General features: G+C 45.0%; 1 protein-coding gene across 6 annotated transcripts; it reads left to right on the plus strand.

Moving 5' to 3' along the window:
* Window positions 1-10736: 10736 nt before the first annotated feature.
* Window positions 10737-52209, plus strand: INF2 (inverted formin 2). Of its 6 annotated transcripts, none has more exons than XM_074908779.1 (23): window positions 10737-10824; window positions 29610-30018; window positions 31367-31482; window positions 32020-32179; window positions 32957-32990; window positions 34042-34183; window positions 34287-34428; window positions 34946-35881; window positions 37082-37227; window positions 37314-37375; window positions 38003-38105; window positions 38190-38275; window positions 38812-38912; window positions 40232-40302; window positions 40416-40523; window positions 41537-41607; window positions 42247-42367; window positions 42920-43084; window positions 43771-43873; window positions 44720-44878; window positions 45864-46622; window positions 48100-48159; window positions 51573-52209. In XM_074908779.1, the coding sequence occupies exons 2-22, from the start codon at window positions 29625-29627 to the stop codon at window positions 48156-48158; spliced, it is 4038 nt and encodes a 1345-aa protein (XP_074764880.1). In that variant the 5' UTR covers window positions 10737-10824; window positions 29610-29624; the 3' UTR covers window position 48159; window positions 51573-52209. The 6 variants fall into 6 exon arrangements, with proteins under 6 accessions (XP_074764880.1, XP_074764879.1, XP_074764882.1 ...); XM_074908778.1 differs by having other exon boundaries at window positions 10755-11063; XM_074908781.1 differs by having other exon boundaries at window positions 10755-11063; window positions 48103-48159.
* Window positions 52210-71470: the final 19261 nt, after the last annotated feature.

A 71470-nucleotide genomic window follows, 5' to 3' on the forward strand; every position in this document is an offset into this window, starting at 1 on the left:
CAGGCAGTCCATGGCAGCTTTCAGAAGCATTGGCAGAATCTGATCTGACTTCCTACAGGATGGCCTTTGGAATTCAGGTCTTCCTTTGCTCTGGGGAAGAGTTATGGGTCTGCAGCCAAGAGCAGCCAGCACTACTGTGGTTTGTAGGATCTGTGCTGTGCAATCATAAGCTGCAACATGGACTGCCAATCCTTAAGATTTGGCAGCCTGAAATAAGCCATATTTAGTGTTTATTCCAGCCACACCAAGAAGCTCTGTTGGGGTTGGCAGACCCATGTGCTGCCAGCCCACCTGTGATCCCTCAGCAGGCATGATTCCTCTGAAATCTGTGTGAGACCCAAGCACAGAAAGGTGACACTGAAAATGCCTTTCCAGCTTTCTGTCTAGGGCCAGCTTCTGCTGCTGGCAAGGCAAGGGGCAAAGCTCCCCCAAACCCTGCAGCTACTCTTCTCTCTCATTTTCACCAGCTTCAGGTCCCCTCTGCTCCCTGTCTGCTTGACACTTAGGAGACAGGGAGCACTTAAAATTTTAAAAAGAGAACAGGAGGGCCAGATCCACAGATCTGTATTGCATCTGCAATAAGTTTCTCTGGGCACACAAGCGACAGCACTGCTTTGGCTTTGCAGCTGCTGACGAAAGCCACCTTCAGTGACCCATCCTTCATTCTGAGCCTGGCCTTGCGGTGAGAGGACTGATTTGTCCAGCCTGAAGCAATTCACTGCACAATGCCAAGGCCACACACATGATTTTCACTCATCAAAACAGTCAGGCGAAGGGCAAGGCATAAGAGTACGAATGAAATAAGCACAAGGCAGCACAGACCTCTACCAGCAGGGAAACAAGGAGCTAGACAGTGACTTGAAGGTTTGCCATCAAGTAAGGGGTAGGTATATCCTGCCCTACCCTAATATAACCGTTGTAAGCCTTATGACTCAGTTCACTGTGAATCACCACTCCTTTCTGGTTTCCTCCTGCAACCAAAAGAAGAATTTACTGCTGGCCCACGGCAATGTTAAATAACAGCCTTTCTCATGCTGGCTTAGCTGCCTGGTCCCATAAACATGGGGTGGAGATGTGGCATATTCCCCACACATCCCACCTACCTGCATCAGGGGACACGTCAGTCCGTACGTGGCCTAGAGCACAAGCAGACAGGTCCCTTGAGCAGGCTCCAAGGCTAAATACGCTGTTTTCTGAGGTTAACACAAACCCCTGGGGCTCAGTGCAGCTGTTGTGCAGAAGCAAGGAAGGATTTATTATGAAAGCAAAAGTCCACACTGGTGAGATGCAGAAAGCTGTCTGTCCTCCTTACCCCATCCTACCACTAACCCCAAGCTCTAAGCCACTGCCCCAGCTCAACCATTCAGATCTTAATCAAATTCAACTCAAAATTAGTCTTTTCTTCAAGCAGTTTTCTGATGAGTAACCAAGTCACATCAGTAGCTGAGTCATAAGAAGCGAACCTTTGTGTGGCGAGAGCAAGCTATGGAAACTCCCTGTCGCATCAGCTTTGTGACTGCCATCTTCAGATGTTTCTGAAAAGGCAGCTTCTCTGTACCACAATCAGCTCAAAACCTGTCAGTGGCAGGGGATAAATGTTTTGAAAATGTTAGCAAATAATTAAATGGTACCTTAACTGCAGAGGACAGAAGCAGATCAGCACATGGGGAGGCAGATTGGTTTGCTTTGTCCCATCATAAGTAAACCCATGGAGACACAGAAGATCCGAGCGCTCTTCCAGACTCTGTTGCCATTTTCCTCTGTAACCTCAGAAAAGTCAGAGTTTCAAGGTCTAGCACCAGTCTGAAGGTCAGTTTTTAAAAGAAGCTTGGCACGCAGTTTGCTGAGCTCTTTGCAGATCAGGGGGAAAAGGAAAGAACGTTTACTGCAGGACCACACATGCCCCATGCACAGTATCCTGTCTTTGATAGCAGTGAACACTTAGGCAATAAGGACATGACATGCTAATCCCAAAATTTTCCTAATCCGTGTGCAGTTTACAGGCTTTCTGGTCTACAGTTTCTATTGGATCTTTACGATTAATAGCCTCAATGGATTTTTCTTCCTTGAATTTCTCTAAGCACTTTTGGAAGCCCTTTATTCTTCAGCACCTACACCAGAACAGTGAGCTCTACGGTTTAACGCCAGACTGTGTAAAGAAGTACTTTCTTTTGCTCATTTAAAAACTGTGTTACTGTAAAAATGAGTTCATTTTATGACCCCAGGTTCTCATTTGGGGAAAAGAAGTGAATAATTTTGTTCTCTATTCACCTTCTCTATTGCATTTAGGACATTGCAGCCTCAACCACAGACCCTTTCAATCATCTGTCTTCCTAGTCAGTAAAAAGTCTTGTCATGAGAAGCAGTCCTATTCCTTTTGCCATTCCTGTTGCATTTCTCCACATCCTTTCTACTTGTTTTCAGCTTTTTTTTTTTTTTTTTTTCAGCAAGGGAGTTAGAACTGCAGGCACTGCTCTGGGTTTGCAGCATGCCAGCTGTGAGTGCAAAACATTTCTAAAGTAGCTTGTTATGTTTTCTCTTTTGTGCTCTTTTCCTGTTTGAACGACACCTAACATCTGATTTGCCATTTTCCCTCTGCTGAGCATTGAGTTGACATTTTCGCAGGGTTATACATGATGAGTCTAAGCTCTTCCTTCTGAGTGGCAATAGCTAATTTTAGACCCTACCACTGTGCATGGTTAGGATTGTTTTGTTTTCCTTAAGTACATGAATTGCATCTGCTATTCTACCATTCAGCCAATAACCATTATGAGATCCTTCTGTTAATCTTTACTGTCAATTTTAATTTTTATTATTCTCAGTAAACTGGATCATCAGGAATTGCTGTCACTTCCTTATTCACTCCTCCCAGAGTACTTATGAATGTACAGAAAAGCAACCCAAAATAAATCACTGTAGCAGCCTACCAGTCCATTCATTCTCAGTTGTGAAAACTTTTTGCTTCATATGCTTTAACCAGTCATTAATCTATGCAAGAGGCTTCCTTTAAAAGGTTGATAGATTGTGCCTTTTATATTTACCCCTTTAACCACTAATTTAATCCTCTGTTATTCTTTTCTACTAATTTTCCAAGGACAATCTAAAGTTTCCCATGTAGTTTTCCTATACTTTTGTAGACCTTCATCCTAAGGGACCCAGCTGTTGAGTTCTCCATAAAATCAGCCCCTTTATCATCACTGTCTTCACAATATCACAGTATTTAATGAATGCAAATAGTAAAAACAAAACAAAACAAAAAAGTCTAATTTATGGGAATGTCACAAAGCCTCAGCGTAAATGCTGATAATGCTGATGTTAGTCAAGTGTTTATGTGTTTAGAGGCAATGCCATGTACTGAGTCATACATGCCATCAGCTCTTCTTCTGGAACAGATCTCTGTGTTCTTGGCCTGAATACTGAAACATACACAAAGATTTTGACGTTATTAGAAAATGTTTATGTGTTGTTATGCCATGTGATGTTATGCCATAGGAGACGAGTCATTCATGCCAAACTCTGACAACTGCCACTGCAAAAACTCTTGCCTAATGCTAATCAATGAACTGAATGTGATTAAAATGTCCAAGTAAAAATGTTTCACCCAGTAAAACAACTGATGATTTCACAAATCTTACTCTGGTTGCTTTGTTCTCCAGTTATAGACAGCTGTATTAATAAAGGCTCAAATGTTTACACTGCAAACACACTGTGTCTTAAGCCAGTGATTTTCTGTTTCCAGTACAGCAACAAAAATTTTCCTTGCATTATGAGTATAACCACAAAATGAACTGAGCAAGTATGTTACATCCTCACAGAACTTTGTGGATAACTTATAAAAAGGTCACTAATTTGCATACCACCACTGCTTTAGGTGTTTGGGCAAATGCCTCTATTCTATTGTTGGAGTATCTCAGGCATCCAAGGATAGGTTTAGAAGTTTTATCTGTCATCTTCCTCCTTCTGCATGGGGAACAGAAGTGCAGTGAGTTAGTCTATATATTTACCATAGCATGAGCCTCAAGTTACCTGTAAGGACCAAGTTCTTCTTGGGGTACTTGCTGGACATGAATTCAGCCAGGAAAAGGCCCTTCAGAGACACAGAAGTTACAGTGATGGGAGACAGAAGTGATGAACAAGTTTATCATCAGTAAAGAATTTTTCTCTAAAATGGTTGCAAAATCTTTTGTGTCTTTGATATTGGGCTTGAAATTGAGATCCCTTGGCCTCAGTGGCAAAATGGATTTAGTTTGGCCAGGAGAAGGCAGAGACACAAAATAAGCATTTCCTTGAAATAAGAATGGTCATGGAAAAGAGGCTGACTATATCCTCACAGTGGATCCAACCATGGCCCTATTTATTTACAGCCAAGCATGATGTATGCATGTACAATAGCCAAATTATCAAATATTCCAAGCTATTGTTGAGTACAGATTATGGGGTCAGCCTTTGTTCAGCTGCATGCACCAGTTTTGAAAGAGAGCCTTTGTAAAGGAAAATGGCCTGCTGTTTGTATCAGTTTCCCTCCCCAAAATGAATTCTGCATTTCTCCCAAAGACACACACTAGGTCTAAGTCTCTCTCTCACAAAGGGGCTCTGTCTGGGTGCCTTCACTTAGAACACAGATTTTATTTATCAAAACTGCGCATGAAATTCGGTGACATGTTGATACTTAACATGCAGAACATGCTGCTTCTGGGCAAGCTAGGACAGTGGCAATAGTGATCTTAAAGGAGAAGGAACCATGCCTTGCCCTGCCATGGTACTTCCATCCTTCCACCAGCTCAGGCAGCCTGGCTAAGTCAGCCCCAGCTTAGCACTGAGCTATCTCTGGAAACAAAAAAATCCCATGCCTTGCTCAAAACCAGAACAAAGACCTTCTGGGGAAGAAGTGAGACAGCCTTCTGCAGACATCATATCCTTTTAATCAGTCATTTAGCTAAGACTTTTGCAGACATTGTTTCAAAGAATGAATAATGAACCAGGCTTTGCAGATGGTGGGGGACTACCTTCACCTATGACGAGCAGGGTGGAAGAAAGCCTAAAAACATAAGATCGGATGTACTGGGCAACACCAGAGTCTCCATCCAACCAGCCCCACATTTAGTCTCTGTAAATGGCCAAATCAGATCCCTGTCTGTTGCTAGTCCTAAGTACAGCATATAATGATACCAGCCATAACACCTCCTCAGCCTCCAGCATTTTACACCTTAGGGACTTCTAGAGCCAGAACTATTATTTTAATAGCCCTCAGTCTATTTTTCTTCCATGAATTGATCTTCAATGATTTTTAATGTCCACAACATCCTGCAGCTGGGAGTATCACAATTTATGTCATGTTGTGGGAGGAGTCATCTTGTTATTCTCCTTGAACTTTTCTTCTACTAGTTTTTTTGGAAGTTCTAATTCTTTTTCTGGAGAAGATGTTAAATAGCTGTGTTGTTTTTTGCTAGATCCAACCACAGTGCCCAAAAACTTGTATGGCCCAAGCATTTGTAAAAATCCTTTCCCAGAAATCTAACATAATTTTTGCTATATCTGCACCTCCAGAATTCTGGGGAGGGCAAAGAGGTAGGAGTTGTGTCATTAATGTAGTAATTTGGCTATAACTATTCCCTGCAACACACATCTTCAGCTGGTTGGTCTTTCTTCCTGTGGCTGTGGATGGGTCATCCAAAGGTTGATGGAGGGAGTTTCCATTACAAGAGACAGTAAAACTTACATAGCCCATGAACCTTCTCCTTCTGTCTCAAAGTGTATGAAACACACCAGGCATACAGGATGCGAAGGGAGAAAGGAAGTTACCAGTGGACCACAACCAAGGCATGAGATGTAGGCTGAGCCTGACGTGAGTATCTCAAGAACGAGGAGGGAACAAAAGGAGGGGTGACCTATCCAAAAGAACCTCACCCCACGTTGCGAGACTGGCTGTCCTTGATCACTACCCAAAATGGGAGGGCAAAACTGTATATCACAGACTTTCTTCATTCCTTCGGGCTACAGAAAGATGCTTAAGTAACAGGAAAGGAGAATTTAGGACCAAACCCCTTTGTGGTCACTGAAACTGGAGTCTGCTATTGCAGACAAACCCCACTTCAATCACTTTTTATAAAGCAATGAAGCTCTCTTTTAACTCAGCCTAGGATTTTTGGCCTTTCATCTCCTGAGAGAGTTATCACTTTTGTGACCATTAAAACACCTGTTCTCTTCTCCAGTGTAAATGTGTTCATTTCTCATTAACACCCATTTGTTCTTATGCCAGTATAGTTCACATACTTGAATAGCTGGGGGGGATTTTGCTCCTGCGTGACACTGACACCTTTCTTGAAATACTCAGAGATGATCACATCCCCTATCAACCCTCATTTTGTTACGCTATATCAGCCAAAGTCTTTTAATCTTATGCTGTAAACCACCACTAGCATTCCCCTTCTCAGCATCTGTTCCGCTTTAAATTCACCATTTTGGGAATTATTGAGAATTACACATAGCATTTCAAAGAACACTCCTTGCTGAGTTATTAGCAGTAGGGACCTGAACTCCAGCAAGCCGGACATAAAAGCAGAAGGCTTTCCTGCCAGAGCTGAAAACATTTCCAAGCTCTGGCAGACTTAGAAATCTACGCCATCTGGATAAGAGATAGGGGCAGGGAGCCACACATTACCTGTACCTCCAGTTTGGCTCACAGATGCGTATCCCCCCCACTGAATGGGATACCTGGATACATATTCTTTCCTGAGTTTGTAACCAGTTCCTTCCCATGGCAAGTGCCAGCAAGCATGGCTTTGCTGTGTACCTGGAAGAGTACCAGGCAGACCAAGGAGTAAGAGATTTATAGGAAGGCCAGAGCACTGAATCAGTACAAAATTATGTCCCGTTAGTTCATGCTTTGAGTGTGCCTGAATACATCAGCGCCAGAACTACAGTGCCTTAAAAATCCATTACATGGGAAACACAGCCATTAATCCTAAATTGCAGTAATGTGTATTAGGTAGAAATTTGGGGGTGAGGGGATGAAGACTTTAGCCTCTTCTTTAACTGTAGTGGACGATTGTTCTGGAAGCTTTTAACCTCTTTGAAATGATGTTTGATAGCAAACACTGTTGCTGGGGAAATAAACATGATGGCACATGAAGAAAATACCGCTCTCAAAGGGGAGTAGGCAAGAGGAGCAGATAAGCCCTTATGTAACAAAGGACTCTCTTGCTCTCCAAGTGTCATCTGTAACAAAACAAAACATGAGGCAGAGTGACTGAAAACACCTTAGAAAATTTGACTGTGCTTAGCTACATTATATAATAGGACATCAGCAACTCTTTATCTAGAGTCTGAGGCATTTCACCCATTCTGTGTCTCTAGGCTTCATAAGTTGCTTTTTTATTCTTCCCTTTACAACTGAAAATGTGTGTCTAAATCCATTACTGACTTACAAACACTAGATTTCTCCCCAGTGTTCTTTCTTAATCTCCTGTGGTTCAGGGAACACTAAAACACAAAGATTATCACGCATTTGATATTACAGATAATATCTTCATCTCTAAGGTTCTTAACCCTCCTGGGGCCCCTTCCTCAGGAAAATTCAACCACTGCCACTACTTTGTGACTCAAAACCGAAAAGCACTTTTCTTCTGCGTTCTGACCTTCGCGGTAAGCATTGCAAAGGGCTGAACTGAAGAAATAAAAGATCAGGAATCCTTCTGCACAGTACATGCTCTTATCCTCCACCATTGCTGGCAACAAGTCCTGCTTTAATCCAAGCAAGGACAAACACAAAACAAGCTCGCGTCATCAGACCTTGGGACAATAATTCCCACAGCTGTGCAGTAATGACATTCTCAGCATGGCAGATCTCTATCTAAAGCTCTGCTAATTGGTACGAAGAGGAATGTCTGCACAAACATTCATGTCTCAGACATTCCTGAGCTCTACTGCAGCCCTGACTTCATGTCATAAGCCCCAAATAAATGTTTCAGCCCTCCTGACAAGCAGGGCACAACCATAGGTAAAATATCAGAAATCTGACCTGGATCCTGGGACAGCAAGAAAAAAGAGACCAGAGGAAAAAGACTTTGATCCAAATATTTGGACTAGATCATCATCATAGGTCCCTTCCAACTGAAATATTCAATTCGATTTGATTAGATCAGATATTAGTGTAGGTAGTATGAACACAGAGCAATACAAGCTAAGAGTGATTTGGAAGAAGCCTGGTCCACTGAAAAAGTTGCTTTTTAAGAGCACAATCCAGCCAGGGCAACAATCCCCCTAAGCTTCAAAGCCCCATCTTCCAGCTGCAGTGGTGTTTCTTTCCATCCCCTTTACTGTGGACTGAGCAACCAAGGACCAGCATGAAGGTGCTGTTGAACAAAAAATAAACGTGCCATCAGCTCTTCTGCCTAAACCAAAGCAAAGAAGTGGCCAGCTGTGGATTACAAGAGAAAAAGTGGCTCATGGTGTAACCAATGAAGCTAGTCCATGTGGTGGACTTCTATTTACACATTTCTGATCTAATTGGCAGTGGTAGCACCAAACAGAAGTGGCAATTCAGACAGACCTTCAACAGCACCTTCAGTGATCACACCCCCTCCAGGTCGGCAGATGAAGAGCCCAGGGAGAGTTCAGCCTGCTTTTCAAGGTTGCAAGGTTTAAAGGTGCAAAGCACACTGAAGATACAGCTCCAGGGAAGCAAATCAGCTCCTGCATCCCCTCAGCCACATCATGTGCACCTCCAGCTCTGGACACACATGTACAATGTGGCATTATCCCAACAATGAAACATTTGTGTGTTCACTGTTCACACCCACACTCGTATCTACTCTGGTCAAAAGGATTTTGGTGAAAATTAGGGTCATTTACACGGAATTTCTTTTTCTCTTCTTGTCTTGTCTTGTCTTTGCTGAGCTTTGCTCCTCACTTCTACATGATGGTGAGAGCCTTTATAGCCCAGCAGTTATAATTTATCTTCCATAAGTAATTTTTAGGGCTATGTGTACTGCCCCACTCATGTTCAAGTCAGAAAGCATGATTGACAAGCGTCAAGTATTAGGGTAAAGATGAGTAAATCAGTGACATGAAGGGGAAGAGGAAGAGCTGCAGGTAACATACCTCCCCAGCCTCCCTGCTACCCCATGGTCGTATGGACATAGCTGATAAATGGATTAAAGGATTCACTGGACAACTGCCCCCAGCACACACAGTCACCATGTGGAAGAGAGGCCACAAACCTGATGCGGAAAAGACCCAAAATGGGCTTATGCATGAGGCAGCATGAGGGGAAGCCCCACGGGTCCCATCGTGGCCAGGAGCAAGATGTCCTGCCTGCCTTCTGCGTGGCCAACCCTGCTCATGTGCCAGGGCTGCCCCAAGATGAAAAGGGAACAGACAAAGGCAAAGAAGAAGAAAAACGTACTCGAGTATGAAAGATTTGTTTTCCCTGTTCCTCTTCACACACCGAAGTAGCAAAAACTTGCAGAGAATGGAAAAAGTCTAAAGCAAAAACAGCAGCAGCAGCAAAATACAATTACTATTTCCTAAATAACAAACAGCTCTTTCAAAATCAGGTTTATAGCTCAGAGAAAGATTCCAGGGGACACATTCTTTTTTCCTGCTGTGTAGATTTGTAAAACAAATTAGGTACCCACCTGAGTATTGCATAAGACACCAATTATAAACATTTATTTTGAGTAAAAGAAAAACTGATGAGCCATGCCGGTTAACTGCCATCCCTGAACGATGCAGGCTTCTTCCATGTCTCTCCCACTAAAAACAGAGGAGTGTTTTATGAGCAAACGGTAAAACCTCAGGTCTCATTTTCCAATTTGAAGTCTCAGAGATGCTCAGCACTGTGTTCTTACCCTGTAACTATCCTCCAGTCTCCTGTAATCACACTCAATGGTCTTAGCTCGGCTCTCACTGGCTTGCAGCAGCCCTTTGCAAAATACGATGATTTTTATACCAGCTATCCCTGTCTCCCCCACCCATGATTTTCTCTGCCAGGTTTTCTCTCCGGATGGTGAAGCTGAGTGTCTCTGCCTGAAACCAGAACCAAGTCTGGCCTCTAACACCTATAGGAGACAGCACTCCTGACCCACGGAGGAAAACAAACTTTTCCACCAAACTCTCCCCACTTGGCTGATATTTAGCTTAACCCCGGTTTCACTGTTCATCTATAGAGCTGACGTGTTTTACCAAAGGAACAGGCATCCCTCCCCTCCTTTCACGATGTTGATGGTGAAACACTTAAACTGCAGAGACCAAGGCGCAGGGTCCCTTGGCTCTCTGCCCGCCTGGGTGGCCTGTCCCCAGCGCCCGTGAGCCCCGCTCCCCTCCCAGCCGGGGCCGTGCGTTCAGGCCCCCGTGGCCGGGCGGAGAGGGACCCCACGCCGGGGCAGGGAGCAGCTGGGGCTGTAAAACGCCTCTCGCCGGGGCGGGAGGCAGAGCTTGTCTCCAGGATGCCCACGGGCGACAGGAAGAAGGGGGGACACTGGGGGACAACTCCCGGGGGGGCGGATCAGGACCCCTCGGTGCTGGGGGGGAGACGCAGCAGGTTGGCGCCGGGGAGGCTCTGCCCGGACCTCGGCGAGCCCGGGGGAGGGCAGCAGGGCTGCCGCCGGGGATACCCCCGGCTGGGCAGGACCTCCCCTCCCGGCCGGGAGAAACTTCCCCGGCGGGGCCGGCCCGGACCCCCCGCCCCGCCGCCCCGCCCGCGCTCCGCCCCGGAACCGGGCGCGGCTCCCGCCGGCGGGCAGAGCCCGGCGGCTGCGGGCGCCGGCGGAGGGTCCCTGCCCGCCCCGCCGTGCCGCCCCTTGCCCGCAGGAGGCCGCCGCGGTAAGGCCGAGCCCCGCCGGGGGCGATCGTGGGAACGGGGGGCGCGCCTCTCGGCGGGGAGAAGTTGGGCTGAATCACCACCACCATCACCTTCCTCCTCCCCTCTGGGATTGCAGCCCGGCCGGGCATCCTCCCCCCCGGCCCTCCCCCGGTCCCGGCCGGTGAGACGAGGCTGGTGGCGAGGGAGGAAGGACGGCGGCCGGCTCCGCGGGCTGCTCGGAGCGGCGGGGGGATTGCAGGTACGGCGAGGGGAGGAGGGGCGGGAGGCGTAGGTGGGACCCGGGCTGGGCTGCGGGTGTGACAGTGACCCCCGCTGCCGCTGTGAGCTACGTGGGACCGGCGGGAGCCGGCCCGGATTGCAGGTGCGACAGTGCAGCGCAGAGGCGGGACGAGGGCCCGGCGGCGGGGGCATCCCTGCCACGTACAGGTGGGAGCCGGCCCGGACGGCAGCTGCGGAGATCCCGAGTAGGGGCTGGGGGGGGCTCGGATCGCAGGTGCGGCGACGCGCGTGGAGGTGCCGCCTGGTCCCGTGTGGCGGTGTGACGCGGAGGTGCGAGGTGTCCCGGGTGGCAGGTGCGAGGTGTCCCGGGTGGCAGCAGGCCGTGGCCCCGCCGTGCCTGGCCGTGACCCTGCATCCGCCGGGGTGTAGCGAAGGGCTGCCGTGGCAGCGCCCGGCGCTGGGCCGGTTTCGGGCTTTTATTTTGAAAGATGCTGTTATCCGGTGGTTTTGGGATGAGGTCTTCCAAGTTCTGCTTGGGTTTATTCACATACTTCTCTCGTGCCTCGTCCTCCCTTTTGCTCAATAGCTCTGCGATGATGAAGTGGCTTCTTGCAACATCAGCACCAGGAGCTGAATTCCAGAGCTTGGGGGTGGGGAAGGAGTGCTTGGGTACGCTGATCTTAGAGGTACCCCCAGACGGCGTTCATGGTCCTTCCTCCCTGTACTAGATCACCATTGTGAACTGTTGGTCGTTTTTCCCAGATTCCTAAGACTGAGGAATTTCTCCGAGTAAACATGCAGCCTGACATGTTTCGCAGCCTGCAGCAAGGAAACTTCTGGCCTAAATCAGTTGAAAGAAAAGTTGGAGTCAGCAGAGTTACAGTAACGTTGCAATCGTCCTACTGAACTTGCTCAGAATTTGGGCTGTCTGGCTACTAATCTCATTTATCTTCGATCCACTTAAGCTTGTTTTTCCACTACAGGGACAGTGGCTGCCAAAATTGGAGGGTGAGAGGGGATTGCAGGAACCTACGAGGATATGTGATTTTTTTTTGTCCTGTTATAAGTTAATAATCCCATTCTAGGCTGTCATCCAAGATTTTTGCTTCAAAAATGCAAGCAGTGTACAAGACCCATTGTATAAAAGATAATCTAAATGTAGGACAGGAAGGGACCTGGCAGGTCAGCAAATCTAAACTCTGAATGATATTATGCCTTATTGCATACCACTGTAATTCATTTGTTCCCAGTCTCCCGGGAAGGGGAAGTTTCAGAACTTCGTTGCACCGATATTTTTTTTTTTTCCTAGTATATGCATGTCTTTTACTTTGTATGTGCACTATGATTGCTTAGTTCTCCCAGTCTGATGCTTTTCTCATCAGTATAGGAGTTGCATGCTTTTCTCTTCGCTGTGCAATGCCAAACAAGCTAGAACTTGCTGTCTGTTTTCATGAAGCAGGCTCCGGCTTCTGCTGATCTCCAGCAGTTCTATGCTGGGCTTCTCGCTCTCTGACTTCCCCGTGGCTGAGTAGAGCTTCAAGGCTCAGAGGTCCATCTGGTGCCTCTCGTGCTTTGACATCTCATCTAGAAATAAATACCTCACCTGGTAGGTACTGCAATTAACCTCCTCCTCAGGCTCCTCCTGTCCTGTGATGGGGGTGGGAAACTGGGATTTTCACCTCCAGGTGTCCATCTGACTTCTGTTTTCTGCTCTCAGCTCTGATCTTATTCCAGCCCTCTTATTAATCCTTTTTTATTACTGATTAATCATTTTTATCCCATATCCCCATGCTCTGTGTTGGTGCAGTGTTCTCCCAGTTTTCTTCTACTCACTCACTTTCACTAGTGACCCCTGCCAAACTCAGACTGACTCCTTCCATGGGACTGGCTGTCTGATCCTTTTAGGTCTGTGCCCTGTTTATTACAAATTTTTGTCTTTTGTGTCTTAACTCCTGGTTTCACTGACCTGCATAGCAAGTGGCTGCACTTCAGATGTGTTGGAAGCTGAACTCTACTCCTTTCTTGTGTGCCTGGTGTGCCAGATAGGTTTCCCAGAGCAACTGCGTAGAAAATTGTTCTTATCAAAGCAAAGTAAGTTGCATTTTGTCCCTCCTTCCACCCATTTACTTCCATGTCTTCAATAATTTTTTTTTTTTTCTCCAACAGTTATTCTGTTGATGAGGGATTTTTAATCCCACCATTGTGCCATAATCAGCCATGAGTAGAAGATGGGTGTAATTCAGCAATGGGGAGTAACACAATGCCGTAGTTTAGGCAGCAAACAATGTTCATAGAGCTGAAACAGTTGGGGGAACTTCAGACAAACCCAGTGCTTGTATCTGAGCTCAGATTTAACTCCTAGTTGAATATACTTGCTCTTAATATTTGCAGTAAGGTCTATCAATAATGATTCAGAGGAAATACCACTGAATCCACAAAGTCAACTCTTAGGATCACACAGTAGCCCTGAACTAATCCAGCTCTGCTCAATGCAAAATATCACAGTCGATAGGTGCAAACAAACATATCACAAGGAGTTATCCCTGTTCCATTCGTTAACGTTGTAATTGCTTTTTATCTAACTAGGTGAAAAATAGCCAAACGTATTGCAGAAGCTGGATACAGCCCTGCAGTGTGATACCCCCTGTGTTCAGTGCAGGAGGGAGGCTTGAGAATGCCTTTGTGCTTCTGACCTAATATATTATAATCCCTTTGGTATTAACCACCAAACTTAAGTTTATTCCAGTGTTTCTCAGCATTGCGTGTGCAGCAGTTTATCATACAGTGCTTGTAAGCATTGTGCTGCAGAGGCTGCCTTCATCTCCCAGTGGCCAGAAAAAGCACTGAGAGCACCTAGTGCCGCAACAGAGCGGGCAAACAATCTGTATTTTAATTATAAAGAGAGCTCTTGGGTCCCATGCTGTCAACCAAGATGCTAAGACCAAATTGGGAGAAGGGAAAAAGTTATGTCAGATTTTGAGCCTTGGCTTTCTCCTTCTAATGGAGAGCAGCATCGTGCTGGCAGGTCTGGTGTGGAGTTGTCATGGCATTCCAGTGGTTCCAGTTCTGCAAGCATGCTGTATGAAGTGGAGCAAAGTGCAAGACAGGAATGCTTAAAAAAAGGGTTTGTGCTACGTTTATGTGACTTCTCAGTGCCACTTAGATCCTTGTCAAGGACAAGTATTGTCTGGTTTCTTATTCCTAGGAAAAAATAACTAGTGAGTAACAGCCAAGCCTTATGGTTGCTACTAGATTTCACTGGGGGTAGACTAGAAGCTGATTTTATGGAACTGAATGTAGAAAAAAATAGGAAGAGGGTGTGTGGGGTTCATGAGCCCCTGAGTCATAGCCTGACATCTACAAGAGTGGCTGCAGATAAAAGTAAGCAGTTATATGATGTGGCAAATGAACAGTTGTTGCTGTTTTGTCAACCTAGCCTTTCACATCTGTGGAAAGCATCAGGAGAGGGTCTAACAGCATGATGGTTTTTCTGTTTGATGTAATGAACAAGAATTGTTCACAGATTCAACTGTTTCTACTAGTTTGATATCTGAGCTGACATTTCAAAGTGCCAGGAATGCTGAAGCCACAGATCAATGAAAATCTGAAGCAAGCGTTTGCAAAAAGCTCTGTAGCATTGATGGTGGTGTATTTCAAGGTGTTCTGAGAAACCTCCTGAGCTGATAAAGGAGACAGGACAAAGCCAGAAGGAGGAGTGAGAGCCAGTGGATGGAGTACTCATCCCAGCATTGGAGACACTCAGCCGATTCTCCAAAATGTTTAAATACCCTTAAAAGTAGCAACTCACTTCAGAGGAGACATTGCTCCAGCACTATGTCCAGTAGAAAAAGTAAAGGCAAATGAAGAGCTGCCAAATTTTGTAGTTGGTAGGGCACAATGTTGAACTTGGCATTGTTATAGTAGGTGTCACCAGGTGGTGCTATTTTGCATTGACTTTGCATTTGTTTTTCTTTCCATGACCATTATTTTGCCTTGGCTGAGATGTATATGGTATTAATTTGGGGGAATGTTTAAGGGCAGAGAGGGAATTCGCTCTTTGCATTGCTGCTCCATTAGAGTCTGTTGTGCAGGTGTCCTTGGTCAATCCGTGGTGCTGGGAGAACTTTCCCAAAAGGGACATGAGAGAAACTCCAGTTGATAGGTTTCACAGCTGCTCACAGAGTACTCACAGGTTCAGTAACACTGATTTCTCCCCATATCCGACTTGCAAAGCCTTCTGTTGCCACTGCTGCTCCCAAGTTTATGGTTAATGCCGATGCAGGACATCACTAATGGCAGCAGGCCACCTCGGGACTGCGTGGGTCTCCAGTTTTCCAGCTGGGAGAGCTGAGTCATGTTTTAATGAGCAAGGACAGGAGAGGAATTTGGAGATCACTCCAGGAAAGTGTGGGAAAGGAGGCACGCTGCAACCATAAAACCTCTAAATTTAGTTGTCGTTTAAAATGGAAAATATTGGTGATTTTGCCCCTGTGGAGGTCAAATTAATTTGGAGACTCACAGGTCTACTTCGCTCCAGCCCACTCTCCTCGCGGAGTTGGGGCTGCCTGACCTCCCCCCTTGCCCCCCAGCAGGGCCAGTGCCCCATAGGGGGATGTGCCAGCCCCTCCCCATCCCAGGGGCTGCACAGGGAGCTCGTCCCTTGCTGGAGACACAGTCCGTCCCCAGCCTGCCCCAGCAGGTGGAGGGGATGAAGGAGGGAAGCAGCAGCAGCAGCAGAGCCCCTTTCCGCTCTCCAGATTGATGAATGAGGATGGCATCGCTTCTATTTATTTATTTATAACCGTGGTGAGCAGCTCTGTTTGTGTCAGTGTAGCTAAGGAATAACTTTGTTACCCTCCACTCTGTCAGTTAAATTGCATTATCTTTAATAAGGCAGCTATCTCCATGCTGCTTCTGTTGTGCTGGTTTCCCCTATCTGGGAACTGTCTACTCCTCGTCCATTCTGCTTTTCTGTTAAGTCATTGCACGGCGTTAGCTGAAAGCAGCGAGCTAAGCAGTAGTGTTATTTTCTGACAGAGGCCTCAGGTGGAAACAGAAGTTCCCATAGTACAGGGTAGTAGCTTTTTGCGAGCAATGGTTTTCTTCCCACAGCCTGCCAAGGAACCAAGCCATGGCACATCAACTCTCTCCACCGCCTGGCCCAGATGAAGGTAGTTCACCTAAATAAAAGGATGGTCCCTGCTGCCAAAGAGTTTACTCTGAGGAGTGGGTGCAGGCCCTCACAGGCTGGGTGTGCCACCCACGGAGGCTGTGGGAGGAGAGGCGAAGCCACACAGCCCCCCTTGTACTATTAGTTTTGCACTGGCCTGACTTCCAGCCTCACTGCTGCCCAACACCAGGCTCATCCCCTCCAGGGAGATGGTCTCTCAGGGGCATGGGGTGGCACCGGGGGGTTCCAGGGTCCAGCTTTGGGGGTTTGGCCCCTTTGCTGCCCATAGCTGTGTACCCTGGGCGGCTGTCTCCACTGTGTTGGCTGTGTGAGTAAGCTTCCCTCCCGCCCAAGAAACAGCCACAATCTCCTCCTTTGTGAGTTTCTAGCTCAGAAAAGGCTGATTCATTCTCTGAAGCAGATTAATTACTTCTGCTATTTAAAAAAAAAAAAAAAAAAAAAAAGAAAATCCTTTAGAGTTGGTTGGCTTAACTTTCAGCTGCATGTACAATGCAGTAAAGCAAATGTGCTCTGAGCCAGAGCAAAAAAAGTTTGCATGGAAAAAGAAACTGTGGGTTGCTATTTACCTGGTGCTTCAGCAGTGGGCTCTGCAATTTAGGAAGTATTCAGGAACATGTCTTGTTCTTGTCTTCTGTGACAAGTGGTGCAAATTTGAGCCTGTCATGAAGGTGAATTGGGAAACAAATATTTTTATTCCCTGATATGTTTTATAACTTATTTCCCTTCTGGTTTACATCATGCTGATGTGGCACCCGGCTCCCCGATTAGCTTGCATCTGAAGCCTGGCTGAGCTGCTCCATTTCTTCCTCGGAAGGCTGCTTTCCAGCCTGCTTGGCTCTGTTCACTTGTTTATGCACTGATGGGCTGTAGTTCCACATTTCAGAACAAGCTGTCCAATATTCATGAGTTATTTTGTATTTACTGAGTCCTGAGGCTTCTTTTATAAGCTGGGGGATAAATTCTGAGTTTTGTTATTTCCATTGCTGGAAATGGGCTGAATCTCCACAACCGTTACCAAGCCGTAAATATGGCCTCATTTATCTAGAAGAAAGGTAGGGGAAAGCACTATCACAAAGCTAAATTGATTTACAGGCCTATAATCTCCAAACCCCTGTTCTGGTAGGCAAGTGCTGGAGCAAGCCATATGTGTAGAGATGAATCACTTATAAAATTATATCCTTAATATTGGTTGTATATTTATTTATCAGATAAATATAGTTATTTTCCTCTTGAAGATCAATGACAGCCACATGCTTAGCTGGCCTAAGGCAGTGCAGCTCTTTGGACTATGCAAACCTGAGGATATAACTGAACAACTAATTTCTTTGCAAAGAGAAAAACAATACCAACTACTTGTTTCTAAAGTGATTTAAATTATTATGCAGGAAAACCTAAGAGATCAAAGTGATCGTGTAAGATGTCCTGCATGTAAGTTAGGCCTATATATAGTGAGACCATTTTGCCCCAGCATGAAAATTTCCCATCATAAGCCTCCAAAGCGCTGGGCTATATTAAAATCCCTTCACATTAATTCCACAACTGAGCTAGAACTGAAAAGATAATATCTAGGAGGGCAACTTTAGGTCTTCTCAAAACAGCTGGACCAAGTACTGTATGTAGCAAAGTGAAGGGTTAAGCCAGTCAGTGTTCTAGGATTACTGTGTTATAAAGTAAGGACTTCAAACTTTTTCATCCAACAGTAGAGAAAATATTCAGAAGATGTCTTTGGGGTGGATTAGTTTTGAAATCATGCTAAGCCACTCTTCAACAAGAATTTATTTTAAACAGCTCAAATGCTTAACTTCTTGAATTAGCAGCTGAGCACGTTCTCTGGTTACTCTTAGTAATGTTCATATTCAGACAAACTCACAGAAGATTATCTGGCAGTATCTGGGTCTGTTCTTAACATGTGCAGTATGTACTTTGCCTGTGCCATTAGGAATCCTGGCTACGGTCAGCCTTATCTGAACAAAAATGTTCAGGATGTTTGGTTTTGGGCTGTTCACCAGGTGAGATGCCAGGCACCATGATTCATCAGCAGTTGAATGGAAAAGCTGATCTCGATAGAAGTGAGTCTCATTTGCAGCCTGTTTGGAGAACAGCTGGAAAAACACTGCTTCTTCATGCACTATTCTGGTGTCTCAGTAGCTGTTTTCAGCAGGCGTGTCCATAAATGTTAATATGGATCTGGGTAGCTCTTTGCCTTTAGTGTGATGACAACCCTTTCCCCTGTGATCCTTCTGCATCATACTGGTTTTCAGGGAAGAGCTATTCCCTGCCTGAAGATCTTAATCCTTGTGCAAGGGAGGAGAGTTTGTGCCTGCGCCAGAGGAGCATGGCTAAAACTTGCACAGGACCTGCCTGCCTCTTCCCTGTCGGGCAGGGCTTGAAAGGTCATTTTTTTTTTGTAATTACATCTTCTCACTACTGCAGCACCAGTGTGTGTGCAAGGGAGCAGAGTTCAGCCGCCTTGGTAGCCTTCATCCTGGCAGTTCCCCTGTAGCCTTACCATGGGTGTAATATCTATATGAAGGATAAATAAACTAAATAAGTATCAGGCTCTTTACTCAGCCTGTACTTAGGAGCACATACATCCTTTAGAAACTCTTGCATGGGTCTATGCCCTCTGCTCTGGGTAGAACTCCTGGTGCAGTTTGGGATTTGTACAGAAAATTTTGTCATTGCCTGTCCAAAGAAACACCAGGTTCCCCAGGGTTAATGGTTTAATCTCCCAGGGTGGAAGCACCCTCCCCAAAACAGGATGGGTTTTTGTTGCAGAAGCTTCCTAAAAGAACTGTGGAGAAAATATTTCGGATGTTTAAAGCAGATCAACCCCATTAAATACAAAGTTCCCGGAAATATGCATGTGCTGGCAGTAGCAGAGTCCTTTATTTTCATTATCAGAAGTATCCATCAAATAAAGAGTACTTCAGAAGGCTTTTTTTTTTTTTTTCTCCTTATAGCATCATCTAAAGTGAATGTATTCAGCAGAAAAGCAGTCAGAGAGCTGGTCTGTGACAGGAGGGCTGGAGGGGTCTCTGTCTCCAAGAAGGTTAGAGAAATTCAGTGACCAGAAGGGCCAGCAGTCAGCTTTGCAGCTCCTGTCTTGCTCCCGTGACTTCCGGAGGATGCTCAGATGTCTCTGCTCTCCAAGGAGGGTCAAACAGGCTGCTTTCACTGTGCTCTCCCAGTGCCTGTGAAGGTCATCACTGACTTACCCCATCTGCTCCCCAGCAGCTCCTCTGGCATCTCCTGCTGTCTCCATGGCACAGGGTCAGCCTGCAAAGGCCAGACGCGTTCCCTTCCTTGTGGGCAGCGGGAGGAATGGGCTTTCCTCCTAAATTTGTATGTCTTCACCTGGCCAACCCCCCTTTCAGTGCCCTTTCAGCACTTTTTTTGACGCCGGTTGTTCTGGTTGCTTAACGGAGAGTTCAGCTCTCGGATTGACAAAGGTGTGTTGTTGAATTATCCATATTTCTTTCCAGTACCCTAATTTTTCCCCTATAAACGTGGTTGTCTTCACTGGCTCCATATGAGCCGCAGTACCCAACAAGCCAGTCACAGAGATGTGGAGGCAAATATTACACCTGTAATTCTTGAATGCTGTCTGTGCTGATCTTTAGTAATTTAGTAGCAGGTGATGCTAGGCATTTTAGGCAAGATCACCTAAAAAGAGCCATTGCAGCAGACCTCTGGCTGGCATCTCTCCCTGCCAGCAGAAATGAGCTGGGTGTCTCCTTTCCAAAATCCTTGACACAACTTACAAGAAAAGCTACTGGCACAGGAGCTTATTTGTCACATAAACATAGAGCAGCAAGAAGACACTGATTGCTGTAATTAGGAATAATCTTAATTCCTAAGGGCAAATGGGATGTATTTATTGCTGTTTAATTGGATTCCTGCTTTTTGTGGACCTGCCATGTAGGCAGGGGAGCCACCATACCACGATCCAGAGACAGCAGAGAGACACTGGAGCTGGAGAGGGTTTTGGCTCTTCTTTACCTGATGTGGGACTAAACTCTTAGTTCTTGATTTAATCTGTCTGGGTTAGATATAATTACTGTTCAGAGGCCCACAAAATCATCTGCTAGAAAATCGGGGTAAAATTGGATTGATTTGTTGAGGGAAAACCATTAGCCCTCTCTCTGAGCAACCTGAAAGCAAAGTTGCTGGGACCGAAGCTCGGACATGAGGGGATGGATCCATTAAAGGTTTTATGTCCTTAACACCCTACATCCTTGTGGTCTGGGGGCAAAGCTTTGATCCCCATGACAGCACTCTGCTCTCCTGAGAGATAAGCCTTCAGACTCCCAACCAGCACCACTCTTCAGGCACATCAGCATGGGGCTCCTGCTGCTTCCTCCAGAGGAAGAGGAGCCCAGGGGTGCTGAGGGAACCCTCAGTCCCCAGGCAGTGCCCAGAGCATTCAGTCAGAGACACGACCCCACGCATGGACTCTTTCTGGTTGTGCCGTGAAAAGCAAACGCCTTTGCTGGGGCTGAGTTACGGACCTCGGCTGGGGGCTGAGCTCGGCAGGGTGCAGCAGCGTCTGTCTGTCCGTGGGCTGCCCCCGCGCAGGCTGGTGTTAGAGTGTGGTGAGGGCACGGGCAGCTGCCTGCAGCAGCTGGGCAGGGTTGCGAACACTTGGAAGCAGCACAAGTGATGCACGAGCTGGGAGCAGGAGCTGGGATCCAAACCCCCTTATTTTTCTCAGTTACTGCCCATTGCTGCTGCTGTTCACGTGCCATGGGGCCTGCAGAGGGACACTGCAGCCCTAAAGCTGGGTTTTGTGCTTTTTAGCTCATTTTCTTTGCTTCTGCTTATTTTTTATGTGGACACAAACATTTCTGGTATTTCTCATAGGTCCAGGCTTCAGATGAAACCTGATGGGAGCTGATAGCCCTTTAAATTTCTTCATGGTTGCAAGGAGAAGATTTTGCAACACCAACAATCTTTTCTTTGCATGAATTTTTTTTTCTCCTAACTTCCTATTTTTTCCCTGAAACCTGCTGTGAGCCCCATCCTTCTCCCAAGAACCAGATTAGTGACTAATCTTTTGAGGACTTGCAGATTACACTTCAGGAGTGCATGTACTATAAAGTGACATTCATTTGCTGTTGTAAAACCCATCGTGAATTAACGTTTGTCTTGAATGGTATAAACATACCCTCAGAGTGCTTCCTACAGCAGGATGGGGAGCTGTGCAGAGTCATTTCCCTGGATGCTGAATTGTTATGATGAAACTGCCTTAATTAGAAAGCACGTGGGCAAGTTCATCTGGTAAAGGCTAGCTGAATTTGGACCAAAGAGCAGATAGATCAGTGTATTTCTAATATTGGTGAAGCTGTGTTTGTGTACATAAGGGTTGAGTTTCCCCACTAAGGCAGGAAAACTCTTGTGGGCTCCAGCTTTTGATCTAGAGGGTTCGATTCAGCGTAGAGACCACACAGAGTAAGAAAAAAAAAAACCCAGCATTTGAAGTCTAACTGCTACCCTGAGCCAGGCAGGTCTCTGCTAAAATGGGCCATGTTGAAAAATTCACAATTTAATAATAACTGGCTTTCAGTTAACACCTCCCAAGAGGTGAAAAGGATGCATTTTACAACTGTGTCTCACAAACTAGTGTCCATGTCAAATCTCAACCAGAAAGGCAGAGAGACATTAAAAAGAGGTTTTTTAAATCTTCAGAGCCTGCTCAGCCCATAAACGCGGGGCTGGACTGGAGCTCAGCGGGACCTTAGGGGTGCCCCAGTGAGAGCAGGATTCTCATCCTCGAGCCCCTGACCAGAGGGACACTGCCTGAGCCTCCGACCTTTGCTGTGCCACCCCTCTCCTAGGTGCCCATCCTGGGGTGAGCAGCCTTGGGTCGGACTCCCTTGTTATTTTAAGCTGTCCTGGCTCTCCCAGCATTTCACAGACCTCTGAGATCTTGCAGTGTTTAAAGCCCCAGTGCCACGGACAAGACCCTGAACAGCTGATGCAAAGTGCAGGGGACTGTTCCTGCTGCCTGCCACCCCCCCACTCTCCATCCCACCCAACCCGGCCATACTTCTTCCTCTTTTTTTATTTTTCCCCCCTCCCTTTCCTTTGCCAGATCATTTCCCTGCTTTGATCATTTCCCTGCTCTGAGTCACCCCATGCCAGGACTGCATTCTCATGCTGACGGATGGAGGTGCACTTCGGTGCAAGCCTTCCTCCTTTCCAGCCCATGGAGAAGTGTCACACAGCACAGAGTGAATGAGGCGGATGAGAAATGTCATGCAAATGCCTTCCCTGGAGGCTACAGAAAAGTCACTTCCTTGCACCTTTCGGAAGACTGGTATTTACATACTATTAGACACCGATATTCAGTTGAACTTTCTTAGAGCGTGTGATTTGCAGACACGCTTGTTTGGGGATTTAGACTTTATTGACTGAAGGTTTCTTGGCAGAGAAGGGGAAAATGAGCTGGCTGGGGAAGCGAGGGCTTGCACAGCCAGTCAAGAAGGATCCTTCCGTGTGAGAGAGACAAGGGAATAATTTGGCTTCCAGCTCTGAGGTAGGAAATCTTCCCTCTGCCTGTTTTCTCGTCCTCTTGGCATCTTGTGAAGGTGTTTAAAACGAAAACAAAAAAGCAGTAAAGGTTTTTGGCTCTCATAATGTGTTTGTGTGACAGCTTCCCACTGAGTGGGAGCCAGGAGAGTCTTAGAAAGTTACCACTGCACTGTCCGTGTTGCTGGGTAACAGTTTCTGCTTCTCACGTGACCCCCAAATTATAATAATAAATTGCATCCCAAAATGCTGAATGATGCTGGAATCACACTGGTAGGTGGAGGTGCTGCCTCTACCCAAGCACTGGGACAGGGAGCATGGGGAGCCGCCAGACCCGCCTTACACTCTGTCAGGATTGTTGTGGAAACCTGACCTGAGTCCAGTTCATTTCTGGCTGGGGTTGGGACACCTCGCCGGCTCCCGTGGGTCTGCTAACGGCAGCGGGGAGGAAGCCCTGGTGAGACCAGGGTGAAGTGTTTGCAGGCCCATTTGCTGCAGCGCAGCTGGGGGCACCCTCTGCATGGGGCGAGTGCTGGCTACCACCTGGCATCCCACCAACCCGAAATCCGCCGGGCCTCCGAGGGCCTGTGGGAGCATGCGAGGCTGCCTCAGGGCTCACATTCACTGTGGAAAGCTTTTAAATTGTTTCGGCTGACTTGGCACTCAGACAGACAGGGAAGGCTGGTGCCTTGCTTCTCCCCAGTGGCAGTGGCCATTTCCATAGTGAAGGTCTGACAGCTGCACCAACCTGATTTAAATCTGGCTTACCAAGTTAAGGTGAATTGGTTACTGAGTGTCTTCAGACTGTTACTGCTGTAACGAAGAGTGCTTTTAAACCCATTTAAAGCTAAGCTAGTGCAACCTTTAAATATAAATAAGGCTTTAGATGCCACTGAAGATCCTAACATAAACATTCTTGAGCATCTTACTTGAGCTTGATTTGTATGTGGTACCTGTAGCAGCCTGATGATTTGTTTACTTACTTATTTACTGGCAAGGAAGAAGGCACTGGTGATTATTTTTGCCGGTGTGGGTAATCCTGGTGTAACCCCACGACTATGAATACATATTGAACAGACACATTTACCCCTTGTATGAGACATAACACGAGATCATAGCTTATATTTGTCCAGGAGAGAGAATGTGCTGGCACACAGCGTCCTAATAGTGGTGGATGGGACTGAGTCAGGACAGTATGGTTTTCCTCTCTTTGTAAAAGAATAAGCTAATAAGCTATACTGGCAAAATACATATACATTTATACCAGTATGGCCATGGTCCTTCTTGTCTATGCACTGAAGTCCTTTTCTGGGAGTTTGCTACCAGAAGAAGCTGTTGCCAGCCCCCTGCCACCCCCAGTCAGTGTGGGGATGGCACAGCTCCTGCCTGCCAGCTGCAGTGGGCTGCGTGGTCATGCTCCCTCATTTGCTAAAGACAAAACCCTCCGTGTATTGGTGTGGTGCCTCTGAAGACCCAGCTGGCTCAGGATGCTTTGTGAGAGCTCCTGTTTGCCTCACACATGGGCTGTGCCAAAGCAAAGCATAGTATGCTGGAGACTTCATTAATTTCTTTAGCAATGCAGAACAAGATTGGGAACTCATTCCAAGACGTTTTAATTTTTTAAGCATAAGTCACTCATTCTGCCCTCTGATACAGGTGAGGATCAAGAATATATAGATCTAAAGGTGACTGAGGCTACTGGTTATGGCAGAAAAAGGATGGAGCAGCAGTTGGTTTGCGTGCTGAGGCAGAGTCTGTTGGGCAAACTATGTTTGCCCCCATCCATTTCCCACCATAACCTCACCATCAGCTCCTCTGGGAGACTCTGTATGCTGCCAGTTCCTACTGATGCTAATGGACCCACACCAAGGGGTCAGGTTGGTTTCTAAAAGAGAGATTTATGGGGCCTCCCCCACTTCTTTTGGTGCATGGGAGGGCGATTTCATTAGCCTGTATGTACACAAGCTGTTCAGATGCTGCACAGGCAAGCACAGTAGTACAAATGAAAGCAAGAGGAGAGGAAGAATAAACCCATCATGCTTCTTGAAGTGGTTTTAGAAAGCAGAAAGCCAGGATGTTGTTCCTTTTTAGTGACTGAGTAGTCTGACATGTTTCAAAATAAAAAGGCTCGACATATTCCCAGCGGCAGAGTGAAAACTGGAACTATCCAGAAGCAAAACCTATCATTAGCAGTCAGCCATGCAGAACAGGCTCCTGAGCACCAGGAACAGGCACAGAAGGGAGGAGGGGCTGAGCAGCAAAAAAGAGCTTTTCTTAGGGCTGGTGGTGTGCTCCAGCGGCCTTGTGGAGGGAAGCAGAGGGCTGCAAGGGCAGCACATGGGGATGGGATGCTCTCAGACTTCTTCAAAGGGCAGCAAGGAGCTGCTGTTCCCCCTCACACCCCCCATCCTGCAGCATGGGCAGGAGGTCTGCTCCCAAAAAATCGGAATGGTTTTGACCTGTAATTTTTCTCCCTTTTGTTTTCACTCAATTATACTTAGCTGCCCTGATAAATCTGTTTTTACATGTCCTCCCAGGTCCTTGCTGTGATCCATGTCATCCTGGTGGCATGCAATAATTTAGACTGAAAGCTGTGCTGTGCAGCTCTGTTCTCCACAGCTTTGCACGATGGAGAAAGTATTGACATGCCCTGATTTATCTCCCACAGATGTCATCTCCCTAGGAGCTGACTTGAAGGACAGAGGGGCACAGAAAACTGAATCTGGGAAACACCCGATTCAAAAGGAAAGGAGGCAATTTTATGAGCTGGGTTGTATGGATGCAGGGAACATCACAGCTTTGCAAACCCAGTGATCCAAAAAGTTAGCACCATGAACCATGGTGTTGCTGTGACTGGGTGCAAAAAGACAAGCCTTTATGATGCCCTTATGTTTCCGAAAGGAATCTCTTCAAATTAAGAGTGTATTTGCGTTGAAGTTTCTTTAGTTATCATTCCCCATAAGGCCTAACTAACCTCTGAGGGTGAGAAGCAAGATGAGGAGAGCGTTGCATTTATCACGGTGAATGCTGTGGGTGTCCCCATGGCAGAAAGCACACATGGGCCATCAGAATGTGCCCTAGGGAGCAGCACCCAGCACTGATGCTGAGCCTATAACTGGGGAGGGTGCTGCAGGCACAGTCAGACACAGAGGCTGGGGACGTTGCTTCTACCATCGCATCCTCCTCAGTGGCCCAGGCAGCAAAAAAGCAAAGTCCCCATGCCCTTCTACTGGTAGGAGGTGAGAGGTGAGATGTATTCAGCCTTTTAAATATAGTGCCTTGTCTCTTTTTGTCAGGGCACTTTCCTTCCCTCAGCCAACACAGTCTAAGTAGCCTCTGTGAGACAGCCAGATAGATATGTTCCATTCTAATCCCTTATCTGTCTCACTCTACTGAGATCATTTACCTGCTAATAAGCTCCTGTGGTCAGAGATAAAGGGTGAAACTACCAGCCCCTTAAGGATGTTTCTGAGTGGCTTTGAAACACTGTGCTTTATGGAAAATATGGAAAGATGTTGCATTCATAATATATCACTCATATCTGTGTTTGTAAACAGATTTATCACACCATCTGCAGAATCATACTGCAGTCTCCTCCATATTTATTTTCTTTCCATTTATATAGTACAGCTCCTCTTTATTTTATTCCCTTTTTATGATTAGATACATTAGCCATCTTTTTTAATTCCCTACAAAAAGAGTACATATTCTGTGGGAAAGAATATTTAATCGATCCAATTTGTTCAGTTTAGTGCATAAAAGCACAAGTCAGTACTGTTTAGAGGTACCTGCCTGGGTTTGTTTCTCATCTCTTCACATCTGTGCAGAGCAGGTGGGGAGGAAAGGATAATTCAGAACAAATCCGCTGGTAAACAGGATGCTCTGTCAGTATTTCCTTCCTCCTGTTGTACTGATTGAGCTTAATTTTCAGAAATCAGCTAAACCTAAGGTCAATAATGCTATTATAATTTCTCTGACTTTCTGTAGCTGATACAATATATAATGAAGTATTTGTACAACTGGGAGCAAAAAGCCAGCCCACTTACCTGGTTTGATAAGAAACATTCAGTCATATGCAAATTTAAAAAATTATTTGCTGAGTATAAAAGGAAGTCACACTGAGAGAGAGGGAAGCTTGCAGTTGGCAGCCACTTCTGCAGCCCCTTGGCTGAGCAGCACGAGCCCCAGCACAGCTCTGGGCAGGGCAGAGCCCGAGCATGAGCCAGCAGGGCCATCCTCCTCCAACGGCTGCTCCTGCAGGCTTTCCCACCCGGTGGGACCACGAGGCTATTCATGCACACACAGGGCCCAAAACCGGATCCTCTGCTTGGTGCACACTTTCATTTTGGGGACAAGAAAGAGTCTGGGTTACAGCAGAGTCCAGAGGAGGGAGTCCCACCCAGTGAGCCAAGGCTCAGCCCCCACTGCCAGCATTTGGGTTTGTGCCCATCTCTTGTGCAGAAGGATAAAATCCAGGACAGTTGATTCCTCCTTCCAGGTAGGAGGCTGAGGGATCTTGGGTCTTTGGGGAAGCCACCAAAGAATGGAGCTGGGCAGGATGGGCTGTGCTCCACCCAGGTTGGATGGTCCTCACTGCTGCCCCACGCTGAAGGTCTGGCCTTGACCCCGGGCACTAGAAGAGGGCTGCTGGGCTTGATGCACAGCACGAGGCAGGATTTGACCACAGGTCCTTAGGAGCGCCTCTCCAGCCCCATGCCTGGAAATATGCTTCCAAGAGAAGTGTAGGACACTGCCCTATCAACAGGGCTGTGACCCTGAGGTAGGACACTCCCACTTCTTTCCCTCCAGGGAGGGAGGATTTCTTTTCTCCTTTGCATTGAGCCTAACCCAAATTCCTGGGCTTGGGTACAGAGGAGTGACTGGGGATGACTAACTCCAAGAAGAATTTTACCAAGAGTGAGTAAGGGCTCTGGGCTGCAGACAGTGACGACAAGTCTTTGAAACTCAAGCCTTTATTTTGGCAAGAGGGTTTGTTTTTGGGGTTTTCAGATTTTTTTATATGGTCCTTTTTATTACTTTTCAGCTGTACAGTGAGTTTTCAGGTGGTATATTCGCAACTTCATGTTTTTCGATCATGACCATCAGTTTTTTCACATAAGAGCTGTGAACAACTGAGCACTTGGCCAGCTCTTTTCCCAGTTTCCAAAGGGAAACTCTGTAAGAGAGTTTCTCCAAGAGCTCTCTGAAAGGATTTTCTGTGACCATATCCTGCTAACTCCCCCACCCCTCTAACCCTCACTCAATACAGCCTTTGAGGCTATGAGCTGAGTGCCCCTGCCAGAGAGTCCCATCAGCACCTTTTCCCAGGGGAGCTGTTCAGACTCTCTTGGGTATCCTATTCCATCACACTCTGCATCTTTCTAGGGGCATGTTTAGGCCTATAATGCTATGCCTACAACAAATTATTGAGCAAACTTTTTGGCTGTGTATTTTCCAAGGGATGACTGCCAAAATGAGATTTTGGGGTAAAGCAGAAGCTCAGCTGCAGCGAAGCAGCCAGGACCTTTCTCAACAGTGCAGTCCCCAGGAGAAATCACAAGGCAGGCTTTAAAATAATGAGGTTATTACTAACTGTTGTAAATGGTCCATCCTTTATCTTAGCTTTCTGGAAAATAAGGCCTTTCAGAGATTTCTCGGGTTAGATTTTTCAAGCCTTTTTCCTACACGCTGCAGGGCTAGAAACCCTTGTGCTGGAGCTGATAAAGGAAACCTAGACTCTCCTATAATCCCTTCAGTTCCCCAAGTGCTGGGTTTTGGGTGCCAAGTGCTCCCAAGTTGTTTTAAGCCCCATGCAGGCTCACCAGTCCAGAGTAACAGAGGTCCCAGCGTTAGTAGCTGGCTTTGGGTCCGGCAGGTTTATCCCCCTTTTGTGGGACAAACTGTCCTCTCTGGGAGCAATTCAGCTTTAAAATGATTGCATTCAGCTTTAAAAAGGACTTGTATTGTATAATTTAATCGATGTGAGTCTGAAAAATAATAATCCTGCCTAAAAACATAAAATTGGACACTTAAGAGTTAATTAGACTTGGTTTTGCTGTCTCTCTGCACTGAATCAGCTCCTCACCCTCCTTGCTACTAACAGTGTGGCTGAGACAGGCCATGTCCTCCAGGGAGATGGGCCTTGAAGAGATGCTCCCCATCTCCGAAAAGTCACACTGCTGTTTTCACAGCCTCCCGCTGCCATCCCTTTGCTTGCAACCTGTTGGGCTTTCACATTATCACGTGCAAGCACCATGTTTTGCAAACATATTTGCTATTACAGCAGACAGGAAGAGATTAAGTGAGTGCTATGAAACTAACCTCCGCATCAGTCAGAAGAAACAAAAGCAAAAAATAACAGGGTAATCGGATGCTCTTATGAGCAGGATATGCTCAAAATTATTTCTCCATCCCATTACAAATGCTTAGAAACTACACAGCCTCTCCAGTGCAGTGAGATTTTAAAGTGGTTTAATGGGAATAAGGAGTTCAGAGCTGATAATGCCTCCTCCAACCTTATCCTTTTGCTGCATGAAAATAGGTAATGACAGTTGACTGGTGTAAATTGGCTGCTTTTAAAGCTGTATTTGCTGGCTTAGATGTGCTAAGAGTCTCTCTACAGAGTTTTCAGGGCCTGAATGTAATGTATGTGGTTAAAGAGGGTTGTTATATTGAGTTTCTTCAGCAGAGGACTGGTTCCAGTGTGTGCCCTATGTGCTGGAGAGCTGGAGACCTGCTGCAGTTGAGCTTTACATCCCGATCACTAGGAGAAAAACTAGGGCTGCTGGAGAGTTGTTGGTCAGTCCAGACAAACTTCTCACTTTGTTTTTTCTTTTCCTTCAGAACAAACTGTTCACCATGTCAATCAAAAAGGAGGGTGCCCACAAGAAGTGGGCTGCCCTAAAGGAGAAACTCGGACCCCAGGAGACTGACCACTCGGAGGCCAACCTGGAAAATGCAGAGCCTGAGTTGTGCATCCGTCTCCTGCAAATGCCATCGGTGGTGAACTACTCTGGGCTGAAGAAGCGGCTGGAGAACAGCGATGATGCCTGGATGGTCCAGTTCCTGGAGCTGTGTGGGCTGGACCTCCTCCTGGAGGCTCTGGACAGGCTGTCCGGGCGAGGAGTGGCCAGGATTTCTGATGCCTTGCTTCAGCTCACCTGCATTAACTGTGTGCGAGCGGTCATGAACTCCCACAAAGGCATCGAATACATTGTGAGCAATGAGGGCTACGTCAGAAAACTCTTCCAAGGTGAGAAAACGTCTTCCTGCTTCATCCATCACATATGGGATGGCAGTGGGGATTTTCCTGTTGATTATCCTCCTCTCCTGCACCAGGTTTCTTGCAACTTGTTGGTCACAACTGATTAATGAGATCGTTTTCTTCTTTCAGATAATAATACTGCTTTGAAATCACATTGCCTTTGCCACCCAATACTATTTCCACACAAATATCTTCATAGTTTACTGAAAAGCCAGGGATAAACCCAGCCTTAGCTGTACACAGGCATGAGAAGTCCTTGACCCTTCAGTTGTCAGCAGACATTTGCTATTTAGTCTTTGTGAGCCCCAAGGGCAGGGGGAGAGGAATTGACAGGGCCTGAAGACTTGTAGCCTGTTAAAAAGAAGAAAGGTGGCATGGTTTAGACTTGAGAGAGCTTGTTCTCTGCCCTACTCAGTCTGTTCCTTCTAGAAAATGATATGTAATACCACTCACTTTATTCTGCCATTCACTTGGCTTGGCGTTAGGTATGAAACTTGTCAGGGTATCTCCTAGGTCTTATTGTGTAGCACCTAATGACGGGTGCTGGGAGGATAACTTCCGTGCTGCTTCACAGAACTGAGATCACAGCTGTGCCCAGAAACCCTTATCAATAGCTCTTTAAAATACATTCAGTCTGAAAGCTAGCTTGTTCCCCTCTTCAGTTTTGACGATCTCTTCCTTCCTCTCCACCCTGTATTTTCTTAACCAGTGTGAAATATAGAGCTGGCATTTTTGTGCTGTGAAAAACAGGGGGGTTCCCTGGACTTTGCAGCAGTCAAGCTTCTTTGTGCACTAGTAAAGAAAAAATAAGATGGACTAATCCTACCCCAAGGGCTCACAAAGAAAGAACAGTGGTAAAAAGGGAATACGTGGGGACTCGTTAGAACAATTGGCCTGCTTGATATGCATACTGGGTGTTTCTGCACTAAAAATAAGACTCATTAATTGAGGAAAATGGTTCATCTGCTGTTCTAGAAAATACCCATATGTGAAAATGGGAAAAAAAATATGTGATTACGGGTGCTGAGATCTTGGCTGCTGTTGCAGTGCACCACTGGTACATGGGAGAACTGAACACCTACAAGAAGCACCAGAATACCAATAGTGTACCTGAACTAGCATTTGCTGTTCTCACTAGAAGTTACTACCAGATATTGCTATTGGGATGGAATATCTATATGTTGAGATATTTTTCTTCCCATCTTCCACATGCTGTATCCACTCCTTTTAGTCTTTTTTCTACCACTGTTCACAAGCCATGTAGCAGAAGACACTGAGATTCAGAGCATTAATTTAATCATAAATTCTTTTTTGTTTTGTTTGGTTTTTTCTCCAGCACTTGACACAACTAATGTCATGGTCAAAAAGCAAGTATTTGAGCTCTTGGCTGCACTGTGTATTTACTCATCAGATGGCCACGCTTTGGCTTTGGATGCCCTGGACCATTACAAGGCAAGTATTGGGCTGCAGCAGGAGGTACGGCTCTGCTCTGATCCATGCAGGTAGATCCATGTCCCACAGAAAAGGGCTGATAATTAAGGTCATTTTGCATCATTTTTGTAAGAGAGGTAGGGATCTATAAGGTGAAAACTGTAGGAAATTTGGCCTGGTTGGTGGAAGTCCACGGTGCTGCTCAGTGATTTGTCTGGACAGATGATTGCCAACCACAAGGTCCTTTCTGGCAGGCAAAGCACTGTCAGATTAGCAAAATAGATAGTGCTGCATCCATGGGTTTCACTAGCCACAAGCCCAGGTAGGCGCATGAGTTATTAGAAAGCATAAAGGGATCCAAGAGGAGTTTCACTGACTTTTCCTGCTGACCAGACCCTGCTCCGTGATGGAGGAGTGCTGCTTTTACCTGTATCTTCCTGTCTTGTGCACAGCAGGATAAACTGAGAGGTTTTAGGATGCTAATTCTATTTGAGAGCCTGCACCAAAGTGGTAGACGTTTCTGAACTGTCTGAACAAAAATATCCCTTGTGTTAACAGAGTGTGAAGAACCAGCAGTATCGATTCAGCGTCATAATGAATGAGCTCTCCAACACAGATAATGTGCCATACATGGTGACACTGCTGAGTGCTATCAACGCCATCATATTGGGCAAAGAAGAGCTAAGAACAAGGACACAAATCAGAAATGAGTTCATAGGTAAGGGTGTTTGTTGCACCTAACTTTCTGTGGAGAAAATCAGTTGCCAAGCAGTTTTATTTCAGATGTATCCATAAGGTCACTAAAGAGGGCTGGGGAGAAAAACTGCAAATATTCAAGGCAGACTCCTTTAATATTTGTCTTTTGGCCTCCCATAGCTTTGATCTTTTCTGGAACCCTAGCAGCATTGTATCACTTGAGCTTCTTCAATACTATAATTCTTTGATTCTATAACCAACCATCTTATATAACCACATTTCCAAATATTGCAACTCCTCATAAGAGTAGGTAAGGTTTCTTTGCCCTGTGTCTACTCAGCTGAGACACAGAAGCTGTCCTGTGATTCAGAAATAGTTTCCAGCTGATTGAATATTGGGATCCTAGGTACCATTGTTAGAATTCACCTCATTTAATGCATGCATCTGAGCTAGTGGGCTCCATTCCTCTCTGTGGAGAGCAAGGGATATTTGACCACACCATTCACCTGACTGATTTTAGATGTCTAATTTGGAAGGAGATGACTCATGCTGCAGAAGTACCTGTGTCCCTCAGTAACTCCAGGGAGATTCTGCAGTGGTTCATGTAGCTGCTAACATGTGTACCATGAGTCTCTTCATTTAACATATGACCCTACTCACTTTGGCAGATCCATCTGAAGATATTTTCACTTTTTCTCTCTGCAAAAAGTGTTTATGAGCATAACATTATATAAAGATCATAATAGATAAGTACCAAGTAGGTCATAATACCAATATATCTATTTTTTTGTTCTCCCAGGGCTTCAGCTGTTGGATATTTTAGACAAGCTACGGTAAGGATCACTGTTTTGTAAATGAGATTCGCAGTAACATAGTTGTGGAAGCTAAATACTTATCAGCCTTCAGCTGTGTGAAGTGTACTCGAGTGGAGTGGACCATGCTTGTGTGCACCCATTACCTGGGAAACGGAGATATTAGGCCAGTTTTAAGATGCTTTTGCCAGCCACAGTGTCACAGGGACAGCTGTTGGTGCAGATGGCATTAACAGAGGCTCTGGCACAGATGGAGCAAGGCTCAGCAATGTCCTCACTGAGGCTGCATTTCAGACTGAATCTAAAGCAGTGCTGTGGGCTCACTGAGCATCTTGCTGTATTCAAAACCCATTCACTGATGGTGTTGGTCCCAGAAGCATCCAGCTAAAATAATTTACTAAAGCGTATCTGGACATACCTGTCTTTGCAGTTTCTTAGTTTAAAAATTATGTTGTCAGAAACACCCATGATAAATTCTAGAATGCATTATATGTGAGTTGCAGTTACCCATGTAACTGGAATTGCTTCATCCAACTCCATAAAAATTAGAGACGAGAAGATCTTTCAATAATGCCAACTAGCAAGGGTAGAGTTCCTGCGTTGAGTGGTCTCCAGAGTGATGAAAAAGTTGGCCCCAAGAGTGTTTGGGGGTTTTTTAATCCGATTTTGAGTAACAGAGACGGAAGTTTTTCAAATAGAAATGTCACTAGAATATTTTCAATTTGTCTTGACTTTAAAAAAAAAAAAAAAAGAAGGTGGTCCAGTTTCAAAAAGGTAGAAATGCCACTCTGTTGTTACAGCTCCAAGGAGAAGTGCATACAAAGCCTACACTGGGCCAGGTTATGCCAAGAAAAGTCCCATTCATTTGAATGTGTTGACTGTAGAAAGAGGTACATTCAGTTCAAGAAACACACTGATGGCATTTGATCCTTTATAAATAAGGTAGAGGTTGGTACTTTTAGCATCAACTGTCTGAGTCTGAGAGGCAGAGATAAAAGCCATTTGAACAAAAACAATCATCTGAAAATCAGTGAAGGGCTCTCCAGTGAAAATGAATGCTGTAATATTGCAGAGACATAGAGGAGGAGGATCTGCTTATCCAGTGCGATACATTTGAGGAGTTCAAGATAGAAGATGATGAGGAATTATTAAAGATATGTGATGGGATAAACATGAACGATCATCATGAGGTCTTTTCATCTCTCTTCAATAAAGTAAGTAGGGCCTCTCGTGAGGCACAAAGTCATGCAATGGCAAAGTTAACACCCTTTGCTTAGAACCAGCCTTGCTGTGATGGAAAGCTGCCCTGTCTTCCAGGTGAGCCGCTCTCCAGTCTCCATCCAGCTGCTGTCCATCCTCCAGAGCCTGCTCCACCTGGAACCTTCTCATCACTCCAGCCTCCTGCTGTGGGAGTCCTTGGATGCAGTAGTGAACAGAGCCCTTTTGCTCGCAAATGACAGTAAGAATATCTATCCAGCCTTGCTCTCTCCTCTTGTCTTCCCTTGTCCCACCCACAAAATTCCTTCCCAAATGCACAGGAAAGAATCTATGGGACTTGCTAAGAGCTGAACAGAAGCTGGGACAGAGCTGCATGTCCTGCATAGGGTCAAGTCTTGATGCAAAGCCCCAGCCGTGTGGATGTCAGGGGGAGCTGGTCACGTTTAGCAGTGGGCTCAGGATTCACAGTCTTGCTTTGATGGTTAAGACCTGAGCTTTGGGTCATGGCAGTCAGTGCGAATCTCTCCTCATTGGCATCCTGCCACTGGTGCTGGCTAGTCTTGCTGGCAGGCATGCTCAAACAGTGTTTGTGGGCCAGGATCATGGGAAGGAAATTGCCTGGAAGCTGAAACTGCAGTTGTGTAAAGTGACACCAGGGAGTGGCTCTGTGGCTCCACATCTGCTGCTTGGTGAGGGTTGAATAGCATGAACAACCTTTGGGCCCCATCCCCTCCTCTGACTGTGACTTGTCTCTCTAGTCCAAGGGAACACAGTTGAAGAAGTCATCGAGAGGCTGCTATCTATCAAGAAACATCCAAACAAGCAAAAGCGAGCTGAAAAAAGTCTGTCTGGGAGTGCAAATGAAGGCGTCCAGGCTGAGCTAGAGCCATGTGTACATGCAGCTCGGAGCTCAGCAGGATCATCAAACCCCTCCTCCAAGGCACCAGCAGTTCCCTCAGGACCACCCACCAATGAAAAGATCTCATCCTCCCAGCTCACAGCCTGCTTTGCTTCACCAGAGACATTTAACCCTCCACCCAACACTGCTCCCACCCCAGTACCTCCACCCCCCCCACCCCCACCCTCTGGCATGGCAACTGTAACCCCCACGTCCCCCATGATGAATGCACCTCCAGCTCCTCCACTACCTGGCATCCCTCCACCCCCACCCCCATTGCCTGGCATGGGGGGCATCCCTCCACCCCCACCCCCATTGCCTGGCATGGGGGGCATCCCTCCACCCCCACCCCCATTGCCTGGCATGGGGGGCATCCCTCCACCCCCACCCCCATTGCCGGGCATGGGGGGCATCCCTCCACCCCCACCTCCACCCCCATTGCCTGGCATGGGGGGCATCCCACCACCTCCACCCCCATTACCTGGCATGGGGGGCATCCCTCCACCCCCACCTCCACCCCCATTGCCTGGCGTGGCGGGCATCCCTCCACCCCCACCCCCATTGCCTGGCATGGGGGGTATCCCACCACCTCCACCCCCATTGCCTGGCATGGGGGGCATCCCTCCACCCCCACCCCTCCTGCCTGGCATGGCAGGAGATCATATAGAAGCCATAGTGGCCTCCCAGTCCAGCTGCCTTCTTGGCTCAGGCAGGCCTCCCCACAAGACGGTGAAGACACCAACATTGAGAATGAAGAAGCTAAACTGGCAGAAGCTGCCCTCCAATGTCGTGAGAGGTGGGTGATTCTGGCATAAATCTACTGCTGCTTTAGGAGTCACACAGAGAAAAAACCACTATCTTTGAGTTTGTTTAATGTAGTTGACTCCATTTAGATACAGAACTTCCCTGATTTCCTTTGCAGTTGACCTGCAGAGCTTAAATAAATAAAAGTAGCATGAAACTACTGATATTATATAATAACCATTCCAATTAAATCTATAGGTTGGAATAGCTTGCTTATAGCTAAAATACTTCAAAATTAAAAGGAGCGGGAGAGATGGGAATATTTCCCTCATCCACGATGACACACTTTAGGCTTGAGTTCTCAACAGGCTCTGATCTTGGCTCCCCAGACTTTTGTTCCCCAGTTCATCTATACTTCTATCTGGGTATATTAATGAGTAAGAGTGCAGGTAAGGTTTACATCACAGTTCAAGAAGGACATTGAAAGAATTGGAGAGCCATGAGAATCATTGACTTGCCTCTTGATTTTTTGGGTTACATTTCCCTCTCCTAGTGGATCCAAAGAGAAGCATCAAATGTGAGAAGAAGCCAAGACAGGCAACGTCAGCTTTGTCCTAGATAAGCAAGGCATACACTGCATGGAAGTTGGCATAGATTAAGTCTAAATAAGGCATGTTTTCAATCACAGGAGCAGTTAATTGTTGGGATTATTTCAGTAGAGACTTCTACAGGCACGTTTGGCCATTTGTTTTTTTTTTTTTAAAAAAAGATTTTTAAGGAAGTGCAGTGGGAATTAATTCAAGCAGTCCTACAGCCAGCATTATACAAGGAGGCTTGATTATAAAACGAAAAATGGAGGAAGACCACAGTCACAAAATGTCCAGGTTGTGTCCTCAGCTAGCATGCAAGGAAGCAAATATGACATCAGCCATGGGACTAGAAAAGAAATGGTCAAGGTTCTTCTCATGCTGATCTAGTTTGCCTCCTGTGGAGGAGAATGCAGCTGTATAGGGAGGGCTCTGTGTGCCCAGTGCTGCAACACTGCACCAGCCCATCTTTGGGGTGTCTAAGTACCCTGCAGTGCCTGTGGGACTTGCCCCTCCTCAATTATTAGCATTTTTCCAGGACTAATGTGTCTCCTCTTATTTCATTCACCTTCTGAGAAGTGTCCTTTCTAGCAACTCACATTGCCCAAAAGCCAGCAGCTTTCAGCTGTCCCTGTAGCCAGTCTGAACACCTTGTCTTTTTTCAGAAAGTCACTCAATGTGGGCTTCAGTGAGCAGCAGCAGCGAGGAAACTATAGAGCCCAATTACACAAGCATAGAGCAGCTGTTTTGCTTTCCACAACCAACCCCCAAGGAGAAAACGGCTGCACCAGTGAAAGCAGAACCGAAGGAGGTGAGGAGATCCCTCTCGTTCTTTCGAATAAAGATCACTGCAGACAGCGCATCTAATATGAGATATCTTCTTTTTCTTTAATGAAGATCACATTTTTGGACTCCAAGAAAAGTCTCAATTTGAACATATTTTTGAAGCAATTTAAATGGTAAGATACGGCTAATATTTGTGGCAGTTGACAAAACTTTGCGCAGGTTTTGCATAGTATCTGGAAGATCCTCATGAAGTCTATTCTAGCCAGTGTGCTTTGGTGACTGACTTACTGAAACATCTGAACATTTCCCAGTTTGTCCCACATTGTCTTTAAAATATTGAGTTTAGGGGTTTAATTATGTTTCTACATAGGACATCACCGTATGTTATCAAAGGCATTACATCTCCATGTTACAGATAAAGTTGTGGTGCAGACTCTTAGGGTGACTTAGGCTGTGAGACACCTCTGGAAGTCAAATCCCTCCTCAAAACAGGGCCAATGGAGAAGTTAAGAATTACATTTTCTTTTAAGGTAATCAAATACCCAGAGGCAGAGATCTGAGTTGCAGGATTAATCTTTGGCCTGGAGTCATTTGACCAGAGCCAGAAACAAAATTTGGGGCATAGCAGGGATCCAGATCCCAATTCCGAGTTAATCATGGGGATATATCTTTCCTTTTGGATTCTTGTGGCTCTGACTATGGAAAGCACGGAGTGTTTGCACAGGTACATATGTCAGTAGTGTGTGACTGTGAAAGAGGGGTCTTTGGGTGATGCCTGACTCTGCTCCTCCTCCCTGCAGCTCCAATGAAGAGGTGGCTGCCATGGTCCGGAATGGGGACCGAACCAAATTCGATGTTGAGGTTCTGAAGCAGTTGCTGAAGCTTCTGCCTGAAAAGCATGAGGTCAGGAGGAAAAATGTTCCCCTTAGTTCACAGAGCTGAACATGCAGTGCAGTCCTGCAGTCTTGATTCTTTATTTCTCATTAGATAGAAAACCTGAAAACCTTCAAAGAAGAGAAATCAAAGCTAGCAAACGCAGATCAGTTTTATCTTCTTCTCCTTCAGATTCCCAGGTAAGGGTGTTGGTCATGAATTTCAGCCCAATCTTTTTCTTGGTTTGCCTCTGGGGAGTTCAAGTTTCTTGATAGGATCCCCACAGACCGACACTGATGGATATGGCTGGTGGATTCCCCCTTTCACCTTCGAGCCATCCCTTTCCCTGTTAACCCTAGATGAAGGGCTGTTGCTGCTCCAGCACCTCCTCTCCCTCTGAAATAGCAGAAGCTGGCCCAGACCCAGGGTCAGACCTGCCCAAGAAGGCCCCATTACTTACTGAAAGGCAGTGCCAAATGCAGTGCTGAGAAGGGGGAACCCGTATGTCACACGGTGGTCGGTCTTTCTTTGCTGATCGCAGTGCGTTAGCAGACACTGGTCCCCAAAGCAAGCAGCAGCCCCTTGCTTCCCTCTCTATAAGCCACAGACACTGTTTTAATGTGGATGTGGTTAACAGCGATTTTGTGGGGTTGCCAGACTAAATGGTGACGTGGGAAGAGGGTTGCTGTGCTGGCCAAGATCACAGTGCCTTTAAACTTTGAATCTCCATCCTTAGCTACCAGCTGCGCATTGAATGTATGCTGATCTGTGAAGAGACCACTGTTGTACTAGACATGATTCAGCCAAAAGCTGAAGCCATCCGGAGAGCCTGTGAAGGTAAATGACCTGACCTTATTTCTGGATCATTTATGACAAGAAGTTTTAAACCCCCCAAAATTCCCCTGGAGTTCTGCAATGATACTACCCAGCCCCAAACAAACTCCCCTGTGGTCCATTCACTGGTTGGCTGCAGAATACAGGATGCAGCTTTAGGTATCTCCACTGATGGTCAAAGCCCTTAATAGAACCAGAGGTCATTTTCCCTCACCCTCAGCCCTCTTTTTCTGCAGCAGATACATTCCTCTGAAACACGTTCAACAGTAAAACACTGGAAGCTTGTCAGCCCTTTCAAATGAGCTGAATTTAGACCGTGGAGCTGGGCCCATTTACAGCTAATTCATCCAGCATTATTTGCCACATTAAGATCTTCACATGGCAATTTTCCCTGATGCCAGAAAAGCACACCCCAAACTTCCCCCAGAAAGTAGTGATGCATCAGTTTTTCCCTGACTACAAATGGAACCAGAAGATAATGGTTGTTATTTTGGGCTATAAATTGCTGATACTCCAATTTTGTGAGTATATGGAGAGATTATGCAATAGATTTTGGCTTTCCATGGCAGAAACCTCTGGTCCCACTCTGCTGAGAGCAGGATGCTCTTCCTGGCATTGTCAAGTGCTGCCTGTCCTACAGAGCTGGTTCCCCCAACTCCTGCCGGGAGTTTCTCCAGCTGGCATTAGAGCTGCCTGCTGGGATGAATTGAAGCTTCCCCAAAAAAGTGTCTTCCCAGCATCCCAGTTGTCCTTCTGGAGCTGATCCCGCCTCAAAGCTGAGTGCTTCAGAAAACACACCCCTGCAGCACCCTGTTGTAAGAGCAAGGACAGGGACTGTACCCTTCATGCCCTGATAATCACCTCCACCATGCATGACCAAGAACAGGACGAACGTGTCTGGTTTTAGCAGCTGGCAGATAATCGCAGAGCTGTCAGAACTGGCCTTGCTGCACAGTTGAATGAGTCTGCAGGATAATATTGAAGCCCAGTTACCCCCGCCTACACGAGGGTAAATCAGGGTACTTCCAAGGAAGGCAGCGAGTTGATGGCTGTTAGTGAGGAGGGTTCAGCTGCAAATTATTTCCTATTAGGAGTGAGAGACCAGATGTAAAGAAAGAAAGAAATGTAAGCCAACAAAAGCTTTTACAGCTTGTGGAATTGAGTATATGTAAAGTCAGTTTCTCTGCAGGTTGGGCCATTGGGCTGCAAAGTGGAAATACCAGATTTGGTTGGGTGGAACTCAGCATCCCAATTTCAGTGCAGTTTAGGAAATGTTCTGGTGTAACAGAGACTTTTGTTTATAAGTCCTTTATGTTTTTCAGATCTTCTGAACAGCCATCGCCTGCCACTCTTTTGTCAACTGATTCTCAAAGTTGGAAACTTTCTGAACTATGTAAGGACTTCTTTTGTCTTGTCCTCCCCCTGTTACAGTATGGGGATGATCTTATTTAGGGTTCTGATTTGGGTGGACACAGGAGTTACACCTTCTTTCTTTCTGTCTCGTAGGGAAGTCACACGGGCGATGCCGATGGGTTTAAAATCAGCACTTTACTCAAACTAACAGAAACCAAAGCAAACCAAACCCGCATTACGCTGCTCCACCATATTCTGGAGGTACCACTGCCAAATCCTCTGCGGTAGGGAAGAGGGATGATTTTATCACGGAGGAACCATTTCTCCTACTCTACTTTCAGTTAATGCCACACACTCGTATTCGTATCCTCCCTGGCTAGCCACAGTGTGTCACAAGTTGAGAGCATTCAAATCACATAGGCTGGTGGAGGCTGCTTGTGGGTACTACTCAGGAAGCTCCTTATTTTAAGACTTGTTCTGCTTTCCTACAGCATCTTTCCCCATGATGGCTGGAACTTCCTTTTTCATATTTGTGCAATCTGTGCACAAATTGTGCAGCACATCATCAGCTGCAAACCACAGAGCACATGGCTACCAAAGCTATCCTGGCTGGTCTGTACCCATTTAGCCCTTCTGCCTTTCCACAACCTCTCCCTTTTCCATCAGACTATGCTTGACCTTTTCATGCTCCTTTCCAAACCCCCATGGCTTTGTTATTCCCTGCAATACTGTTTTTTTCCTTTTTTCTCCATGGTCTGCTCACCACCTTTATTCATCAAGGTCCCTCCGTTCCTGTTATGCATGTTTAAGGTCTGCTTTAGCTGGCTATAGCTTCAGCAAACACAGCCATGAAGGTAAATTATGCAAATAAGATTCAAGCCCTCCCGGTACACTCCTGGGACCACAGAAAGTGTCAGACTGCATCAAACCACAGTCCTGCCCTCTTCATTAGTCAAGAGTGAGTGTCTCAGAAGAGGGTAGAAGAAGACTTCAGTGGGAGGCCAGCTTTGCTTTGAATTATGAGTATTTCTCAACATTCAGCCCTCTTGTATGTCTCTGTAGCCCAGGAGCAATGCCTTTCCTCTCTGAACGTGCTGTCCTGTTTTGAATGTAGCTTGGCTCTGAGAGGCAAAGCAAACTGGAGAAGCAGGGCAGCAGCAGGATGTGGTGCATTCATCCTTCCCGGGCATTTCTGCCCATGTCTCTTCCCCCCAGCTTCCTCTCTCAGGTCCTGCCACACAGCAAATAACACTTCTTTTTCTCTTCCACTTCAGGAAGTAGAAAACAGCCACACGGACCTACTGGAACTTCCAAAGGATCTTGAATATGTTTCAAAAGCAGCAGGGTAAGATTGTGTGTCACTTCCTTCAAATTAAAAACAAAAATAAATCCTATACACATCAACAATGTACCAGAAATTAGGACACATGCAGCTGGTATAGCACATTAACAAGATGGCATCTTATTTAGTTTTAACCGAAAGATTTGGTTGATGAATGTTGAAACCCCTTTAATATATAATAGTTCTACTACAGCTGGCAACACTTAGGGTTGAAATTTGCAGAGCATTCAGTTAATGTTGCCTCCCAGGCCCTTCCAAAATCTGCACTGCCTTTGTGGTAGCAGGAGATTGTGAAGGCCAGCTACCCAGAAGCATTTCTGAAGCATCTTCAACCTGGGGAAGTGAGCTAATACCGAGCTCTGAGCATGGAGAACAGCCCTTTGAGTGGGTGGACTTTTTCTGGCATCCATCTAGTCAATACACAGAGTTTTAGGTAGGCCTGGCAGCCTTTTCGTAAGTGCTGTGGAGGGAAGCTCTTTTCCATGAACTCAGACTGTACAGAGAGTTCAGAGCTCAGGTTTCAGTTCAGTGAAGTGGTGGGAAGCAGAGGGACAACCAAACCACCAGCTCAGACTTGTCCGCTCTTTGGTCAGTGCAAGATGCTGGAGTGTCAACTAATGGGGAGGTTCTGTGTGATTTCAGAATTAATCTTGATATTATACGCACTGAGTCCAGTACCAATTTAAAGAAGTTGCTGGAGCTCCAGCGAAAAGTCTTATCATCAAACGACGATGTGAAACAACAGTATGAGAAACCCATCCAGGTCAGTAATGAAGCTCTCTTATAATCTCCCCCATTACACAGACGCAGCCAGTGCACAGTACATATGCATCTGAGGAGGCTCATGAGGGTGTGAAAAATAGTGCCACAAGACATGATCTCAGATTTGGAAATAGGCTGCCACACAACCCCTCAGTGTCTGTTTGCCAGCTCCACCCCAAACCTAGATACCTTTGGTGAGGCCATTTCTTAATGCCCTTGCTCCAGCTGTTCTCTCCACTCTGTTGTGTGACTCCTCACTTTGAGTGAAGATATTCACCCTCTGTGTGGATCACTGGAGTAAAGGCCTTCTCTTGGGATTAAACATTGCATTGAGTTTTCCATGTTTTGCTCAAGCCACCCCTGTAAACTGGCACAGCACAGTTGTCAGGAGCAAAGATCATCTGCAAATCTTAGTTTCTTCCCACCTTATAAACTGATGCAGTTAAAAGCCAGGGCCCAGAGTCCTGCTCCAAGCTCTTACATTGACATCCTTTTTTCTTTAAGTGCATGTCCTCTGGATCATGTTTTACTGTATATATTAAATGCATTTCAGGATAGTATTGATGCCTCCAGAAAGCTGGAAGAAGAATTTGAAACCATTGAAAAGAAGAGAGAAGAACTTGCAAATTACCTCTGTGAAGACCCAAGCAAGTTGTCATTAGAGGATATATTTAGCACCATGAAGACCTTCAGAGATCTCTTCATCCGAGCCCTGAAGGTTGGCATCTGCACACATGATGCTGGGCATCTCTAGTACTGGTGCTCCGACAGACAGGGGTGGGATGGCCACCCAAATCCCATGAGGAGAAGATGCTAGTTACAGCCTCCTCCTTTTGGCACTTGACATGAGATCACCTGGTGAAAAGGTGTCTGATCCTTACTCCACTGCATCCTCATGCAGAGCTGGTGCTCCTGGCCTGGCCCAGACCCTGGTGATTTGTGGTTTTGGTGCAGCTTCAGCTTCAGAGTCACAAAGATGCTTTGGAGTCAAGTGTGTAAGTTTTAGAGGAAGGGGCTTATGAAACTCAACCCTTTGCTCCAGCCTGAGCAAACAGACTCAGAAAGGGGATGTGTAGTAAAAAAAGCCACCAGTTTGGAGGAAATTGTGGTTTCAGTGTCTTCCACTTTTGCCTCAGCTCAAGGTAAGAGAGAAGATATGTACAGGGGTAGGTAGCTGCGTTAGGCAGATCGCTGCTGCCACCTCCTACTGGGATGTGGCAGTCCCAGGCAAGCCAGCAGTCTCCCTCTCACCCTCTTGGCAAGACAGTCTTTATTTCCCATGCATGCGATAAGGCCAGAATTTCTCTTCCTCCTTTGCAACCATCTGCAGATCTTCTTTCTCTTCATTAGCTTTTCTAGCAGACATTTATCCAACCTTCTCATGCCCCTGTTACCTCACTGCAGGAAAACAAGGACAGAAAGGAGCAAGCTGCCAAAGCAGAAAAGAGGAAGAAACAGCTGGAAGAGGAAGAGGGGAAGAGACAGAAGGGAGAAAATGGAAAAGTCAGTGAGTACCTGAAAGCGCTTCAAAAAGAGATGGAGCTAATAGGAGTTATTTGCTGGTCCTGCTTTAATGAAGCAGTAGTGGTAATTTATTTTGGGGGTTTCCAGATGCTGACTGACTAAAGGCTTTTAGGTGTCTTACAGCCATGGATAAGAATTGACATTTCACAGTCGTAGCTGGGCAGAAAAGTTAATTTTAGGTTTGCTGACTGAACAGCAGAGGGAAAAAAAAATCAAATTGAAACATTTCGGTTAACTTTTTCAGTTTCTAATCACAACTTCTGAATCCTAAATCTAACAAGAAACATTTGACTTCTTCCCCCTCCAAAATCCCCTCAGATGCTTGAATAGTCTCTCTTTACCACAGACTACTGACATCCCAAAAATCTTGCAGGTAAGTCTGCCTTTCTCTGGATGAAAATGAAAGGCACAACTGAAAAGTACAATTGGAAGAAGCTGAGAGGAAACAAAAATCAAGATTATTTTGCCTCCATCCTCCCTTCTCCCCCACCAATAAAGAGCCCTCCCTCACTGGCACAGATAGCAAACAGGAGGTATTTCAAGGTCATGGTACAAGCAGGCGCAAGTCCAGGCAGAGCTGGTGCCACTGGTGCCAGACGGTAGCACCCAGACTTTGGGGTCAGCCCTTTGACTTCAGCCAGGACACGCTGCCTTGGGGGCACAGAGCATGGGCTCTCCCAGGCCTGGCATCAGGGCATTGCTTTTGCCCAATGGTTGCTTGTACTGGGACAGCAGTACCCACCTCAAGCAATAGCATCGCTGCAAGTCTCCTTCTGCCCCATCTCATGGGCAGATTTAACACCCATCTCTCTCTCTCTCTCTATCCCAGTTAAGAAGGGGGTGGTGAAGCAGGAGGAGGTGTGCATCATCGATGCACTGCTAGCCGACATAAGGAAAGGGTTCACGCTGAGAAAGACAAAGAACAGACATGAGTCGGATGCAATTCCTAAAACCTTGCCGGCAGAGAGCCTGGAGGAGAGCCAGTCTGGTAAGGACACAGACCTGACTGTACCTACAGCTATTCGTTTCCATCTGCCTTGGAGCCTGAGCCAAGCACACAAGCAAGAAACTCTTGCATTTGCATTTGGGGCATTTTATTTAAGGAGGTTTTTGCAGCCAGTGCCATGGAGAAGAGCAGAGAGCCCTGAGCTGTTGCCAGCCAGGTCTGTCCCAGAATTAGCAGCAGTTTGGAGCAGCATGGCTTTGAACCCATGCTGATAAACCCTCTGAGAGGCACAGCCCACAGGTCAGCTAGAGAACCACGCTGATGAAGCGCTGGTGTCATCCCCACATGAGTCCCCTCCATGCTATTGAGTCTCAGTAGCTCAGCATTAGAGACTGCTACGCTTTGTCTTAGTCTACACTTGGGAGTCTAAAGAAGCACTTAAGATTAGAAAACCCTATTTGCAGAAGGACCCAAGTCCTTTAAGTGCTTGTTAGGAGATAGCCCATGGGTTTAACTTCCCTTTGGTCTCTTGACCTTGGTGTCAGTGCATGTTAGATTAAGTCCAAGGACACTGGCCTACCATAAAGCCTGACTTGTGCACTGTAGCTTTCCTGAACCTGCTCTGCAAGAGCAGGATTAGGCTGGCTGATGGACACTTTTGAAGTCCTCGTGCAGCCAAGCCAGCAGTCCCACCTGGTTCAGGTCCTTGCAGATGGGTTCGCTCCTTCTGCTGTAGGCTTTCAGGCAACCTTGTGAGTCCAGGGGTTCCTTGGAAATTAGCCAGTTGGCAGCAAAGACATATGTTGAGCTGGAACCTTGGAGTCCAACTAGGGTGACCATATGGGGTCATGAGTGGGAGGTATAGAGAGGGTAGAATGGTGCTGCCTCTGCATAGCTGCTTTAGGGTCAGCACACCCTCCACAGGCAGCTGCTAGCTTGTAACCTCTCTGAGTGGCAGAACCACCTTGGTTGGTCACAGGTACAACTCTGCAGCAGCCACAGCTGATTGCATGTTTTTTGTTTAAAGGAAAGAGCATGAAGCATCCACAAGCAGCAGGAAAGCAGATTGATGAAGAGACGAAGCAAAACAGTCATCCCTCAGAAAGCACGCCTCCCTCAACCCCTGCCCTGATGGAGATGGGCGGAGATGTTACAGATGCCTCAGCTTCAAACCAGGCATTATCTAAAAACAATGCTGGAGGAAATTTGCCACCAGACTTCCAGATGGAAAGCCCCTCAGTAAGCTTGATGGAAGCTGCTTGGGGTGATCAGCCCATGTCAGATAGCAGGATGGAGCAGGCAGACAGCTGGGCAAGCCTCCAGCTGAGCACAAAGAGTGGCTCCATTGCCTTCTCTGCTGCTAACATAGGCACGGGGATAAGGTTTGTGAGCAGCAGTTCAGGCACTGCTCTGAGAGACCAACTCAGTGGGTCCATCTCAGAAGGCCGGGACAAGGAATGCCCAGCTGATGGCCTGGAGAGCTCCAGGCTGTCAGAGGAGCCAGAAACCCAGCTGGGAAAGACCAGGGTCGACCCTGGCAGCACTCAGTCTGCAACCTGTGATGAGGCTCATCAGGCATATTCAAAAGAGATGGCAAAGGAAAATGAAGACCCTGGTACAGACTCGCTGTTGGACACCTCTCAAGAGAAATCCTTCTCAGAGGAGCCAGCCACTGACTCTTCTTGTTCAGCAACGCTCCCCTCAGGGCAAACTCACACTGACAGGGAAAAACAGAGGCCACCTGGGAAACGGAGGAAGAAGAAGAGGCATAGTAAAAACTACTCAGGTACCTATTTCATATATAGTCCTTGGGGACTGAGTTAAACTGGGGACACTTCTTCATATATTTGTATATATCTCCTCCTCCCCACTTCGAGGTTCAATGCCCTCTGCCCCTAGAGCCATGCAGTTTCATGAAGCTGTTATTTTTTTAAACCTGAGAGAGATTTAAAAAGAAAAACACAAGCATAGTTCATTCTCTTGACATTTATAAGTAGTTTATAAAGAGGTGATGATGAATCAATAATTAAAAAGCCCATTACACATACGCAGTAAAGATGGCAATAAGCACATCTGTCAAGTGTGCTAAAGACAGCTACAAGGCATGGTTGTATGCAAACAAGAGCTCCATTAGACTCCAGAGCAGTGATTAAGAGCAGTTAATACTGGGTACTTAATCAGCGATCGCCCCCTCTCAACTACTTATAAACACATAAAGGCAGCAACATCAGTGCTGCCTGGGGTGGTTTGGTTTTTCCTCTCCTAAGCCCCGTTGCAAGAGCACTTTGCCTGCAATGGACTTGACAGCCTGTCCAAGGGGTACATTGGGTGGCTCCTGAACGTCAGGCCCTCAAGCCATCACTTTAGGGTGAGGGAAGAAAGTCAACTATTAAAAAAGAGCATCTTGCTGATGCTTCCCTGAAAGATGGTGTTTGGCTGGCAGAATTGGTCCCTCGCACCGGGCGGCCCCACCGGTGCCGGGAGAGAGCTCGGTCGCTGGAGGTGTGGAGCCACCCAGGTCTTCCCCTCATGGCGAACATCCACAGCCGGTCCCAAACCTGGGAAGTGCATCCAGGTCCCTCAGACTCTACCGATCTGAAGCCACCTTTGGGTGGGTAATTAGTCCCAAATTAGAGGTGCCTTATAGGGGAGACACATGGGTCTGTCAGCCTTTAGAAAGAGGCCGTGTACTGTCCAAAGCCTGTTTTCTGCAAGATCCTGGGGTCAAACAAATGGGCAGGAAAGTGGTAGAAGTCTCTTTTTATCAACGTTTAATGTTTTTCCTTCCGAGAAAGGTGGAGAAGAAAGGAGAGTTTGAATACCCACTGCTGAGGAAGACGGCATGGGTTGAGCTTTTACCACAGAGGGACTTACCTTTATAATACCAGCATGCCCTGGGGCTGTAGTTATTTATGTTTCTAAACATGCTACTTTTCCCTACTTAAAAAAGAAGCCATAAACCAGAAGTGATTTCCCAGAACAGTGGTTCCCAAACTTGCTTCCCAGGAGGCAGCCTGAGGAGCTGCAGCAACAGGAGCATCCCACACTCCCAGCCATGGCAATGCTTTCCTGATGTCTGAAATTAGTACTTCTGCCTCAAGGAACTGTCCCCCCCAAAACCCATGGGGCTCCCTGGGTATCCAGGGATGGCATCTTAGGAACCTCTCTGCTACTAGAAAATGTTTTCATCATAAAAAGTTCCCTGTTGTTGCATTTGCCTTACCATGATCAGATATATTTAGTGTCTCTCTTTTGTTTAAAAGCAGAGGTTGAGACTGATACTGGAGCTAATAAAACAAAAAAAGGTTGTGTGGTTCAATGAGGTATGTAAACTCACAAAGGTGTTTCTGTGTGAACTAACCACAGCATTGGGACTTTACAGACCTAATCAGTATTCAGCATATCAGCTAAGCTTTTTGTCTTTGTGTCTAATCACAAATACATGTAAAATAAATTTGTTGCTCTGATTTTTACTCTCCAGGGTGTTGATCTTATGTTGAATGGAGTCAGTGCTGATCTCCCCTCGACACAGGGTCACAGCCCACATGTCTGTCCTCTGTGTCAGTAGCAGCCAAACCTTTCCCTGCAGTTAATTAAAAGTCATTATTCTAACCAAGTGAATCCAGCTTCATGTGATAAACAAAGTCCTTGCTTTTATCCAATTATTTTCTCAAAAAAATGTAAAAATGCAATTTCAGTACCTACCTCCAGTGAAGAACAATGTTTGCTTTGTTTGCAGGTAGCCACTTCCTACAGCACTGTTTAAATATGGGTATCTGGAAAAGGGAATAAAACACTGAACCTGGGGAGAAGTACTAGTTGGGGCAAGATACCAGCTCAAACTCAAAGCCAAATTCAATTCCAGAGTTGCACGCAGAGTAGTCCATTAGAGCAAATGGATTGTACAAGTTTTTTTAAGTGCATTCATGTGGCTTACTGGGATGAGGACAGGTTGGTGTTGTAATTTGGCTTTTGTCTGCCCCAAAAATAATACAGGTAAACCAAATTTCTAGTGAAACTGTATACCAAGTTCCCTGCATCCTTCACTGATGCTGGCAACATACAGTTGCCCCTCAAAAGAAAACTTAAGGAGTTTCAGGAAGAGACTTTCATTTGCAAAATTTTGCCTGTTTTTATAGCAAGTGGAAAGAAAATCAAGAAAAAGAAATAATCAAAATACCTGCTGTACTGAAATTGCATAGTTACACATTGTCCTTTCCATGCTGATGAGCATCTCTTATGAACTCAATCAATAATGTCCAATCTCTCTCTATCTCATTTCCTGAAAGGAATGTATTTATTCTCCAGCATCCCCAGTGCCCAGGGCTGGAAGCCCAGCTGGGAGCTCTGCTCCCACACAGCCCAGTAGCCCCAGCCCCTGGGGTAGTAGAACAGAGAAATCTCTGCAGGATTTCCACACAGGGTTGCTTTTGTTCCTGCACCTGGAGCATCCCTGCTAGCAAGAGAAAATAAGTTATAAATTGGGTAGTTACAGTCCTGACTACTCCTGCCCTCCTCTTGGCCCTTTCCATGCTGTAGCGCAGGATTACATCAAGTGGAAAAGGGAAATAGCTCTGTTGGTTTAAAAGTCCTAAGGAAGATTTACTGTAAGAGCAGAAAATAGTAGCAGCAAAGCATAGGTAAGAAGTATGTCAGGACCAGTGGTCGTGCTGCACAACAGCTGAAACCATGAGTTAATCATAACTTGGATTATGTATTATTTATGGTTTTTTAACATAAAGCACAGGGATTCCAGCATGCAGGCTTCAAAACAGGATTATTTGAAAAAAATAGAGACACAGACAACTTTGGATTCCCCTTAGAAGACACAGAAAAGCAATGTGGAGGAATGCAGGGACAAACAGTACCTTTATGAAGTGACAGAGCCAGGCAGGAGCTTTAAGTGCAGCCTCAAAATACAGTGCCGGGCACAGTCGCATGGCACCAGCAGTGCCCGGCTGTGCTTCAGTGCCAGGAGGGCAGCGACAAGCTGCACCTTGAAACCTGCAGTTCTCATTTTCCTCCGCTCCCATCTTTATGTCACTTGAAAGGTTAGAGGAAACAAAAATCCATCTGCTTCTCTCAGCGTCCAGCCACAGTGCTTCCTCACCCAAACGCAGCTCAGTTCCATCCCTCTTGATATGACAGACTCAACAAGCCTACAGTGCTCCCCATCAATATTTTAACTAGCAAGTTCCACCTATTTTTTTTTTCTTTTATTTATTGTCCCAAGTGCACATGGCGTGTTGAGGTCACAGCACCAGTTCTCTTTTGGTTCAGGATATTCCTCTCTCTGGTGGCTTTGCTGGATGTGGAAGTTTCTGGGTCTCAGTGAAGCCACAGAAACCTTCTTCCTTCTAGTGCAGATCCAGCCACAGGGATCAAGACTCGATTCCCTTATCAGTTTTTAGAGCTTCTGTAACAGCAGCAGAGTGACAGGAACAGCCTGTGACTCTATGAAATAACATTTCAGAGCAGTAAAAGACTGTCATCAGCTACTGAGCTCTTCCCTCACCTTGACTATATCTTGTGCAGCAATTTCTGTATTAATGTTAATGTTCTTTAAATGTCAGCTTTTACACCCAAAGAGTGGTATCCCTGATTATATCCATGTTCCTGAAATAAACAGTCTAGATGGTTTTCCTGTAGAATCAAGGCACTGGTGGTCACACTGTGCTTGTGTGCACCCAGGTAACGTCTGAACTCATTTCCAACCAAATCTGAAAGGAGCTTGAAGAAGGACCATTTAACAAAAGCTGTCAGTCTGTTTGACTGAGGAGGGACTATACAAGTGCCTGGACTCAGGGGAGGTGCTCTTTGAGTTCCCTTGTCTTAGACTCTAGAGAATTGCTACAGACAAACGCTCGTGTCTGTTTGTGCAGCTCTCTTTTTCCTCTCCTCCCATCTTTATGTCACTTGGAAAGGTTAGGGGAAACAAAAGTCTTGAAAGCACAAGTCCATAAGCAACTAGGCTTTGACAACTTCCTTGCTCACAAATCTACTTGATTTAAAGCCTAGAAAATAAAAGAACAAACCAAACTGGGAACATAGGCCAGTGCCCAAAGACCCCAGCCTAGTGAGGAGGGAGGGAAGGGGCAGAACGGGGATGCAGCAGCTACAATATGCACAGCGGGACATCAGCCTCCCCCAGCAAAGACAGCGGGGTTTGAGAGAGAAAGTTTTCCCTTTTTAAAAAAATTATTTTCCTTTAATTCTAGTGCTTCACCTCCCCTTCTGCAGACTCTGTGGGCAGGTTCCTAATGGACCACGAAAATGTAATGAAGCTAATGCTCATCTTTCTATATGTCCTTTGCCTTCACATCCATCGTTAGAAATGGTACTTGCTTTGGTTATGGAGTGAGACAGGCTCTTAAAAATGTCTGTCTGCCACCTCATCCTTCTGACAGTCCTGCTAAATCCTCTAGATTTACTAAGTTCAGCAATTTAATATCTAGAAGCATTTTCCAATATTCTGCTTGGAAAATGCAAGACTCAAGTTGTTGGACTGAACTAGTGCCCAGATAAAAAGCAAAGTTGCCCAAACTCTTGAACATCAGGATCAGTTTTAGAAACCTGAGTTTTTCATTAAGTACATAAAGATTTAACTCTGCCTGGGTTTAGCTTATCTGAAACTGGTTTCCCTAGTAGCACCCCAAGCATTAGATGCACACACATGCAAAAACATACTGCTTTCATTTCAGCTGCAAATAATTTGCATTTCCCCCTCCTCCTGCAGGTGTCACGGCAAGGCAGAAGAAATAACAGAGACCCAGTGAACTGCTCTCATATCCCCAGAGTGCTGCCAGCTTTTCAGAACCGGGTTCTGCATTGCCGAAACGCCACCTCTGCCCCACCAGGACACACTGCTTCTCCTCGTGCAGCCTTCCACTCCCCAAGATCCAAGGAGCCTCCCTGGAGACTTTGGCCCCCTTGGCCCATGCCTTATGCCAGGGGCCCACAGGGATGGGGGCCAGTTCTGTGCATGGCAGGGTGCAAGGTTCAGGCCTCGCATCCACTGTCCTGGAAGCCAAGTCTTTCAACCTGCTCTTAGGCCAAACTCCTCTGGAAACAACTGCTGAGTGTGGCCCAAGAAAGGACTGCAGTGTTTAGCCCTCAGAGAAATTTTTAAAATAGTAGTGCCTCAACTAAATTAAGGGTATAAATTAAGCAGTGGCGGTACCATCACAGGTGGAAGCGTGTTAACTCCCTCTTCTCATCGCCCACTGACAATTTATATTGGACCAGGTCCAAGACCTGGATCAGACAAACTTATTTTTACTCTCAGTCATTTAAAGCAAGGGAAATTGGGTACAGGGAAAAAAAAGAAAAAAAAAAAAAAAGTATGTATTTTAGTAAGCATATGGCCATATAAACAGTGTCTGGTTCCTAAGTGATGATTATGAGCAATTAAGTTGAAGCACGTCAGTAGTCTTGCAGTAGTCTTCTTGCACACACAGATGCATCCATCAGCATTTGGAGAATTCTCTTATTAAAGCAACAAAAAGAGGTTTTCCAGTTGGACACATTTTCAGCTTATCCTTTAGTAAATCTCTGGGTTTGAATGCCGTTGTCAGCTGCTTGCACTCCGAAGTCTTTGTGTTCAAGCTGCAGAACGTGTAGATTCATGTTACTTTTGCTTTAAAACTGGGAATGTGCAGTATTGTGTTTTCAAAATTCAGAGCTTTATTTCTCAAGTTTTGTAATAACACTGTATCATAGTTTTGTACATAGCTGTCCATTTAAAATGATTTATGATTGTTGAATCTATGGTGTGATACTATGCTGAAACATGAATCAAGTTGAAGAGCTGGGCACATTTAAGAACAATGCCTTTATATGGTAACTCACTGTGGCTAGACTAATGTTCAGGCTAAAACTTATTTTGCTTTGCTTAATAGGACTTGTAATGTCCTTGTAATACTGAAAATTTTGCTGGACTGTTAGAAGTTAAACCAAGAATTAAATCACTGTTTTATTTTAACCAAAGCATTGCTATGAGCATGTTGAGAATAACAAAAGCGAAGATGAGTTGAGAGCAGACATGTGGGCAGCTTCACTTCAGGAGACCCCACAGGGTGGCACAGCCCCTCTGCAGCTGAAATCCTGTTCCTGGCTAGCAGAAACAGGCAGAGGTCCATACTTTCCCACAGAACCACGTAACCTGCCCCAGGTTTGGCTTTCAGGACCATCTCTATCACATTTACAGGTTTCTCCTCTTTTTTAACTCTTTTCCAGTCTCAGAGCACATCACCCAAACTTCATCCTTTTGCTCTTAATCTATTTTATCTGCTCTCAGATTGGATCTCAGGCTACAAAAATCTGGGTATCAAATACGTTTTCCCAGCAGCTTTGCAACCTCCATGTTTCCAGCAAGAGCCTGCAGCTCAGGTGAGTGGTGAGCAGCCAGCCTCCTCCTCACCACCCCACTTTTTTATCAGTAGGAATAACATCATTTGGAGATTCAGAACTCAGGAACAAACAGGCTTTCTGGGTGTTACCTAGGGAACCTTACCTGCAGATGCCCCACAGGCTACTCTCTTCAGATGCTGCAGCAGGAACCCACTTCTCTGGGTCTTTCACTTAGCCCCATTTTCACCTAGAAAGAGCAGCTCTTTTCACACAGCCAGAGGTTTTATTGCTCTGCGATCCTACCTTAGCCTTCAAAGAGAGAGCATTTGGCATTATCTTTCCACTGCCCTCAAAACTTTACTGGGAAATGGGTTATTTTGAGCCACTGCTGGTTCTTTGTTCCATAGTCATCTGTAAGAACTATATTAAATTATGTATACAGTCACATCCCAATAAGCACGCTGCAGCACACCATTTATAATTTATTATTCCAGAGCAGCTCTGCTTCCATTACAGTGATTATTTAAGAAGAATGGAGGACAGAATCAGAGCAGGTGAAAGAAAGATGTTCAACTAGGACATGCAGTTTTGCTCCATTTGTGACCTTGAAATAAAGCTTATGATCCTGAGGATTTTTTCAGTGGTCATAAGGCCAAACTAGTTGCTGATGAAAACAACAACATTGCAGCTACTTCAAAATGTCTGTGGTCTTTTAAGCCAACATCGAATTTGAAACTTAAAAAAGAATTCTTGTGATATATTACAGTGACTGCACATGGCGTCCAGTGTGTAAACCAGGCTGACACCACCAGTCTGTAGCTGCCAAATAACTGCATATTCCTTAATTAATCACTGGCTATATGATACAATGAAGCTATGGAAGAAATCAGTAGAAATATTTTCCAAGTATTTCACATCAAAATTCAGATATGTTTAATGGGATGGATTTTCAGGGGGGTTGTTTTGGGTTTTTTTTAATTTCAGAACTGAAAATATTTCAAAGTTTAGAATAAAATAAGTACTTGACAAGTTTCCTTTCTGTTGTGGGGATGGGGAAGACCTTTGATTCAACAGAATTTGTCCATCAAACTTCTATATTTTTCACATAGTGTATAAAGCACATAATTTTTGTATATGCTTAGTAATAATTACCCATTGTTTTCTCTCAAAGAAACAGAAGTGTATAAATGGAGCTGTTAGCTGTTGGAAACGTGAGAAAAGCAAAACAGTGAGAAACACACAAAACACACATTTCCTTGATACAGGGTGCCCAGAGCAAGCACAGGATGGGATGGAGGTCCAGTGATTTGTGTTTGTCGTGACTCCAAGGAGGAATGCAAAGCGGGACATAGGCTGCGCGGTCCCATTCTTTCATTTCAAGGACAGATTTATCTCCTGCTCTTTGCAATAGCCTGTTGGCCTTGCTCCCCATCGTCCCTTTTTTTCTCACCAAGCACAGCTGCACCCCTCACATCGCGTGGCCCTTGTTTCTCATCCTCCCTTTTCTCCCACAAAAACCAGCTGTACCCCGGCACCAAATAATGTACTGTGTCGTTACTCAGAAGATAATGGCTTTACTACAGTCCAACCCACTCACACATACAAACTAAGATAAATACTACCTCAAGTTTCTACCTAATTTGGAGGGACGATAATCCAACACCAAATCGGAGGGACAGATTGATGGGTTTGTGCTCTCGCCTCCCCCCCTCATCCCCGAAGGGACGCCTTTTGGTGAGATTTCCTCAGCTACACAGAGTGTATACCCAGGAACTTAGTGTGTGTGATTGCAATCATTTTTCTTTTGTGTAGTGCTATAGAGCCAACCTGCAGTTTGTGCATTTATCGTAGGCAATCTTAAAGAATCTGTAGATGTTGCATAAAAATAAACTGTACTTTTCATGAATCTGACTGCTTCTTTTGAATGCAACCAGACTTACAGCGTATGGGCTGTTTGAGCTGGGTCAGACCTATAGTGACAGCCACCAATCTGCACTGTTCGTGAGTCTGTTGGCTTCTTTTGAACACAGCCAGACCTACAGCATAGGGGCTGTTTGTGTGTCCAGGTCAGACCTATAGTTACAGCCCCAATTGGCATACCTGTTAAGGGATAAATCCAGCTGCCCCTAACCCCTCTAATCTCAGAGGACCAGCTAGAACGCAAGGGGATTTATCTCTTACCAAATTTATTCTCACCCTAAATGCAACATTAAATTGGATCACAGACAGGATTGCCATAGATAAACTGCTGCAGGATCGTAAGTGTACTCCCTCCCTGGCAGGGGTGGAATGGGACCAGAAATTTTGGAAGGATGAGGATAAAGTAGAGCGAATACCGCGGTGTAAGCACCAATGAAAAATAAAACTAGGAAAAGGTAAAAAAAAAATTATTTGTGCCATCTTGGGGGCTTGTTTGTCATGCATGCAACAGCAAATCAAGAAGTCACACACACACCCCAGACAGACTGCAAATGTAGAATATGAGACTATGGAATCAGAAAACAAGGTGCTTAAAGCATCACTGGCTTTTGAGAGAGAGACATGGGGAAAACTGGAAAAAACAAATAGATGAACTTTTAAGTAAAACAGAACTGCTGGATAAGCTATTGGCTGAGGCTGGGAAGCGAGAGCAACGGATGCAGGAAAGGTTTGATAAATTGCTGGATCAGACATATTTCAATTCAGTCCAACACATTCACAAAATAGCACTCTGTGATGATACTGAGACTTGGGACAATTGGTGTGATGACAGTGATTTAGGAGAAGACGCTGACTTTATTTCAGAGTCTATAAATATTTAGCCAGTAACTGAGACTGAGTTAATTAATGATGGAGATGGGGAGCCACAGACCGCCACCCATACCATACCTTGGTCCCCTGCAGAAATATCTACATTACAAGAAAAATATTCTAGATGCCCAGATGAGACGGAAACAGTATGTGTGGCAAGTTTCCATCACGGGTGGAGATCGGGTCCTGTTGAGTGAGGAAGAGGCAGAAGGCTACTGGGGACCTGGAGTTTTCCTAACTACCACTCCAGGCAATCATAATTATTCAATAACTACTCGAGCTGCTTATTGAGCTGGCGGCACAGACCCGCAGGAGAGGGGAGATCCTCTCAGGACTGCAAGTTCAGGATTTTCAGATCTGGCAGGCTCTGTGCAGAAGGCAGCATGCATACAAGCAATGTATGAGAGGAATGTATTACGTTGATCCCCAATGCTGGCTCCTATTGATCTGGCTAGATTGACCCCTCTCATTCGTGGCCTTCCAGACAGTTTGAAAATATATCTATCAAATGCCCAAGATCCTATTCAGGCACATCAGGCTATGAATGCTGTGGCTGCAGCCGCCCAGCCCCCTAGAAAGCAACTTCACATACCTACTTGGAGTGAATTTGTTCAGGAATTGGTGAGCTACGGGCGCCGCATGGGATGGATTGGACTGACCTCAGGGAAACCTCCCAAGGGTCCCCGGACGAGTCTGCAAATTCAGGCTAATACACATAGGTCAGGCTTTAAGAGGCAATTCGATCCAGATCGGAATGCTTTATGGCGACAAGCTCTAACCTTAGGAGCACCGCGCTATCTTTTAAATGGCATGACCACAGCTGGCCTCTGAGCTCTGGTCCAAGTATTAGAACAAAAATCAGAACGGAATAATTCTAACCATCAGACTGAACACAGGTCCACACCTGCCAGAGCTCTACCTTCAGCCCTGCAGCAGGAGTTGACTGATTTAAAAGATTCCCCAGCAAAAAACGTGCATCCCCAGGGAGGACAGTGAGACACCCTCCCCGGCAGGTTTTAGCTTTACAGTGGCTCTCGAACAAATATCAGGACCCTAGTATTAGTAACCAGATTGGCCCAAGGAAGATTTGTGTAGATTTTCTTCTTGACACAGGTGCACAAGTGTCAGTAATTAATAAAGAAACTGCAAAATATTTAAATGTGAAGCCTTGCCATCATAAAGTAGCTATTTCAGGAATTGATGGCATCATAAAGAAATGTCCCACTGCAAAAATTACTCTGTGGCCTCCCGAGGAAAAAAGACTGACCTGAACTGAAATGCTAGTAGGAGCTGCCAGCAATAATATTTTGGGATTCAACCTATTGTATGGCAGTGTGGAAACTCCCTGATGGAACAGTGTGGAGTTTTGCAGGGCAAGGTAAACCTAAAAGTATCAATTTATTAGAAATAGCTATACCTCTGCCCCCATCAAAAATTACTAATGTCAAACAATAGCCCCTGCTGTCAGCTACACACTCTGATATTGTCGACGTGGTTGCAGACTTAGAAAAAAGAGATATTATTACCTGCACTCATTCCCCCTACAACTCTCCAGTGCGGCCAGTGAAAAAAACGAACGGACAGTGGTGACTTACCACGGATTACAGACGACTGAACGCTAACACTGCTCCGCTGACAGCAGCTGTGCCCAATATAGCAGAATTAGTGCTCAGATACAGGGAACATGTCATTCCTGGATGGCAACCCTAGATATTAAAGATATGTTTTTCATGATCCCACTTCGGGAACAAGATAAGGATCAGTTTGCATTTACTTGGAAAGGAATACAGTACACCTTTAACAGGTTACCTCAGGGGTACACACATTCCCCCACCATTGCTCACAATGCCTTGGCGAAAATTATAGCAAGATATCTCTTATCCGCCAAGTGTTACAGTGTATCAATACATTGATGATATACTAAGAGGAGGGAAAAACCCTGACATAGTCAGGCATGCCATGGAAAATATACAGCAAAGATTGACAGCACTGGAACTGCACATTCCACCATCCAAATGTCAAGGGCCAGCACAAGAGGTTAAATTCCTAGGAGTCTGCTGGATTAAAGGAGCCGCCTCTGTTCCCCCTGACACCTTAGGAAAAAAAATAGAAAATGGACAGAATCCTGCGAGTAAAAAAGAATTACAAGTTTTAGGGACTTCAGGTTATTGGCGTAAACACATCCCTGGCTTCTCTAATATTGCCCGTCCTTTGTACAACCTACTCAAAAAGGGCAGATCATGGGAGTGGACTGAACAACATGAGATTGCATTAGATATACCAGTTAAAGAATTAAGGCTTTTCCAGCAATTAGGCCATGTACACCCAAGTGATTCAATCCACGTAGAATGGGGATTCAGTGAACATGGCTCCCATTGCAATCTCTGGCAACGAGGACCAGAAGGACCAGAGAGGCCATTAGAATTTAGATCTTGCTCCTTCAGTGATACTGAAACCAGGCATTCAGATCTCAAGAAGGATCTGTTATCACTGGTACAAGCCCTGAATTGAGTAGAGCAGATCAGACAGGAACAAAGTGTAGTTATCAGGGGACCTTTCCACCTCTTGGATGGAATCCTAAAAGGCACACCGCCACTCACTGCTATTGCTCAGAAACCAACAGTCCGTAAGTGGTATGCTTACTTGGAAAGCATTAATGAAATCATGCCTATTACAGAGGATAACATCAAAATATCTAAAGTCCAAAACGATATAGATAGCAATCTGCTATTTCAAACCCCCTAAGCAGACCATCTCCCATTAAGGAGACACCTCCATTAAAGGAGGATGCCAACCTTAAAGGGGTATGGTTCACTGATGCCTCATCCTACAGACAAAATAACGAGTAGAATTACAAGGCAGTGACACTGAATGTGGCTACAGAAGAACAGGCTGAGCAACACAGGCAGAGGGAGCGCACGAGTAGGAGAACTCCGGACAGTCCTACTAGCAGCGCAGCAGGGTGCCAATCATATCTATACCGACTCATACGCAGTCTTTAAAGGAGCAACAGATAGGCCACTGGGCAGTTAACAATTGGCAAGTGAATAGAGTCCCAGTCTGGCAGACTGACAGCTGGAAACAATTGTTAGAAATAGGAGAACGGCGAACATTACATATCGGATGGGTGAAAGGACATGATCCAGCAACATCAATAGCAGCTCGATTTAATCAGCAAGTCGATAGCCTTACCCGGTTGCGACAAGTGGACATCGTGAATGATGACCATGAATGGGAACATTTACTCGAGTGGCTACACATAAAACAAGGCCACACTGGACAAGCCGATCTATATCAGGAACATATAGCCTGAGGATGGCCTGTTTCTGTAAAATTACGTGAGCAAATAGTAACTGCCTGTTCACACTGTCACTTATGGCTCAATAAAGATCACCCAGGTAAAGCACCTCCCTTACACATCTAGGATGGGAAAACACTGTGGCACACCTGGCAAATGGACTACCCAATTTATTCTCATCCTAAATGCAACAGGAGCTATATGTAGTACATGAGCACCACCACAGCATTGCACTGTACTTAGAACATGTCTGAAATCTCTGTCCAAAGTTATGAGAGTATCTTTCAGTTTCAATGTACTGTTTGGTCCTGTCCTGCATTCAGTAGAGCACAGGGGACTGAGAAATACCTTCTGTTCTGGTTAGAGAGAGGATAAATTGAAATAAAAGTAAAATGCATGAGCCCATTTCAGCAAAATTAATCAGTTTTAATTCTGTCTAAACATAAAGCCTGGATCTAGAGCTTCATATTTCCGACTTCCTGTACACAGTGGTCAGCTGATACAACATAAAATCTTACCAATACAAAAAGTCAGCACTGTACCAATCCTAGCTCGCTCTGTCTATGTGGTAATAGTCACAGCCATGAAATATGGGTGAACGTGTTAGTCAATGGGGTTATGTTCACCTAACATATCTGAAAGCAAATAGTCATAAGCCAACTCCATCAAGCCGCTTGTTTCTCATCCTCCCTTTTCTCCTACAAAAACCAGCTGTACCCCTGGCACCAAAGAATATACTGTGTCGTGGCAGGATAAGACAGCTAGCTTTGCCATGTCCAGAAGTGTGACTATGGAGGGTTAAGAATGGGGCAGTGACAGTGAAGGGACATCTCTAGGTGTTTCCAATTACTACATAGTGACAATCTTGCAGAATAACCCCATTGTTTGCAGGATCTGCAATGGAAATGAAGGTCCATAGTACAGAAAAAACGTTTCCAACTCCTTAATGTAGAGAGGTACCAGACCTTAAATACCAGTGGAGAATTGGATCATTGCAAGTTAATCAGCGCATTCGTCCCTGTAAGTGTAACTCGCCCCTTTGCCCCTGCTGTGCTAGCGCTTAATTGGCGTGAGGGACTCTCTCACTCTCTTTAATGGGGCATAAACAGCTCTCGCCAGATCTGGCTGTGACAGTCCGCACACAGGCAGGTGACAGTGACAATTGGCTCTCCAGAGGGGAGCAGGGTTTCCTGAGGCAAAGGCCAGTGCCACTGGTGATGTGGACTAGACCTTGGTATTGCTGGGGCAATCACAACCACCCGACGCCAACAGCAGCCCTGGGAGTGCCTGTGACCTCAGCATTGGGCATGAATGAGGTCATCAGCCAGCCAGGTCAAGAGGCTGATGCTCAATGCGGCCCACTCACCCCACATAGCTCCTAAGGCACCCATCTGCCACTCTCACAGGGAATCATGAGAGCAATGCTGCCTTCCAGAGCTAAGGTCCGAGATGTTGCCAAGAGGGTGCCATAACTTGTCATGATTTGAGCCCAGAGGGCAACTGAGCACCATGCAGCTGCTCGCTTATTCCTTTCCCCTCAGGAATGGGAAGGAGAAATAAAGCAAAAGGCTTGAGAATCAAGATAAAGACAGGGAGGGATGATACCTGTTGAGAACTACAAGGGCATTGCCACGGCATGCAGAGATGCAGTTAGAAAATCAGAAGCTCAGCTCAATTTGAAATTGGCCAGATATGTCAAAAAGTACAAGAAGGTGTTCTTCAGGTACGTAAACAGCAAGCAGAAAGAGAAGGAAGACATTGGCCCACTGTTAAACAAGAGAGGTGAATTAGCCACCAACAATGCTGAAAAAGCAAAGGTTCTCAACACTTTCTTCACCTCTGTGAATCTCTGTTCAGCAAGAACCAGATACAGGAGAAGCAGAGTTGTTCAGAAAAGATAGGAGTAGTAGGAGTCCAGAAACCCTTTCATGTCTGTATGTTTGGTGAAATGGTATCATACACTCAGAAGAATATGCCCCAGGAGTAGTGGCTACATTCACCATAGCATCAGTCTACAAACCCATCCTGAATCACAGACAAGTGGTTTGCTTTTCTAAAATACCTCCTTAACTGGAGAGACCCCAGGGAGAACAGGAGGACAGAAGGGTTTTTCTCCCTCCAGGTACTTTCAACTGCTCTCCTTTGCTTGTAGAGGTCTAAAGGACAGAGGAGAGACCCTGATCTCCACAAGGCATGTTCTGTGATACAGACAGCTGCCTCCAGAGGTCTGGGTGCAGACCACAGCATGTAGATCAAATCACGTAGATCAAATGACAGCCAACATGGTAATCTCTTCAATCAAAAAATTAAAACTATTACATCCTGTCACTAATCCCTTCAACTATACAAGCCCCAGTTAAAGTAACTGCTGAAATTCCTTCCCATTTTGAAGAGTTCATCCCTATTCCTGACTAAGCCCTGTTAGTCCTACAACCCACCTTCTTCCAGCCTCCTACCTTTCACAGACCATCCCCGTACTTTACACACACCTTCACGTGGTTCCTTGGTTGAACCACCTCACCGCTCTGCTGCAGGGCACAAGGACCAGCAAAAGGGTCTTAGCAGCGGTTTCCCCCAACATCTGCCACCCACAGCTCCTGCCACTGGTCCAGTCTCCATCTGCAGCAGAACCCAAGGCTCCTGCCTTCCCACCAGGTGCCAAAAAGCACAGCCACTACTTTTAGAGGGATTTTTCATTAACTCCATCGCTAGAACCAAGCCCACAGGCATTAAGCACATAGACTTCATAGCCACACTCTGGCCAGCAGCAGAAGCAGCTACACAGTGAAAAGTGAGCGCTTTTACTCTGTTTCCAACTGCCTCCAGCTTTTTTATACAAGAAAACAGGCACAGCCATAGCTGGATCTTAATAAGGGAGAGGTGAGTAACCTGCTAAATTGCAAAGACTAAACAGGTTTTTGAGACCTAGAGCACTGAAATGGAATGCTGGGGACTTGGGCTACTGGGGTCACTCTTCTTCTGCCACTGGCTTCCTGAGTGGCTGTGGAAAAGCCATTTCTCTGTCCCTCAGTTTCCACATCTGTAAAATGGGTGCAATGGCATCCTTTGCAATATTTTGACAACTGTTGGTGAAAAATACCACAAAAGAAATATTGTTAGTAATAAGCATAAAAATATTTATTCTCATCTTTTTCTCTTTTTTGACATCTAACACGTTTGCAGCCATGTTAGTGTCAAAACAAAAGGTAAAGGGTAACTTTCAAAGAACTAGTGTTCCCCTAAGACCTCTCTGAACCCAGGTTGCAGAAAACCCTTGGAAACCCCTAGGACTGTATCTGAAAGGAAGAGGGTGACCCTTATAGCAACAAGATCGCTTGTGCAAGAAAGGATTGAGATCTCTAATTTCTTCTTATTTTTATCCTTGTAAGAATCATAAACATTAAGAATAAATTAAACCTGTTGAAACAGTGAAGAATATCACACCAGGACCCTCTTAACGCAAGAAGGTCCCTGAATCCAAACCATAGCAAGTGTAGCCCATTGGGAGATCATGAATAATAGTGTTGTACTAGTTAGGGACCATCTATATGCATAACCAAGTGACTAACCCTCTCCCTCACTGGGTATAAATCCTGTAGCTCACTTCCCACCATTTGATAAGCAGTACATCTTCTTACCCTCAAAAATATCTAACATTCCAGTTATTGACTCATGTTGACACTTTTGATGATTACCTCGAAAGTGTATGGGGCACAGCTTTTAAACAACTTCCCCCCTTAAAAAAACTCTTTAGGAATAGCACACAAGGATAAATGTCAGGTTTTTTGAAGCATTCATTAAAGTCCCTGTTTCCAGCACAATAATGATCAATAAATTCACTTCTAGCTACAAAGAATATCAAGTTTTGTAAAATAACGTAGCCCCGAATCAGCCCACTGGCAACACTAAGAAATTAAAAAATAGGAGTGCTTACATGGCCCAAAACACAGAGGAAAGACGTTTTTTGGATCTAACTTAAAAATCTAAACCCTATGCCATCAAAATATAACTTCTTTTTCTAAGCTAATGAGAAGTATGCCTGGTTTTAGCATGTCAGTTAGCAGATAGAAATGAAAACCTGTACTGTAGCAGTCCTCAGACATCAGTAGCCTTCCCAATAAAACAAAGGGTAGAATAGCAGAGCACTGAAAACAGCTTCACAGTTCATAGCAAGTTAATTGATTTTAACTGTATCATCAGAGTTGGGCTGGTCTATTGAGTCAATCTCTGTTCCCTGCTCCACCTTAACAGTGCCAGCCAACTACCAAGTTACTGAAGCTTTCTGCAGTGTGCTAGTCCTTGTCTGGTTGCATTGAGATATGTGTGTATATATTTACCAGAGGTGGATTTTTGCACTTTCTGAGGAGAAATTTCATGCAGAGATTTTTTTTTTAAATATATCCACAAGCTCATTTGAACAGTATCAGCAATGCCTTGAAGTTATACCAAAGCTTTAATCTTCCCAAGAGCATGGATTTCTCTACACAGTCTCAAAAGTATAATCTTTGGAGGTACATTATTATAAGCTTATTTATCATTCAAAGCATATTAGTGGTTTCTTCTGTAGTATTTCATGTTTATTAGCATTTTTTAAAAAACAAGACTTTCCTTTACACAAACCCTGTAGCAATTTAGATGAACACTGGTTAAAAAAAAAAAAGCTTCCTAATTAATAGTCTTTTACTGATTCCTCCAATAGCTTAATTAAAATAAACAAGCAGCAGAATTTTAACATGATTATTTCTAATAAGATTTTTTTTTTAATCAGCTTATTTTACTCCTAATATTTCTAGCAGAAAGTGGCTTATTTCTCATTGGGCTCTTTCATAGTGCTGAATTGCTCACTTGTCCTGCTAGGGTAATTACAGACATCTGTACAAGTTTAGCACAAATATTGTGAAGTCCTAAAGGGGATACATTAAGTTGTTTACATAAATTAAATGTAAGCCTACTTTACCTTTGGGAAAGTGTTACTGCTTATTTGTGCAAAAAGATATTTATGCAAACCAACAACAAATTAATTCAAGTAAACAGCAAATACAATTAATACTCATTCTCGTAGGTCTTTGGCTTAGCTATTTTAACTGTTTCCATTTCGTATGTAAATCAAGTGTTATTTTCTGGTTGATTTAACATCTAATGTTTTTAATGTATGTCATTCTTACTAAATTAAGATTAAAGCCACAGGAGTTTTATTGCTTTCTTTTGCCTTGGATCCACTGGTTCACAATTTTACTGAGCTGTTGTAAGAGCTGGACGCTATCATCAGTATGAAGCACTAAGTTTCAAAAACAAACTGTTTCAAATTATAGGAGATGCTTTAAAGGTATGCTGTGGACTAGAGATGAATCAGTTGTAGGTTTTAATGCAGCTCCCTTCAAGAGTTTTGTCTAAGTCATTACTTAAAATTGCTGTGTCAGGAGGAAAATGGTTATTTGTAAGTATTAATCTAGTCCTTTGGGAACATAAACGTGGTATACATACCAGATACATCTCTAATCTTGCACTGAACATAAAAATGAAAGTACCCATCCAGTTAACTCCATTAAAGCTGCTGGTGCCACTAATGTGTGTTTTGTTAAAGGCTTGTGTAAGGGCTGGCATGACAGGGGTCTTTGTTTCTGTCTTTACATACTCTCTAAAAAAGCTGCACTTACTGTGTCACTTCTGGAGCATTGATAGTTTTCTCACTGCTCCCCATTTAACATGTGGTGTTTCAACAGCTGTTGATGACCGTTGACATAGAAGTTAGCTAAAGAGAGAAATCACAAAACAGCTACAGCTGCAGAGATTAAGCATCCCAGGACACTACGGACCCACAAGAGATGCAGGTGTTTGCAAAAGAAAGGTTCACTCAGTCAAGCAAACAAAACCAAATCCTGAGCCAGCAAGCAGTCTACTAACTTTGGTAGGTCCTGATCCATGTTTAAAATTGGACATACATACAAGATCGGGACTTCTGCACAGTCTTTTGCAAGAGGCTCTGAGAGAAACTGTATAATCTCAGGGTAAATATAAACATTTGTCCTAGATGAAAAGTTGGTTGAAGGGCAAAGAGATACCATATCATTCATTTTAATGCTTACCAATCATTTGCCGTTGCGGTCACAGGTCCCTAAGCAGCTCAGCCTGACTCTTCCCCAGCTGTAACTTGTTTAATTTATTAGGCTATTTTGAGAGTTTCTCTTAAAATCCCCACCCTTCTGCACTCAAGGTAAGTTGTGGTAACATGGTTTCTTAGGAACAAGTGGCTGTGCTCCTGCTGTTTGAGAAGCCCTCTGCATAGGGCACCTGTAGCAGCTTTTGTAGGAGGCATCCATTTACCCCTTCAGAAGAAAAACCCCACTGAATGGCTGAGTAACAAGGGGAAAAAAGCAACCAGGTAGAGGTTTACTGTCCTAATACCATTTTCTCTTTTTCTTTATGTGTCACAACAAGAAGGTAGAAGGATCAAGAGATATTGAGAAGGAACCTTATGCCCAGCAGTACTGCTTTGCTCTTGATTCGCACAGCTAAAACCACTATGAAATGTCACTTGTAAAGCAGATAGATAGAAGTATTTCTGCTGCTTACCTTAATGGGAAGGTCACTGTTATTTCTGATTCTCTGTAGGAGTTAGCAGTAGCCAGCAGTTGTGAGGAACTTTGCTAATCCATGCACCTCCTCATTGTCTTGTAGAACATGAAAATGAGACCAGAGCAAGCCACGGAGAACCTGCTATCAAGCATGAAGTGCCCAAATTGCCACAAAACAGAGTCCAGAAGATCTGTTCAAAAGATGAACAAATGCATTCAGGTTGATATGGACTTGGAAGAGGAGAACTGCAGTGCAGACCTGAGTCTTTCTCCAACAGCTGGCCTTTCTGGGAAGCCACAGCAATCTCCGAGGAACACGTCACCTTCCCAGCAAGGTGCTTGCTCATCCATCCAAGGACAGTGTGCTGTGCCAGCTCTGCCACTGCTGCTGCCAGCCTCTCCATCCCTACCCCCTGGAAATAAGGTGCTTTCTCCACCCCCTCCCCTGCCTGGCATAAATGCCCTGCCGCTCCCACCTCCCCAGCCATGCAGTAATCCCAAGTGTAATTGTTTTACTTGTGGATGTGGGAGGCAAAACCAACTCAAGAAGATACCGACGTTGAAGACGAAGGTGTTGCACTGGCAGAAGCTCCCCTCTGAAGTGGCAAGACGTACGTGCTTGTTTGTAACACTGGGCTGATTGGATCATTTATTTCACATCCAAACAAAAATGCTAATGTTGGGGGTAATGTTGGGGGGCTAGGCCTTGAGTCAATAAGTCAGGTCACACATGTGGTCCCTTTGCTTGCTCTTAGTCCTACAAAAATTTAATAATCACAAATAAACATTGAAAGCCAGGCCTTTGCCAGTAAAGGGATGAAATAATAGTTTGAGGAAAGCACTGAGCTGAGGCTATGTGGCTGTTAAAATTAACCTTCTCTTAACCTCTCAGACTCTATTTGTTACTTGTTAAAGTGATGTTGCGAGTCTGCACTAATTAAGGTTTGCAAAACGCTCAGAGTGTGTTGAGCAGAAAGATCTGTTGAACAGTTGTGCTCTGTGGTTCCTCCTAATGAATGAACTCCTAGCACATCACCGGTGAGTATCTTCTCAGCTGAAGCTTTTACTTTTTCTTTTTTTCTTGCATAGCAAGAAGATGTATCAGCCAAGGTCTGAGGCTGAAAGCTCTTGCCAATAGGGCTGGGGAATATGTTAACGTGTATCCTCAGGGTAGGATGTAGCCTTCATTTCATACTGACCACAGCCAGGTGGTTTTTGTGGGTTTTTTCCCCCCCACACACAAAATAACACTAAGGTCTGTGGTTAACATGTGATCTGCCAAAGGGTTTTGCAATTCCTGTTCAACATTCAGCAAGGAGTCTGTGAACATGTTTCCATTTTTGCTGCTGTTTTTATAATAATACTCAGTTTACATGACACATTTCATAGTCATTCTCCATTGTGCTTATCACTGAGAAAAGGGGACATCAGGGGTAAGAACTTGCTGCTGTGATAAAATAAAAATGCATGTAAAAAATGTTTGAGCCACAGTCTGCTTTCTTGGGCAGAGACAAATTCAGATTCATCCCCAATGTCTTCAGTGCCATTGTTTCATTCTCTCCTAAAGAAAAAGTAGGTGAGATCCTATGTTAAAGATTCCAGTGTTATAGGCAAGTTCATGCTTTGAAGTGTCATGTGTTATTTGGATGGCTCCTGATAAATCTGGTAATAATGCTGGGCTTGGGAGCCCTTATCTCGTGAAAGAAAGATGTTTACCTAATAGGATGCAACATCCCTTGTTTGGTATCACAATTCTGCAATGTATAGCTGGTCAGCAATAGCAAAAATAATTTGAAGCAGCCCATTAAGTTCATCTGCTGCCTTCAGTTCAGTGAATCAAATGTGGAAGTAGTTTTCCAGGTTTAATTAGCCTTCAAACCTTTGTGAGGCTTCTGCAGGAGCTGACACTCTTAAATAAATAACATTTGTCCAGGACTAATGAGCGTTGTATTTCATTCATCCTCTGAAGTGTTTTCCCTTCCACAAATCACACTGCCTTGAACGTGTTCCTCAGCCTCTGTGGTCCATCTTGAAGTGTTACTCTCTTCCAGAAAGCTGCTCCATGTGGGCTGTGATGGCAAGCAGCAGCAAGGACCTTGTAGAGCCTGACTACAAAAGCCTGGAGCTACTTTTCTCTGTCCCACCAACAGCATCTAAGGAGAAAATGGGGCCAAACATGAAGAAAACAAAAGAGGTACTTGAACTGATTGGTTTTTTGTAGAGCCTGTCAAAATTCTTGAAAGTGAAAAGCTTGTTAACTGTTTATTGTTGTGAATCAGTTATAATAAAGATATTTGAAATATTTTGATATCCATTGCCTAAGATTACCTAAAAAAAGCACAGGAGAGGTTTAGAATTAAACATTTTGAGGTAACTCTGTTAAGGGACAGGTGTTCATCTGGTACGGTGAGGACATGGGACTTTCAGTATTCTTATAAACTGAATTATTCTAGACAAATCAACTCCCTTCTCTATGCTTTTGCCTGTTTCTCTTCTAAAATAGATCTAATGACCTGTACTGTTGTAAATTGCTGAATTTGATCAATGAAGTTTGTTGATAATGTTATTACCAGAGAATAATTAATCTTGCCCAACAAACAAACAAAAGCTCTAAAATATCTGTGAAAATCAAGGTAAATGTATTTCTAGCTGACCGGGCTTTTTCTTTTCACAGATCACGTTCATAAATCCAAAGAAAACCTTAATTCTGAGTATATTTCTGAAACGAGTTAAGTGGTAAGATTTGGAGAATACCATCTGAGTTACTTATTTGACGTGTCTATGTGTTTAATCAGACATTAAAGGAAAGAAATGTAGCAGAAATACTTTACAACTACTATCTTTTTTTATCAAGGAGTCAGCTTTTTTCCTTTTTTTTTTTTTTTTTAAACTGATGAGATGTGTCAGGCTCTTTCCAGACAATATCATGTCTTAAACTATTAAACCGAAAATAGACTTCTAATTCCTAAAGTGACAATATTCATAAATAACAGCAAAATTATGTGGAAACGTATTTTTCTTTGGTATTGTTGGCATAAATATCAAGTGCTAACAGCAACTGTTAGTGAAGATACCTGACTGAAATTTTCAAGTTACTTAATTGATTTTAAAGAGACATCTCATGGGGGTCAGATCCAAAATCGTATATAGTTTTTATGTACAGTTTTTTTATAAATAGGAAACCATTAAACAAATGGAAATGTACTGAGTTACAGTCTTCACAGAGAGGGGAAAAGACAAAACATTCTGTACTACTTCTTGCCAAAACATATTTACCCTTAGATTCCCTGACACTACTCCAGGATGAAGATGGATGTTCTGTTCTCTCCCTCCCCTTTGTGCAATGGCCCATGTTATGAGGACTTCAAAAAGAAACTCAGCCTAGAAGTTTCTTTGTGTTTAAGAATAAATCAGAATCATTCCGAGGGATTTATTTTATTTTAATCTTTTTCCATTGCAAACTGCTTCCTGGTGGGGAAGACCTGTGCACAGCCTAATCCAGATGCTATTTCCTCTCTCTGCGTGATTCCCTGGACAGCATTTAAGCTCTCCTGAGAGCAACTAGTGACCCTAGGATCAGAGTTGAGCCCCGCTTGCACTGGTGAGGGAGGCTGGTGCTGCCTCTATTAGCGCTGATGGCTGCAGGGAGCCGAGCTCTTCAGAGCCCAGACCAGAGCAGTCTGGACTCATTTCAAAGACATGTTGTCTGCCAAAGTTTCAGGCAATGATTTTGGGTGAAAACTGCTGGGATCTTTATAAATACCTCTCAGCAGGAGGAGAGCAATTAATTTTAGCCTTGGCTTTGCTGTGAACAGTAGAGAAATTCAAAAGTAAATCTCATCTCAGTGACAGTGGGCACCCACAGTAAAAGGAGAGCCTTCAAGGGTTTGTTGTGTAAAGATCAATAAAGCCCAGAGAACACAACTAAATTATGAGGAATATTGCTTTATGCTTAAAAATATCTCTTGCTTTTTTGTATCTCCACTGTATTTGTGGACTAAGGTCCAAAATGTAATGGGAAGCAATGTAGTAAAAATTACTTCATTTACTCCAATAGTGCTAGCTGAGAGACTGGGGTCTCTTCTGTCTGTCATGTTACTCCTCCCTATGCCATCGTTCCAAAGCATTTCTTTCTTTCCTGCAGCTCCAACGAAGAGTTTGTTGCCATGATTCAGAAAGGGGATAGAACCAAGTTGGATGCTGAGATACTGAAGCAGCTACTTAAGCTGCTGCCCGATGACAATGAGGTACCTATTAAGTATAATATCCTGACGGAGTTCAGTGTGGTTTGTGCTCACCTTGAAACACTTGCACTGCTAAAGCAAGAAACTATGACTGGATCCTACATTCTCCTGCATGATCTCAGTCAATGACCTTCTGAGCTAGAGCAGTGGGAAGTCTGCCCCAACAACAGTCTGGCCTCTTCACACAGAGGTTAGGCAAGAGTACGTTGGGAGACTCAGCACAGTCAAACGGGCCAAGTGCTCCTCTCTATTCCTATAATATCTAGATGGATGAAGTGCATTAGCATTTGTGGACTTAAGTGAATAAAAAGCCTTTTGGAGCAGGTTACAATAAAGGGAAAAGACGCATCTTGTTAAAGGGGTTGCTGAACTCCTATACTTGCTGAATCCCTACATATGGATCAAGGATTCTTCCTACAAGATGCTGTACAAATGCAGATGACCTTCCAGTTAGAACAAAAGCTACATGTTTGCCTTGAATGAGTTCTTATATGGAATTTATGGTGTCATCTGCTTCACCCCCATTGCCTGTGCAGACAGCAAGTTCAGAAAGGACAGTTTCATGCCATGTAAGAAGCAATAGGCACCAGAAATATTTGTGTGGTTATTTTCCTGTTTTATTCCCTGTTAGATAAATAGCCTGAAGTCTTACAAAGAAGAAAAATCAGCACTAGCAAATGCAGATCAATTTTATCTCCGTCTCTTGGCAGTTCCTAGGTAAGCAAAATTTTCCTTGTTCTTCAAGCCATGAGAGTGGTTCTTATAAGATTTGTCCATAAGAATTAAGGCCTCTGTTTCCTGTGCTAGAGGGACGTTCCTGATATTCAGTCATCAGGATAAATCATCTGACTGCTATTTGTAGAGGTGGTTTGAGAAACTTTTCCTTCCCAAAGGCCAAAGAGGCTTTCAGACACCTTTGGCAAACTACAGATAAATTAACCCTGGTATGCGAAAAGTGTTGACTGTTGTACAGCTGCAGTCTGCATGGCATGAAGTTGCACACTGAATTCTGCCACCAGGCTGCTGACTCACTCCACCCCTGGTTTAGAAATTCCAGTCTACCAAAGAGAGCCCACAAACCCACGAGTGAATCACAGCACTGCCTCATTTTTACCAAGTCAAACGAGGTGCGTGCAGAGAAATTTTTATGCTGTTCATAAAAACATGGTGATGTGTTGTAATTCATTGCAATAGCCCTCTATAAATCTGATCAGTGACCATGCTACAACCAGAAACACTTTTTTGAAAATGTCATGGTGAAAATCTGGCTTTTCATTTTCTCAAATTTATAGCTAACTGTAAAAGTACTTTAGAAAATTTTCATGGCTCTTTCAAAACCTTAATCCATGGTGAGACATAAATATCATTAATGGACATC

The sequence above is a fragment of the Athene noctua genome, chromosome 6, assembly GCF_965140245.1.
Source record: "Athene noctua chromosome 6, bAthNoc1.hap1.1, whole genome shotgun sequence".
NCBI lineage: Eukaryota > Metazoa > Chordata > Aves > Strigiformes > Strigidae > Athene > Athene noctua.

Bases quoted from the DNA above. Each gene is read 5' to 3' on its own strand.
- INF2 (XM_074908779.1), top strand. From the start codon at position 29,625: ATGTCAATCAAAAAGGAGGGTGCCCACAAGAAGTGGGCTGCCCTAAAG. The intron at 42,368-42,919 runs GTCAGTAATGAA...AATGCATTTCAG, and splicing joins AGTATGAGAAACCCATCCAG to GATAGTATTGATGCCTCCAG. The intron at 43,874-44,719 runs GTGAGTACCTGA...TCTCTATCCCAG, and splicing joins GGGAGAAAATGGAAAAGTCA to TTAAGAAGGGGGTGGTGAAG.